The following is a 72089-nucleotide window of genomic DNA, read 5'->3' as shown; positions in this document are numbered from 1 at the left end:
AAATAGTACAATTATAGAAAGACCCTTGAATGAGTAGGTATGTCCAAACTTTTGACTGGTACTGTACATATACCCACATATACACATACACGGTAACACTCTTGCAGTTTACAGTCTGAGGTTAATACATTCACATTACACCCTCAATATATCCAGCCAGGTCACCCGTGATACAAGTCATTATTCGACGTCCATCCATCCTCTCCCTCCTGTAGAGGTCGGGAGAGGTCGTGTTTTTCTCTGGCTGGAGGTAAGCAGGAGGTAAGCTACATGTAGTGTTGAGTAAAGCTTAACCATGTGTTAGATCGTAGGTAGGTAGTTAGCTGTAGTTAGGTATTGTATTTATTGTAGGTTAGTATTGTTGTTTTTGTAGGTTTCCGTGGGTAATTGTGGGTTAGTATCGAGGCACGAGGCTAGCTAGCTAGCGGGTAGCTACTGGTAACGATTAGCAACGCTGGAGAGCTGGTTCCAATGGTAATGTAGTCCTAGCCAACGTTTAACTTTTGCTTAACCATGTATTAGATCGTAGGTAGGTAGTTAGCTGTAGTTAGGTATTGTATTTACTGTAGGTTAGTATTGTTGTTATTATAGGTTTCCGTGGGTAATTGTGGGTTAGTATCGAGGCACGAGGCTAGCTAGCTAGCGGGTAGCTACAGGTAACGATTAGCAACGCTGGAGAGCTGGTTCCAATGGTAATGTAGTCCTAGCCAACGTTTAACTTTTGCTTAACCATGTATTAGATCGTAGGTAGGTAGTTAGCTGTAGTTAGGTATTGTATTTATTGTAGGTTGGTGCTGTTGTTATTGTAGCTTTCCGTGGGTAGTTGTAGGTTAGTATTGAGGCACGAGGCTAGCTAGCTAGCGGGTAGCTACTGGTAACGATTAGCAACGCTGGAGAGCTTGTTCCAACGTTTAATTTTATTTTTTATTTTGCTGCGTTGTGAAGGGAACTCGACACGGACTTGAATTGTCTGTTTGGTGTGCTGACACACTCTTGGCAGTTTGTTGTGGCCAGGTGTTGATGCTAAGTTGTGTGCTAATGGATGCTAGCTTGCAGGTTGGCTACGGCGTCATAGCTAGGCTTCGTGGGTTGTTGTGGGTAGTTACTGTGTCTTGGCAGTGTCCTCGGCCGTGCCGGCTGTAGCACGAAGCTAGCTAGCTAGCCGTTCTTCAAACAGAGTCAACACAGTGGCCATTGCTAGCTACCAACATGACCAGCTGGCTGTACTGTAGTAGCTAACCACAATATACTTGTCCTAGCTAGCCAACGTCTAATCATTGCTGCGTCATGAAAGGAACTTGACACAGACACGAATGATCTGTTTAGTGTGTTATCACATTATTGGTGGTTTGTTGTGACCAAGTGTTGGTGCTAAACGGTGTGTTATTGTTATTGGATGCTAGTCTGCTAGCTGGCTATGGTGTCATAGTTGGCTAGCTGAACAAAGTGGGCTGAGTCTATTCCTTTAAACATTGAACCGCTGTGGTTCACAACAATTCTGATTTCCAAAGGCGGAAGTTGGGAGAGTTTTTTTGTTCGGGTGGTTCAGTGAAACAATTTTAGTTTCTGAGGTAGAAGTTTTTGGTGAGGGAGGCCCTGCTCTCTCCGCTCCCAGATGCTTAGTCCATTTCATTCCGATCTCCTCTGCATTTTTGTAGCCATTTGCTACAGCCTGTCAACTATGCCTCTGCCTATCCCTGTTCTCTCCTCTCTGCACAGGCTACACAAACGCACCACACCGCGTGGCTGCTGCCTCTCCAACCTGGTGGTCCCTGCACGCACCACCCACGTGGAGTTCCAGGTCGCAGGCAGCCTCTGGAACTGCCGTTCTGCTGCCAACAAAGCTGACTTCATCCCAGCCTATGCCAACCTCCAGTCCCTCGACTTCCTGGCGCTGACGGAAACATGGATCACCACTGAAAACACCGCTACTCCTACTGCTCTCTCCTCGTCTGACCATGTGTTCTCGCATACCCCGAGAGCATCTGGTCAGAGGGGTGGTGGTACAGGAATCCTCATCTCTCCCAAGTGGACATTCTCAATTTTTCCCCTAACCCATCTGTCTATCTCCTCATTTGAATTCCATGCTGTCACAGTCACTAGCCCATTTAAGCTTAATATCCTTGTCATCTATCGCCCTCCAGGTTCCCTTGGAGAGTTCATCAATGAGCTTGACGCCTTGATAAGTTCCTTCCCTGAGGATGGCTCACCCCTCACAGTTTTGGGGGATTTCAACCTCCCTATGTCCACATTTGACTCATTTCTCTCTGCCTCCTTCTTTCCACTCCTCTCCTCTTTTGCCCTCACCCTCTCACCGTCCCCCCCTACTCACAAGGCAGGCAATACGCTTGACCTCATCTTCACTAGATGCTGCTCCTCTACTAATCTCACTGCAACTCCCCTCCAAGTCTCCGACCACTACTTTGTTTCCTTTTCTCTCTCACTCTCCTCCCACACTACTCACTCTGCCCCTACACAGATGGTAATGCGCCGCCGCAACCTTCGCTCTCTCTCTTCCACTACTCTCTCCTCTTCCATCCTATCATCTCTTCCCTCTGCTCAATCCTTCTCCCTCCAATCTCCTGATTCTGCCTCCTCAACCCTCCTCTCCTCCCTTTCTGCATCCTTTGACTCTCTGTGTCCCCTATCCTCCCGGCCGGCTCGGTCCTCCCCTCCAGCTCCGTGGCTTGATGACTCATTGCGAGCTCACAGAACAGAGCTCCGGGCAGCGGAGCGGAAATGGAAGAAAACTAAACTCCCTGCCGACCTGGCATCTTTTCACTCCCTCCTCTCTACATTTTCTTCATCTGTTTCTGCTGCTAAGGCCACCTTCTACCACTCTAAATTCCAAGCATCTGCCTCTAACCCTAGGAAGCTCTTTGCCACATTTTCCTCCCTCCTGAATCCCCCCCCCCCTCCTCTCTCTCTGTGGATGACTTCGTCAACCACTTTGAAAAGAAGGTTGACGACATCCGATCCTCGTTTGTTAAGTCTAATGACACTGCTGGTCCTGCTCACACTGCCCTACCCTATGCTTTGACTTCTTTCTCCCCTCTCTCTCCAGATAAAATCCTGCGACTTGTGACTGCAGGCCGCCCAACAACCTGCCCGCTTGACCCCATCCCCTCCTCCCTTCTCCAGACCATCTCCGGTGACCTTCTCCCCTACCTCACCTCGCTGATCAACTCATCCTTGACCGCTGGCCATGTCCCTTCCGTCTTCAAGAGAGCGAGAGTTACTCCCCTTCTCAAAAAACCAACACTCGACCCCACTGATGTCAACAACTACAGACCAGTATCCCTTCTTTCTTTTCTTTCCAAAACTATTGAGCGTGCCGTCTTTAGCCAACTCTCCTGCTATCTCTCTCAGAATGACCTTCTTGATCCAAACCAATCAGGTTTCAGGACTGGTCATTCAACTGAGACTGCTCTTCTCTGTGTCACGGAGACTCTCCGCACTGCTAAAGCTAACTCTCTCTCCTCTGCTCTTGTCCTTCTAGACCTGTCTGCTGCCTTTGATACTGTGAACCATCAGATCCTCCTCTCCACCCTCTCCGAGATGGGCATCTCCGGCGCGGCTCACTCCTGGATTGCGTCCTACCTGACCGGTCGCTCCTACCAAGTGGCGTGGCGGGAAGCTGTCTCCGCACCACGTGCTCTCACCACTGGTGTCCCCCAGGGATCGGTTCTGGGCCCTCTCCTTTTCTCCCTATACACCAAGTCACTTGGCTCTGTCATATCCTCACATGGCCTTTCCTATCATTGCTACGCTGATGATACACAACTAATCTTCTCCTTTCCCCCTTCTGATAACCAGGTGGCGAATCGCATCTCTGCATGTCTGGCAGACATATCAGTATGGATGACGGATCACCACCTCAAGCTGAACCCTGGCAAGACGGAGCTGCTCTTCCTCCCGGGGAAGGACTGCCCGTTCCATGATCTCGCCATCACGGTTGACAACTCCGCTGTGTCCTCCTCCCAGAGTGCGAAGAGCCTAGGCGTGACCCTGGACAACACCCTGTCGTTCTCCGCCAACATCAAGGCGGTGACCCGCTCCTGCAGGTTCATGCTCTACAACATTCGGAGAGTGCGACCCTGCCTTACACAGGAAGCGGCGCAGGTCCTGGTCCAGGCACTTGTCATCTCCCGTCTGGACTACTGCAACTCGCTGTTGGCTGGGCTCCCTGCCTGTGCCATTAAACCCCTACAACTCATCCAGAATGCCGCAGCCCGTCTGGTGTTCAACCTTCCCAAGTTCTCTCACGTCACCCCCCTCCTCCGCACACTCCACTGGCTTCCAGTTGAAGCTCGCATCCGCTACAAGACCATGGTGCTTGCCTATGGAGCAGTGAGGGGAACGGCACCTCTGTACCTTCAGGCTCTGATCAGTCCCTACACCCAAACGAGGACATTGCGTTCATCCACCTCTGGCCTGCTGGCTCCCCTTCCTCTGCGGAAGCATAGCTCCCGCTCAGCCCAGTCAAAACTGTTCGCTGCTCTGGCACCCCAGTGGTGGAACAAGCTCCCTCACGACGCCAGGACAGCGGAGTCACTCACCACCTTCCGGAGACATTTGAAACCCCACCTCTTTAAGGAATACCTGGGATAGGATAAAGTATTCCTTCTAACCCCCCCCCCCCCCCCCCCCCAAATTGTAAAGTGGTTATCCCACTGGCTATAGGGTGAACGCACCAATTTGTGAGTCGCTCTGGCTAAGAGCGTCTGCTAAATGACGTTAATGTGCCCTTGAGCAAGGCACTTAACCCTAATTGCTCCTGTAAGTCGCTCTGGTTAAGAGCGTCTGCTAAATGACTAAAATGTAAATGTAAATGTAAATGTCTGAGGACGTTGGTAGATGATGTGGAAATAGGCCACAAGGGGCAACAGTGAGCGCTGTTATTATTATTATTTTTGTTTCTATTTTTATTTTACCTATTTTTTATTCATATTTTTTATTATTATTATTATTATTATTATTATTTTTCTTTCTTTTTTTCGGGGGTAATGGATCAGCTTAATATTGCAGATAGATTGTATCTTCTATCAATGTAATTGTCTGCATCACTTACAATCCCCCATGTTTTTTTTATTTATATATTCCCCTTTATTACTTTTCAACCCCATCCTTTCCCTACTTGGAGTAAATTAGTGAACAACAATGCCCAGGCCTCTACTTCCGGTCTATACTTACTATCTACACCTTATGGACAGAGTTAATTTTACAATAATTATATTACATATATATATATATATATATATATATATATATTTTTTTTTTTTTTTTTTTGCTCCTGAACTTCTTCTACTCTCAACCTCTCCGATCATTTTCATGATGTCCATCCGGTTTGCTTCTAAATGCTATATCTTTCTAACTGTGCTCTTTCCCAAAAGCTCCCAAAATACAACCTATATACTTATTATGGACACAGTATGCTTACATTATTAGCTATCTTTGTTATTATTTGTTGTTATTTGTTATTAGTCCCATCCTTCAACTCTATTCAATACCTCCCATCTATCTCTTAACACCATCCATATAGGATTTCTATTTGCCATATATATTTCAACCGTACTGTGATGTTTTACAAAAGTTCTGAACCTTTCTATTCTCATTGCTTCTACAGATTGTGAATTAAAAATAAACATTTTTGCTAAAAGTATTATTATATTATTGATTGATTGACTATGACTTTTCAGATCACCCAGTAATGCTATCTGCAAGGTTAGTTCCAGGTAAATATTGCAATCCTTTAGCCATTCCTGGACCTGTGTCCAAAAACAAGCTACAAATGGACAGAACCAAAACAAATGATCTAATGATTCTGTCTCTTCACAGCAAAATCTGCAGAGCTGGGAAGATTGTATCCCCCATATAAATAACATTCTATTGGTAGCAAGAATTTTATATAATAATTTAAATTGAAAGATTCTAATTTTTGAATCCGGTGTCGTTTTGCGTGTCAGTTCATAAACACTATGCCATGGGATCGGTACGTCAAAGATCTCTTCCCAACTATTTTGCAATCTATATGGGACGGCTGTCAATCCTTTGGTCCTTAAGTGAAACTGATATACTTTTTTATTTATCACAGTTTTCCTTAACCAATTATGTTCTTTAATGCAAGGCCGACAGACAAGTTCCTTACTTTCTCCCCCTTCAACTTTCCTCTTCCACTTTTGCGGTAAGGCTGCAATTATTTGGTTGTAATTTTGGGTAGAGCAGACATTTCCATATGTTTTTGTTAGCTGCATGTGCGACATAACTCCACCAGTCCTACCGATGATATCATTTACGAAGATTATACCTTTTTTAAACATTCTGTCAAAAAATAAAGGTTTTTTGTCAATTAGTATATTTGAATTTAAACCACAATATTTGTTGCATTATTTGTTCTGTCGTTTCTGGAGGATTAAATTGAAATTGCAACCAACTTTCTATGGCTTGTTTTAGAAATAGTGACATTTGGGAGATTATTTCCTTTTCAAATAACTGAAAGTGAGAGGTTGTAATCTGAATAAAGGGAAAAAGGCCTTTCTTGAACAGTGGGTGAGACAATCTTACTAATTTTCTTGAGAACCAGTTCGGATTTAAGTATATCTTTTGGATGATTGAATATTTTAGTGATAGGTCTAATGCTTTAATATTTAATAATTTCTGTCCTCCGAATTCATATTCATTATATAAATATGCCCTTTTAATTTTGTCTGGCTTGCCGTTCCAAATAAAATTGAATATTTTTTTCTCATATAATTTAAAAAACTGTTTGCTAGGCGTAGGCAAGACCATAAGCAAATAGGTAAACTGGGATAATACTAAAGAGTTAATCAGGGTGATTTTTCCACAAATTGACAGGTATTTTCCTTTCCATGGTAGTAAGATCTTATCTATTTTTGCTAACTTTCTATAAAAATGTATTGAAGTTAGATCATTTATTTCCTTTGGGATATGTATTCCGAGTATATCCACATCACCATCCGACCATTTTATTGGTAAACTACATGGTAATGTAAAAATTGTATTTTTTAGTGATCCAATACGTAATATAGTACATTTGTCATAATTTGGTTTTAATCCAGAGAGGTTAGAAAATGTATCTAGATCCTCTATGAGGCTGTGGAGGGATTCTAGTTGTGGATCTAAAAGAAAACATGAATCATCTGCGTACAATGACACCTTTGTTTTTAAGCCCTGTGTTTCTAATCCTCTGATATTATTATTGGATCTGATTTTAATAGCTAACATCTCGATGGCCACAATAAATAGATATGCCGATAGTGGACAACCTTGTTTCACTCCTCTTGACAGTTTAAAACTTTCTGAGAAATAGCCATTATTTACTATTTTACACCTAGGGTTACTATACATGATTTTGACCCATTTTATAAGAGATTCTCCAAAATTGAAATGCTCCAGGCATTTATATATAAACCCCAGTCAAACTTTATCAAATGCCTTTTCGAAGTCTGCTATGAATAGCAGGCCTGGTTTCCCATATTTTCCATAGTGTTCTATTGTTTCCAATACTTGCCTTATATTATCTCCAATGTATCTTCCATGTAAAAAACCTGTCTGATTAGAATGAATAATATCCGACAATACCTTTTTAATTCTATGCGCTATACATTTTGCTAGGATTTTTGCATCACAACACTGAAGTGTAAGGGGCCTCCAATTTTGTAAATGGACTGGATCTTTATATTTTCCACTTGTATCCTGTTTCAGTAATAATGAGATCAGACCTTCTTCTTGAGTGTCAGATAATCTACCATTTACATAGGAGTGGTTAAAACATGCTAATAACGGTCCTCTTAGTATATCAAAAAAGGTTTGGTATACCTCGATTGGTATGCCATCCAACCCTGGAGTTTTCCCGGACTCATTACACCCTCAATATATCCAGCCAGGTCACCCGTGATACAAGTCATTATTCGACGTCCATCCATGTCTGAGGACGTTGGTAGATGATGTGGAAATAGGCCACAAGGGGCAACAGTGAGCGCTGTTACCTTCAAGTAGGTTTCTGTTTTGATGGAGTGTTATGGACAGTGATTGCTGATGGGCGTAAGCATCTGCCTCCATTTCCAAAGGTTGCAAGTTTGAATCCAGTGATAGAAAGTTGTTTTTGAGATTTTTGTTTTAAGCCTCTGGTGTAGAGCGAGAGGGCCAGAAAGCGTTAAGGGGGGAGAAAATTAGGAGAGAGATTTTGTTTTTGAGTATTCATGAACAATCAACTAACCTAATAACTATTTCCTGTGCGCTGCAAGAAGTGATTGAGGAGTGGGTGTCCCTGGCCTCAGATACTAAGCTCTAGACCAGGGCTCTCCAACCCTCTTCCTGGAGAGCTACCTTCCTTTAGGTTTTCTCTCCAACCCTAATCTAGCACAGTTGATTGTAATAATTAGCTGGTTGTTAAGCTGAATCAGGTTAGTTACAACTGGGGTTGGAGTGAAAACCTACAGTAGGGTAGCTCTCCAGGAACAGGGTTGGAGAGCCCTGCTCTAGACTCACCCTCAGGCTCCATACCGGTTAATAGGCGCTATCTTGTAAAGGAAATCACACAACTTTCCTGAGCCACACACACACACAGCGCTCCTGGCCCCAGTTGTCCTCCAGGCCAGGTTTAAATTGAATTGGGTCTTAAACCTGATCATGGCACTTTAGATCACCACTGATGCTATTGAGAGGTCTAACCTGCTTATGACGGTCAAACACACACACACACAGACACACAGACACATACAAGCATGCACAGACGCAAGCACACACACACATATGCTGCAATCGGTGCTATCTCTCACCCAACCTGTATGGATACATCAAAACCCAATACCCTCCAAACATTCACCATGGAGATACTGGGTCTACCTGAGTCTGCCCACGCACGCACACACATACATACACACACACTTAGTGTTACGTCACCCAATTCCTACAAAAGCTTTTGGAGGCGGTAGGTAGAATATTAGTATTTGGTTTAGGATCATGTAAGCATTTGCTGCAGAGCAGTGGAGCAGTGTTCTGTGGTATTTCACTGTGATCAACCTGCCAGACAGTGTTTTACTGGTCACAGAGGTGATTTGATGGGTTGTGAGGGAACAGGAGGAATTAGGGGGGAGTTACCCTGAATGTGTTACACTGAGAGTTACACTGGATTATTCTGTCCATGCTCTATCATGCTGACTGAGTTTGAACTTGGGTCATCTGCCTGCAACAACACTGTGTTAGCTCAACGAGCTAAAGCCTGTAATATTATTATTCTGTTGATGGTCTCGATTGACATAAAGCTTATAGAACCTTCATGAAGCCTACATAAACCTGACGTAAACATAACACAGTCTGTAGTGATGTGTCGTAGACAGCCCAGCGGATGAGCTGAAACTGCTGTGAAACACATTTTTCCAAACAGTAAACTATGGCCTATAGCATTTAAAGTGCCTTCGGAAAGTATTCAGACCCCTTGACTTTTTGCAAATTTTGTTACGTTACAGCCTTATTCTAAAATTGATTAAATTGTTGTTTTTCCTCATCAATCTACATTCAATACCCCCTAATGACAAACAAACGGAAATATCACCTTTACATAAGTATTCAGACCCTTTACGCAGTACTTTGTTAAAGCACCTTTGGCAGCGATTACAGCATCGAGTCTTCTTGGGTATGACGCTACAAGCTATTTTCAGGTCTCTCCAGAGATGTTCGATCGGGTTCAAGTCCGGGCTCTGGCTGGGCCACTCAACGACATTCAGAGACTTGTCCCGAAGCCACTCCTGCGTTGTCTTGGATGTGTGCTTAGGGTTGTTGTCCTGTTGGAAGGTGAACCTTCGCCACCAGTCTGAGGTCCTGAGCGCTCTAAAGCAGGTTTTCATCAAGGGTCTCTCTGTACTTTGCTCAATTCATCTTTGCCTCAATCCCAGTCCCTGCCTCTGAGAAACATATCCACAGCATGATGCTGCCACCACCATGCTTCACCGTAGGGATGGAGCCAGTGAGGCTTGGCATTCAGGCCAAAGAGTTCAATCTTGGTTTCATCAGACCGGAGAATCTTGTTTCTCACTGTCTGAGAGTCTTTAGGTGCCTTTTGGCAAACTCCAAGCTTACTGTCATGTGCCTTTTACTGAGGAGTGGCTTCCGTCTGGCAACTCTACCATAAAGGCCTGATTGGTGGAGTGCTGCAGAAATGGTTGTCCTTCTGGAAGGTTCTCCCATCTCCAGAGAGGAACTCTAGAGCTTTGTCAGAGTGACCATCAGGTTCTTGGTCACCTCCCAGACCAAGGCCCTTCTCCCCGATTGCTTGGTTTGGCTGGGCGGCCAGATCTAGGAAGAGTCTTGGTGGTTCCAAACATCTTCCATTTAAGAATGATGGAGGCCACCGTATTCTTGGGGACCTTCAATGCTGCAGACATTTTTTGGTACCCATCCCCAGATCTGTGCCTCGACACAATCCTGTTTCGGAGCTCTACGGACAATTCTTTCGACCTCATGGCTTGGTTTTTGCTCTGACATGCACTGTCAACTGTGGGACCTTATATAGACAGGTGTGTGCCTTTCCAAATCATGTCCAATCAATTGAGTTTACAACAGGTGGACTCCAATCAAGTTGTAGAAACATCTCAAGGATGATCAATGGAAACAGGATGCACCTGATCTTAATTTCGAGTCTCCTGGCAAAGGGTCTGAATACTTATGTAAATAAGGTATTTCAGTTTTTTATTTTTAATACATTTGCAAAAATAACTAAAAACCTGTTTTTTGCTTCGTCGTTATGGGGTATTGTGTGTAGATTGATGAGGAAAAATAATAATTTTGTCCATTTTAGAATAAGGCTGTAACGTAACAACATTTGGAAAAAGTCAAGGGGCCTGAATACTTTTTGAATGCACTGTTTATACTGTATTTACAAAAGTATGTGGACACCCTTTCAAATTAGTTGATTCGGCTATTTCAGCCACACCCGTTGCTGGCAGGTGTATAAAATCGAACACACATCCATGCAATCACCCTACACAAACGCTGGCAGTAGAATGGCCTTGCTGAAGAGCTCAGTGACTTTCAATGTGGCACCGTCATAGGATTCTACCTTTCCAACAAGTCAGTTCGTAGGTGTGTCCAAACTTTTGACTGGTACTGTATATAGGTACTTTAGCAAAACACTGCTCCAAAACAGCAGTATTTTTCATCCTATAACATGTTCTCCATCTTCTTTTTAGATAGTGATCCAACATGTTTTCAGCACTAATTTCCCTGACTGATCGCTTTCTCATGCTCTGTCTTGCCCCTCTGCCGCAAAGATACACTGAGTGTACAAAACATTAAGGACACCTTCCTATTAAGTTGCACCCTTTTGGCCTCAGAACAGCCTCAGTTCATCAGAGAATGGACTCTACAAGGTGTCGAAAGCATTCCACAGGGATGCTGGCTCATGTTGACTCCAATGCTTCCCAAAGTTGTGTCAAGTTGGCTGGATGTCCTTTGGGTGGTGGAGCATACTTGATACACACAGGAAACTGTTGATCATGAAAAACCCAGCAGCGTTGCAGTTCTTGACACACTCAAACCGGTGCGCCTGGCACCTACTACTGCCGTACCCCGTTCAAAGGCACTTAAATATTTTGTCTTGCCCATTCACCCTCTGAACGACACATTTACACAATCCATGTCTCAATTGCCTCAAGGCTTAAAAATCATTATTTGACGGGTCTCCTCCCCTTCATCTACTCTAATTCAAATGGATGTAATAAGTGACTTCAATAAGGGATCCTAGCTTTCACCTGGATTCACCTGGTCAGTCTATGTTATGGAAAGAGCAGGTGTCCTTAATGTTTTGTACACTCAGTGTATAGTGAGCAATATGTTTGGAACATCAAATCGCAATGAAAAATCGCAGTATTGAATCGCTATACATATAGAATCGTGAGAATCGTGAGAATCACAATACATATCGTATTGGCACCTAAGTATGGTGATAACATCGTGAGGTCCCTGGCAATTCCCAGCTCTAGAAATATACAGAACTCTCTCTCACACACACACACACACACTCATTCACCCAACCATTCATTCAGTATACTACAGTTGGAATTACACAAATTGTACACTTTGTCCTGTTTGGCTGGCCGTTTTCCCTTCTCTCTGTCTGTGATTTCCACTAAGCCTAGATGCAGCAGTAGGCCAGATCATGGAGTGTGTGAGATGATGCTAAGGCCTGAGATGACAGCATTCTGGTGTCCCCAATCCACCTCTCCTGCTGGTCCTCTATCACAGCTAAATCCCTCCTTACAGACAGAGAGGTAGATAGGTAGAGATGTAGAGAGGGAGAGAGAGAGAGAGAGAGAGAGAGAGAGAGAGGGGGGGGGGGAGAGAGAGAGAGAGAGAGCGAGAGAGAGAGAGAGGGAGAGGGAGAGGGAGAGGGAGAGGGAGAGGGGGAGGGAGAGACAGAGAGAGCAATGCATCTGTGTGGAGAGCGAGAGAGACTCAGGCAGTCAGCTCATTGTAATTTATAGAGCAGTGGCAGAATGTTGGGGAGTGATAAGGCTGATTGTGTAACATACTGGGAATGAATAAACTGTTCTACTCCTCCATTTGTAAAACTGACACTTCCTTGTGTTTTAGAACATTTTCCAGACACACAGACACACACACAGACGCACACACAGACGCACACACACACACACACAGACGCACACACACACACACACACACACACACACACACACACACAGGAACACATTACCTCTGTTAATGGTCTGTGGAATTCACAGGGTAGAGTAATAGTGTGTGAGTAAAATTAAGAGCTCTGTGTGTTTACCAGTGGTTTGTTTGTGAGCGGCTGGTTAGGACGCGTGCAACTTTAATCCGCTCTGTATTAAATGAGTAATTTTCCTAAGGACAAGTAATTGACTCCTTTAGACCTACAGTGGAGCAGTCAGTGGCTTCTCACTCATAAACAATTTATTATGAATTGATGGTCATTACATTTTTCATGTTCTATTGGCTACTCTGTTAGTGGTGTTGAATACCTTTCTCTTTTATATGTGTATGGTATTTGCATTTGTATTTGTATTTATTATGGATCCCAATTAGCTGCTGTCAAGGCAGCAGCTACTCTTCTTGGGGTCCAGCAAAAATTAAGGCAGTTTATACAATGAATGACACTGATTGGCTTTTAGCCTGTATGATTGAAAGTCATGTGCATGCACACGAGCACAGATGCACACACTCATACACACACGCGCACACACACACACACACACACACACACACACACACACACACACACACACACACACACACACACACACACACACACACACACACACACACACACACACACACACACACACACACACACAGACAAACAAACATGCGTTTGCAGTGTGGGTGTGTTTTAATGGTCTGGTGATTGAAAAGGAACATTAGAGTGTCCTTGGACAAACAGTCCCCATACAGAGATAGAATTGAGTCAGCTCTCTTCCTCTCCAACTACATAACAGAGGACAATACAGCCTCAACACTACTGACAAATAGACCACTCTGATAAAAAAAAAAGTAAAAACGTATTACTCGTCTGTGTGTGTGTTTGTGTGTGTGTGTGTGTGTGTGTGTCAGGGTTGGACACAGCTCCCTTTCCCCCCCAACACATACAAGCACACACAGAGAGAGAGAGAAAGAGAGAGACATCACATCCCTCAACAACCAATCACAACACGGGGATCCAGTGAAACCATGGCAACCCAGAAGCCTTGAATGTTATTGCCAGGGGTCAGAGAATGAAAGAGAGAGACGGAAGTCAAGTTTAAAGGAGAAGAAAGAGAAACTGACCAACTGCCAAAACTGCAACTGTGTTGTTCAGAGATTTGACAGTTAGTGACTTGTTGATAAACCTTAAAAGAGAGAGAAGAGATGTAGAGAGAGAGAGAGAGAAAGAGTGTGAGGGGGAGCGAGAGAGAGTTGGCCTTTTGGTTAATTCAGTTACAGAGGTTCTTTGTACTGGTCGGTTTGTATGAGTTATGCTGTTTATGTCCACTGTGTGTGTGTGTGTGTGTGTGTGTGTGTGTGTGTGTGTGTGTGTGTGTGTGTGTGTGTGTGTGTTTGTGCGTGTGTGAGAGAGAGAGAGAGAGAGAGAGAGAGAGAGAGCGAAAGAGAGAGCGCGAAAGAGAGAGAGAGAAAGAGAGAGGGAGAGAGAGAGAGAGAGAGAGAGAGAGAGAGAGAGAGAGAGAGAGAGAGAGAGAGAGAGAGAGAGAGAGAGAGAGAATGAGGAGGTGAGTCACCATCCATCCTACTCAGAGAGGGGGAGATTGGGGTGAGGAGGTGAAGGATTGATGGTGAGTGTTCCTGTGTGCTCTGGGTGGCACAATACTGTTTTTCACTGAGATACTGAAGCAAATAGAAGTATCTTAACACTTTCGTACTGTAGGCTCCCATATACAGAAGTCTAATGCAGTGATTTGACTGCAAGGTCTTCTTCAGACTTTTCTTTGACTTTCCCTGAACCTGGAATATTGTTGGATGTGCATGAATCACTTTTGAAATGTATTGGATCTGCCTTGTTCTGTGCTGGTCACATTTGCAGATATTTCTATGTCTATCAAATATTTAGCAAACCAGCTGTAGCATGTCGCTGTAGCAGAGATTTTGGTACAAGTCTATGGTAAATCACAAATATGAGAACATGCAGACACAAACACACACACACACACACACACAAACATTCACAAACACACACACACACACACACTACCACTGGCACCAGTCAACATGTGCAACTTCCACCTCCTATTCAAAGCTGCCTCTGGCAGGAGAGTTCACTATGGCCCACTACAGCATGGTGGTGTGTGTGTGTGGGGGGGTGTATTCTGAGTGAACTGGGTCAGCGCTGATAGATAGGAGAGGAGTTCTGGGTGAAATTTGTGAGAAGGCTAAAGGTCTTCACACTCAAAGGCAAGTATAGTATTTTCATTACATGAAATTAGACAGATTACTGTATTGATATTCATGCAGTAATCCAATATGTTTCACTTCACCTCTACAGTTTCCAATTGTACAGGCACTGCTCCACAAATGTGTGTGTGTGTGTGTGCGCGTGTGTGTGTGCACGTGTGCATGTGCAAGTGCATGTGAATGTGGAGTGTGTGTGTGTAGCTCTCCCATTGATCTGCTGTGAAGTGTTTGTGATGTTGTATTGCTTTGACCCGGGACAAAGGACAGGGCTCATGGAAACACACACAAAGCACATGGTGCTTTTGTCACGCTTTGATTCTACAGGAATATAGTCTTTGAAAAACATGTTCATCTTCTGTCACATCTTTTCCTTTGCTGTTCTGAAAGAACAATAGCATCGGTCTGTTTTCAATAACTTAATATCTGTCTGTGTACATATACACTACCGGTCAAAAGTTTGGACACACCTACTCATTCAAGGGTTTTTCTTTATTTTTACTATTTTCTACATTGTAGAATAATAGTGAAGACATCCAAACTATGAAATAACACACATAGAATCATGTAGTAAACAAAAAAGTGTTAAACAAATCAAAATATATTTTATATTTGAGACTCTTCAAATTAGCCAACCTTTGCCTTGATGACAGCTTTGCACACTCTTGGTATTCTCTCAAACAGCTTCATGAGGTAGTCACCTGCATTTAAATTAACAGGTGTGCCTTGTTAAAAGTTAATTTGTGGAATTTCTTTCCTTCTTAATGCGTTTGAGCCAAGAAGTTGTATTGTGACAAGGTATACAGAAGATTTGGTAAAAGACCAAGTCCATATTATGGCAAGAACAGCTCAAATAAGCAAAGAGAAACGACAGTCCATCATTATTTTAAGACATGAAGGTCAGTCAATATGGAATATTTCAAGAACTTTGAAAGTTTCTTCAAGTGCAGTCGCAAAAACCATAAAGCACAATAGGGAAACTGGCTCTCATGAGGACCGCCACAGGAATGGAAGACCCAGAGTTACCTCTGCTGCAGAGGATAAGTTCATTAGAGTTACCAGCCTCAGAAATTGTAGCCCAAATAAATGCTTCACAGAGTTCAAGTAACAGACACATCTCAACATCAACTGTTCAGAGGAGACTGCGTGAATCAGGCCTTCATGGTTGAATTGCTACAGAGAAACCACTACTAAAGGACACCAATACTAAGAAGAGACTTGCTTGGGCCAAAAAACACAAGCAATGGACTTTAGACGGGTGGAAATCTGTCCTTCGGTCTGATAAGTTCAAATTTGAGATTTTTGGTTCCAATCGCTGTGTCTTTGTGAGACGCAGAGTAGGTGAAAGGATGATATCAGCATGTGTGGTTCCCACCGTGAAGCATGGAGGAGGAGGTGTCATGTTGTGGGGCTGCTTCACTGGTGACACTGTCTGTGATATATTTAGAATTCAAGGCACACTTGACCAGCATGGCAACCACAGCATTCTGCAGTGATACGCCATCCCATCTGGTTTGCGCTTAGTGTGACTATCATTTGTTTTTTCAACAGGACAATGACCCAACACACCTCCAGGCTGTGTAAGGGCTATTTGACCAAGAATGAGAGTGATGGAGTGCTGCAACAGATGACCTGGCCTCCACAATCCCCCGACCTCAACCCAATTGAGATGGTTTGGGATGAGTTGGACCGCAGAGTGAAGGAAAAGCAGCCAACAAGTGCTCAGCATATGTGGGAACTCCTTCAAGACTGTTGGAAAAGCATTCCAGGTGAAGCTGGTTGAGAGAATGCCAAGAGTGTGCAAAGTTGTCGTCAAGGCAAAGGGTGGCTACTTTGAAGAATCTAAAAGATAAAATATATTTTGATTTGTTTAACACTTTTTTGTTTACATAATTCCATATGTGTTATTTCATGGTTTTGATGTCGTCACTATTATTCTACAATGTAGAAAATAGTAAAAATAAAGAAAAACCCTTGAATGAGTAGGTGTGTCCAAACTTTTGATTGGTACTGTATCCAAAGAAAATTCCACATTTGAGATTTGGTTCTCATTTTCCATATCCTATGCGAAAGGAATAGAAATATAGATTTCAATATTCCAATTGAATAATGCAGTCTTCAGGAGCATACAGTGCCTTGCAAGTATTCATCCCCCTTGGCGTTTTTCCTATTTTGTTGCATTACAACCTGTAATTTAAATGGATTTTTATTTGGATTTCATGTAATGGACATACACAAAATAGTCCAAATTGGTGAAGTGAAATGAATAAAATAACTTGTTTCAAAAAATTGAACATCCCACGGAGCACCATTAACTCCATTATAAAAAAATTGAAAGAATATGGCACCACAACAAACCTGCCAAGAGAGGGCTGCCCACCAAAACTCACGGACCAGGCAAGGAGGGCATTAATCAGAGAGGCAACAAAGAGACCAAAGATAACCCTGAAGGAGCTGCAAAGCTCCACAGCGGAGATTGGAGTATCTGTCCATAGGACAACCTTAAGCCGTACACTCCACAGAGCTGGGCTTTAAAGAAGAGTGGCCAGAAAAAAGCCATTGCTTAAAGAAATAAATAAGTAAACAAGTTTGGTGTTCACCAAAAGGCATGTGGGAGACTCCACAAACATATGGAAGAAGGTACTCTGGTCAGATGAGACTAAAACTGAGCTTTTTGGCCATCAAGGAAAACGCTATGTCTGGTGCAAACCCAACAGCTTTCATAACCCAGAGAACACCATCCGCACAGTGAAGCATGGTAGTGGCAGCATCATGCTCTGGGGATGTTTTTCATCGGCAGGGACTGGGAAACTGGTCAGAATTGAAGGAATGATGGATGGCGCTAAATACAGGGAAATTATTGAGGGAAACCTGTTTCAGTCTTCCAGAGATTTGAAGGATTTGGAGCAGTTTTGCCTTGAAGAATGGGCAAAAATCCCAGTAGCTAGATGTGCCAAGCTTATACAGACATACCCCAAGAGACTTGCCCCAAGAGACAGCTATAATTGCTGCAAAGGGTGGCTCTACAAAGTATTGACTTTGTGGGAGTGAATAGTTATGCACTCTCAAGTTTTCTGTTTTATTGTCTTATTTCTTGTTTGTTACAATAAAAAATATTTTGCATCTTCAAAGTGGTAGGCATGTTGTGTAAATCAAATGATACAAATTCCCAAAAAATCCATTTTAATTCCAGGTTGTAAGGCAACAAAATAGGAACAATTCAAGGGGGGTGAATATTTTTGCAAGCCACTGTATGCAGGTATTTCTATTCCTTTTATGTGACAATATAGTGTACCTTGAATCTGGAAAACTACTGTAAGTCTTTACTATCATTTTGGTGGGAAACCTGCTATAGTTAATCAACCATAAAACCAACACAGAGAGAGAGAGAGAGAGAGAGAGAGAGAGAGAGAGAGAGAGAGAGAGAGAGAGAGATAGAGTTTGATCTAGGGCTGACTGGATGAGTAGTCTGGATTTAAGTCAATTAGCTTAAGACAAAGAGGAGGGGAGAGAGGGAGAGGGACTGATAACAGTTATGACAAGGCATCTTCATAGCTCATTTTGCAACAAGGCAACATGCAGGCACCGTCTGAATGCATGACAGACTCCACTGCTACTGATAAGAGAGAGGAGCTGTGTCATATTAGCACTACTGACGTTGTCACAGCAAGCCTTTGTTTCGGCTCTTGTGTTTGCAGACTAATGCATAATCACAAATCAACCCTTAACCTATATAATAGACAAAGACACTTCAGTAGATATGACATTATATGATGATAGCTCTACCTCTCCCATATTGCTGACACATATCCAAACCTTTCAGCTCTTCACAAGGGCCTAGAGCAGAGCTATTCAAATACCTGCTTTTCTTTTCTATCTGGCACTTAATGATCATTGATCATAATTGTGACTGATTGGCCAGAGAGTTCAGTGTCCTGGTGCCCCAAGTCTGAATCAGTCCCTGATTGGAGGGAGAAAATGAAAATAAGAAATGTTTTGGCCCTCCAGGATCATGATTGGATATACCTGGCCTACAACATGTTAATCCCCACATGAAAGGCCTCAGACAGAGTTAATGGTCTCTCAAAGGTAACATATCTTTCACCCACACACAATAGCAAGAAATGTGGAGAAGACTTTCCTTTCAACAGAACACATTCAACAAACATAAGAAGCTGCTTTATTGCAGTAAAAACACCCATCACATAAGCATTCAGATGTGAGGAGCGAAAAGGGAGAGTGTCTGACTCTAGTGTAATATGTTCTTATGCACCCTGCAGAGAAAACGACAGAAAGCATCCAGTTGACCCAGTAATACATGGTCACATCTGCTCCCACCAGCACACCTGTAGACAGTCCTCTCACACACACACACTGAGGAGCAGATGGGATAGAAAACAGTCAGTAACACTCTCTAGGAACCAGCTGTCTGTAATGCATTATGAATGTATCATATGTAGGTGATTTAGGCATTTAGAGATACAAGAGGAAGAGTAGGAAGGGAAGGGGAGGAGGAGTGGGAGGAGGAGGTGATGAAAAAGAGGACAAGGAAGAGGTGGCAGTGTATCTGTACCCTCTGCCTGCTGAGAGAGGATATGTCCAGCTCAGTGATGAGGCCAGTCCAATTGATGCCTGTAGGATTTAAACACAGCCTTTATGTTCCCCTCCAAGCCTGGCAGCAGAATGCCTCAGTAATTATTGAATGGCTTAATTCTTACCCCTTTTCTACTGAAATAGACCGAGAAACGTCTCATTTGGAGCAACATGAACATTTTCAATGCTTCCATTGCTGTCTACCTGTTCCCCTCTGGGCCCTGAGTGACATTTGGTTTTCTGAGCTGAGCTGAGGAAACAGTAGCAGTCTGTATGTGTGCTGAAAGGAGGAGATGGTGACTGAGAGTATCTGAAGGGGCAGCTGAGAGGTCGAAGTGATGTTGCACTAGTCACCACAGAACATAAAAACTCATTTCTGATGGTTGACCTTTCAACTGTGTGACATCATGGTGATTCAGAAGCTTAATCAGTGCAGGACAAGACATGGTGAAACCCTCACACATTGTGAATGTACTGTGGAAGCTTATTGCTGGTGATAACATGAATGATTCATTTTCATTGTGAAATCGTGACAGAGTAATTAAATATAAATTACACTGTAGGCTTCTTCTCCCACACAGGGGATGTACAGGTAACTGCCAAAATAAAGGAAACACTTGAGTTAATGAAGGATGCAAGGTATGTTGAAAGCAGGTGCTTCCACACAAGTGTGGTTTTCTGAGTTAATCAAGGAATTAACATCCCATCATGCTTAGAGTCATGTATAAAAATGCCCAGTTGCCCATTATTTTGGCTACCATGGCTAGAAGAAAACATCTCAGTGACTTTGAAAGAGGGGTCTAAAAGGAGCATGGGGCAGGGTGCCCAAACTGGTGGTTTTATTTTGCCTGCCAAGGGGGGGTGGTGGGGGGGTGTCATAAAAGACTGTAAAAACACCAGGAAATCAGCTCCAAGTGATTTAAATGTAAAAAATGTGTTCCCAAATATTCCCACGCATACTATAGAGACACGTGATCGTATACAAATGTAAGTAAGGTTTGAAATTATGATGTTTTAGTTAAATATTATATCTGTTTGGGCTACTTGCGGTCAATTTGCAGTCTACATTATTTGTAATTATGTTCCGTCCCTTCGACCATCCACTCAAGAAAATATTGCAGCTGAATCTAGTTGATGATCTCTGCCATAGGGGGTTTTAAGTGTGTGTGTGTGTGTGTGTGTGTGTGTGTGTGTGTGTGTGTGTGTTGAACACTTATGGGAGATTCTGGAGGAGCGCCTGAGACAGTGTTTTCCACCATCATCAACAAAACACCAAATTATGGAAATTCTCATGGAAGAATGGAGTCACATCCCTCCAATAGAGTTACAAACACTTGTAGAATCTATGCCAAGGTGCAATGAAGTTGTTCTAGCTCATGGTGGCCCAACACCCTATTAAGACACTTTATGTTGGTGTTTCCTTTATTTTGGCAGTTACCTGGTAAAAGGAATGGTTAATTTTCATTCAGAAATTAGTTTTTGACAATGTAACCATATGCAAACTCCCTCAATGATGTACAATATATTTCACTGTACCACTGCATTTGGAAAGTATTGCCTCCTTACTGCTCCCTCTTGGGCTGCATCTCAATGATCTAAAGTAGCTTTCTCTCCTTGTCTCCTTCATTTGCACTGATGTGACACTACAGGACACGAGGAAAGCAATTGGTGGAAGAGTACCAAGACTTTTCATTCACCCGTAAAGTCCCCTCACATCAGGGCAAGTAGGAAAATGTATAAGAAGAGGAAGCCATCTTAGATTATTGGGATGCACCCAAGCTCTGTTACTGAACCCCAAATTGCCCCCCCTAGCAACTATGCACCCCTGTAGATCTGAAAGGATTGAATGAGTGTGAGCATAGTGAGCATATAGTGAAAATACCACCTAGGGCAAAGTGGCTACTACCATATTGCTTGTACCTATGCCTTTTACATCTACAGGAATGCCTATGGGGAAGGGGCTGGAGGTTGATTTGGCATTCAGCGTGTGTGTGTGTCTATCTAACCCCCTCGGCAATGTGAAGCAGCAGAGATCAGAAGGCCCTCTCATAGAGCTCCAGTGTGGGAGGGAGGATAATGCAGCATTGTACACAGCCTCACTTAAAGACTCATTCACTGACAGGGACCAGTGGAAACGAAATGCATAGGAATTAAAGGGGAAGAGGAGGGTAGAGAATCTCCACACTGTCATCAAGAGGGACAAGGAAAAGAATGGCACGTTGAAGTGTCTCCGAATAGAGAAATACAAACCAAAGGTTTTATTTTTTGTAGCCTACTTATAGACTCCCAATAAAAATAGTGTTGCTCGAAATAATACCCCAAATAAGGAAAATAAAAAACAATTTTACTTTTTCAATTAAGTCCATAGAGAAACAAACCCAATGTCCAGACATTCATTTAATTTCAACCCTGCTCCTTTTTTTCTTCCAAAAGAAGATTGGTCAGCAAACCCCAGTCTCTCTGCACCACGTCTGTAACTGTGAGGGATTACCATTAGAACGAGCCCTTACAGAGAGCAGACAGATAACTGCTGTAATGCATCACTACATTAACCCTAAACACTACACATGCCATTAAGAAGCATGTCACAACCCAAGAAAAAAAGAAAAAAATAACAATACCTTATGCAACCTAAATCTGCATGAAGTAATCACACCAAATCTCTGTTCATAATAGCCTGTCCTTCATTTTAGCCAAGGGGACCTGGGATAAAATGAATGCAATCGTACTAAACAGGTTTAGATTCAGTAACATAAAGAGCTGGCTTTTAGATAGATGTGTAGCTTGGCTCCAGTAAACAAAAGGTTAAACCTTAGCTGCAGAAATTCACTGCAGTCTAAAAGCATTTGGCTGATAGCTACTGAACAGCAAAATCTACGCTCTTCTCTCTACAGCTCTCCCTCGACAAATGACTCTCTCTTTCTGTCTAGATTTTGCTTGGATGTGGCTGTTGGTTTTCTTAATCTTCCAGAGTCCTTTATTGCATGTGTAACGTTTGGCACAGTACAAATTGGTGCTTTTATAAGCTTAGCCTGTGAAGACTGATCTGATGTTAGGGCTTGTTGTTCTATAAACTGCTGTGGGTATAAAGGGGTTTTACTGAATTCCAAATGGTGTAAATAACAAACAGAACAGCCTTCCTCAAGACAGCTCCTCCCTCAATCAATACAAATATACCATCACAGCATCTCAACATCTCTAGCTTTTAAATAGAACTTACAAGTTATTAGAAAATAGTTTACATTTTACTTTCTTCTTTGATACATAATCCCATCACCGTCCCCATAGTAGATTAATTTATATAGATGTATATTTTTGATATTTCTATATTTATGTATAAGCATGTACAAGAGAGAAAAAACTGTCTCCATTTTGCACTTTGTACAAAAGAAAGTTACCGTCTTCTTTGTGCATTCTATTGCATGGACTGGTGAGCAGTGCGGAGAGGAGAAGAGGAGGGGGTACAGTCAGATCTATATAGAAATCCACCCAGTTAGATCCACCCAGTTAGATCCACACAGTTAGATCCACACAGTTAGATCCATAGTAAGGCCAGCATGAGTCCCTCAGATCTGGGTTTCCTGGACCTTCTCCTTGGTGTGAGTGGTCTTAATGACATAGGGCTCTGAGATGGTGCTGATGAGTCTGTGGTGCTGCTGATGATGCTGGCGGCTGGATGAGTGGTGCAGGGAGTTTCCCAGGTTGTTATGGGTCCAGTGAGCCCCGTAAGCAGCTCTGTCCCTGTCCATGTCCCTGTCTCTGTCTCTGTGGAAGGACGATGAGGATGATGAGATGTATCTTGTTTTTAAGATGGTGGGCAGAGCCAGCCCCGTCTCCTCAGACTCGCTAGAACCCGACCTGGCTGGTGGAACCTCGGGAACCTCCTCGTCCATCTGGATGATCTCGATGGTCCGCGCTGCCGCCACCGTGCTCCGTTGCTGGTGCCGCTTACGCAGCTTGTAGAAGGCAATCAACATGGCAGCAGCAAGGAGCGTCACGGCAACGAAGCAGCCAATGATGATCTTAGTTGTCTTCACGACCTCATCCAGGCTGGCTGAGGGGTGGATGGGGCCACGGGCCGTGGGGAGAGACACCTGGCGGGGGGTCTGGGTGCTCTGGAGCAGCATGGTGGGAGTGGAGATGAAGACGGGCTGGAACACGGAGGGCGAGGCTGGGACAGTGGGTTTGGGTTTGGGGGTCTCCTCTATGGTGGGCTCCAGCACCTCCACAGTCACTGTAGTGAAATAGGACAGGTTGGAGGTGTTGAGCTCGGCATTGCTGACATTCAGGTAGGCTGAGGCGTTGGAGTTACCTGCCATGTTAGTCACCATGCAGGTGTAGACACCCGTGTCCAACGGCAAAACATTGGAGAAGTTGAGCGTTCCGTCATTGAGGACAGAGATCCGAGGGTGAGCTGAGCCGTGGGTCAGAACGGTCCCGTTAGGAAGCAGCCATCGGACCGACGACATGGAGGCCGTAAGACACTTGAGCTCAGCCACTCTCTCTGCAGAGATGTTAAGGTCCCTAGGAGCATCCAGGATGAAGGGAGCAGAGCACTGGAATGTAGTCTGGTCCACCTCCACCAGGTATCGTCCTCTCATGTGGGCAGGGGAGTGGCAGCGGCCGCAGCAGGTGGAGTTAGTGGGGATGTACTCCCTTAGCCACCAGGACAGCCACACCACGTCACAGTCACACCTCCAGGGGTTGTGGTGGAGATGGAGCTCCACCAGGTACTGCAGCGGGGCAAAGAGGTCATGGGGGAGAGACGACAGGTTATTATGGGCTAGATTCAGCTCCACCAGCGCCGTGATGTCATCGAAGGCGTTTCTCTCGATCATGGTGATCCCAGAGTTCATAATCCAGAGTTTCTGTAGCGAATGCAGGCCGCGGAAAGAGCCGGGCTTCATCTCAGGGAAAGTGTTCTCAGACATCTCCAGCTCCTCCAGGCCCGTTAGGGGAGACAGGACAGGCATCTCCCTGAGGTTACACATCCCCAGGTTCAGGTACTTGAGGTTCTGCAGGCCCTCAAAGGCCCCATCAGAGATGTACTCCAGCCTCCTGAGCTCCCCCAGGTCCAGCCTCATCAGAGAGGGCACCCTGTTGAAGGCATAGGAGGGGATGCTCTCGATGGGGTTGTTCCTCAGCCACAGCTCCCTCAGCTTGGACAGGTACTCAAAAGCCCCGCTGGGGATCCCCGTCAGTCTGTTGTCAAACAGCTCCAAAGTGTTGAGGCTGGTCAGGCCGTTGAAGGCCCCCACCTCGATTTGCCTGATGGCGTTCCTGCCCAGCTGCAGCACCTCCAGATGGTGTAGGTGTCTGAAGGTGTCAGCCTGGATGGTCTCGATGCTGTTCTCCATCAGGTTGAGGTACCTGGTGTTGGTGGGGATCCCGGGGGGCACCTTGACCAGGCCACGGCGTGTACACACCACCTTACCAATCTGGTTGGTGCAGGAGCACACCGCCGGACAGTTCTGGGGGTTGGGGGGAGGACCCAGGCCGGCAGGCTGGCACACACTGAAAGCTGGCACCATGGTGAGGGCTAGCAGGGCGAGCAGGGCTGCGTTCCAGGTGGGCTGCAGAGAAACCCGGCCCACAGTACTCATGTTGCGGAGGGCTCATTATTCAGCATGTTGGGGGGAGACGGACGCTAGAGGAGGACGCACCACCCTCCTACCCTGGCTGGAGCAAGGACAGGATTCGCCACGCCATCGACGGGACTGGGAGACGCTACACATAGATAGACAGGGAGAGAAAGAGAAAAAAAGATAAAGAGAGGGAGAGAGGGAGAGAGGAAGTCAGAAAGAGAGATGGAGAGTGATAGGGGGCAAGAGGAAGAGAGAGAGGGGGAAGAGGGGGAGGGAGAGAGATTATGTGAAGGCAGAGCAGCAGCAGAGGAAAGGCTTTGCAGTGATCACCTACCACATTAGTTCTGAAACGGTCCCTTTCTTCTTCTTTTCTGAATATCACAAAAAACAATCACGAACCAGAGTCATGTGTAATTCCCTTTCCATGGAAAAACAGAAATTTCCTCTGGAAAGTGGTGGTAATGTCTGTGTGTTAACTAATGGAACAAAATGTCTCCTGTTAGCCGGTGGTGAGAGTGGAGCAGAGCAGCGTGTAGAGACTAGAGGCTCGGTGGGAAAGGACAGGCCGTGTGGGTTAAGCTAAGCAGGTGACTGGCGTCCCCCGGCTCTCTTCCTCTCCCCCGCAGACACACGGCCCCTCTGTTGACGAATCACACTGCTCCATCAAGCAGTAAAAGCCAGACACACTGAGCAGAAGGGGAAAAAATGACAGAATACCAACAAAAAAAATCCACCGGTCTGGCAGGTCCTCGTGCGTGTGTGTGTGTTTCTGTGTGTGTGTCGGCTGAGAGCCCTCCGTCTCGGTGACTTTGCCGAAGGCTAGCTGGTGCCTGATTAGCCCCGCTCTGATGGATGGGGAAAGAGAGAGAGAGAAAAGCTAAAGGACTCCTGACAGAGTCATCCCCCTCTACTCTCTTTTTCTTTCTTCTCTTCTGGTCCTCTCCCTGCGTTGGCTTGCCTGGCCATGGCTATAGCAGCTGCAGCCTGCCGCGTGCAGCACAGTTAGCAATATTCCTCCTGAGGGGATGGGGGGGAGGTGAAGAGATGGTGGTGCTGGTTGGAGAGGGGTGAGGAGGAGGAGAGGGAGCGCAGTGCTGCCGGAGCTACGCTTTAGAGAGAGAGAAGCAGAGGGAGAGGAAAAAGCAGTCAAAGGAGAGAGAGTGCTCTTGTCCTCTCCTCAGTATCAGCGAGGGAAAAATAGAGAGAAGTGAGAGAGAGAGAGAAAAATAGAGAGAGAGAGAGAGAGAGAGAGAGAGAGAGAGAGTAGACTCCTGCTGTGTCGACGCGATGGTGGCTGTGCAGGGTATCTGTAACCGATTTCCGTAAACAGAGGCAGGTATGGAGGGTTCCTGGCCTGGTGCTCTCCCCCCCGAGGTGTGTGTCTCTCTGTCTGTCCTGGTTGTCTACTAGTTGATCCCCGGGGCTGAGCTCAGGGATGAGGGCTGTAGGGATGAGGTGAGGTAGCAAGTTGTGGCAGTTAGCTCTGTGTGTGGCTGACAAGCTCCCGACTGGCTGCTGGACTACTGCAGTAACCACGGTGGAGGAGAGAGAGGGGGAGAGAGAGAGCAAGAGGGAGAGAGGGGAGAGAGCAAAAGGTAGAGTGAGAGAGCGGAAGATAGTGGCAGCAAACATCACACCGTCACAACAGCATTCCAATCCCCCTCTCCTCTTCTCTTGTTGTTGTTTATTGTACAGTCTCTCTCTTTTTTTCCTGTGTATGTATGTGTGTGTGTGTGTGTGTGTGTGTGTGTGTGTGTGTGTGTTGCGGGGAGCTAAGACTCTCTATGCCCCCTCCCTTTGTCCTTCAGAGGGAACGTGAATGTAATGCTGACGTACTCCTCTCCCTCTCAGACGTGGCTCACACAGCCACTCGCGCACACACACACGCACACGCACGCACGCACGCACGCACACACACACACACACACACACACACACACACACACACATACACACATACACACACACACAGAGCATTAGTGCAGTGTATTGGTTTGATGCAATGTAACTCTGTATTAATACATTCAACACCCTCCTCTCTCTGCTCAAAATGAGATCTCTGTCCTGTATCTCAGAGAGAGAGAGAGCGAAAAGGGTGTAGAGGGGGAAGACAAGAGGTTTAATATCTCTGTCAACTCTAACCCTCAGAGCATTTCTATATGTTTCTTCCCCATCCGTTCTCCTTCCCAGAGCACAGAGCACAGTCAGCAATGCTGCTGAACAGATACACCTTACTGTGTGTACCAGCCTATTTTCCACTTGTAAAACATTATGTCACTAAATATTAATCACACGCATGATGACAAAAAGACTGTACAATATGATATTGTTAATGAGGTGCTGTGTGTGTGTGTGTGTGTGTGTGTGTGTGTGTGTGTGTGTGCATCTGCGTGTGTGTGTGTGCGTGTGGGGGATCTCTGACATCATTGAGGATAGAGCAGTGCTGACTCAGCTTCTCTCTGCTGGACAATCTTCTCTCCCCTCCTCCTCTCCTCCTCTCCTTTCCTCTCTACCTCCCCTCCTCTCCCAGATAGAACTAGAGAGGAAGAGGGAGGGAGATAGATGAGGGAGGCTAATGCACAACATTCTCAGTGAGAAGGAATGAGAAGGAAAAAGAGAGGGAAGAGATGGAGGGATGAGGGATGAGGAGAGAGCAGAGCTGATAGCGCTGGATTAAGTGTCATTTGAATGCAAGAGGAGGAGTCTCCCTCTCTCTCTCTCTGCCTTTAGTTAATGGTCACATCTCTCTCTCCATCTCTCTCCCTCTCTCTCCATATCTCTCCCTCTCTCTCCATCTCTCTCTCTCTCCATCTATATCTCTCCATCTCTTTCTCCATCTCTGCTTTCGTTCAGACTAGCTTCTGGGGGTGTAGTAAAGAGCTGTTCATTTCACAACAGAGCAGCACTGCTGCCTCGTTTAAGCATACAGTACATATAGCCAATCATATACACCGCTTCGTCAATTCCATTTTAATTCAAGTCAATTTAGGAAATGAATTGGACATGATTTGAATTGAAAATGCCATCATGTGAAGAGGGTATTGTAAAACCCACGCTCCATGTCCAATCAGCTTCCTAAATTGACTGGAAGCAGGTGTATAGAACATTCTATAGTAGGACACTAACACACTGTGTCGATATGTGGCTCAACACAGCAGCATTGGTATTCCTACACACTCATTCACTCTCCTCTCATGTGGACCCTAATTGCAATGTATATTGTAATTATGTGATGAATAATGGTTTTGCTATTGTAGGCTACTATATAATGGTATTGTAATTATAATATATCCTATAATGGTATTGTAATGAAAGTATATAAATGATGGTGTTGTAATTGTGTGATACAATGTGGTTTCACATAAAACACTAGAAAATGCTGAAGTATGTTAAATATGTTAGGTACAGGAGAGAGGGGGAGAAGGAGTGCTGAAGAGATGGGGAAAGATAGAGATAGAGAGAGAGGGAGAAAGGGAGAGAGAACAACAGAAAGGGATAAAGAGAGAGAGAGAGCTCCTCTGAGGTGAGGCAGTGTTTTTGCAGGCAGAAGTAAGGCAGGCAGGCAGGCAGGCAGGCAGGCAGGCAGGCAGGCAGGCAGGCAGGCAGCAGAGAGTGGCTCTAATTGATGGCCATGGCTGAGGTTGTGGCTGCACCGTTAATAACATTACAAGGGCCATGAACATGGAAAGGTCACTTAGCACACTGAATATATGACATCCCTCACCCTCTGTCTCAAACACTCTCCCTCTCCCTCTCTCCGTCCTCTGTGTTCCATGCATCAGCAGTCCCTAAGCCAGTGTAGGTGAGGGGCAAGTTGAAAAGGGGTAGACCAGGGGCTTTCTTTGTAGTGATGTTGAGTTCACTGGTCTCTGTTCACTGTGTTCAATGAGGCATGGGACAAACATTTATCACCTACCAGAGGGAATGTACAGAGTAAACTTTTATGATTTGTTATACTGTAGGTTTAGAGACTAGCGTGGTTGTGGGGAGGTTGTGGGGAGGTTTGAGGGCAGCAGGTAGCCCAGAGGTCAGAGAGGTTGCAGGTTCAAATCCCATGGTGGGTGATAGTGGTCCACTCTCTGGGGCCATGATAGGTCGTTAGTGTCTGACCCAGTGAGTTGGACCAATGCTGTTGTAGTGTAATGGGTCAGAGTATGTGTTGCGTGCTGTAACTAGGTAAATAAGGGCCAATGGGCCATCCTGATAGATCAGCTGGGAGTGCAGTGTCCTCTATGTTCTCTCTCTCCTCACTGAGGGGGGTATGGATTAACTGGAGGGCCTCAAGGTCTGGGTCACGTTTGGGATTTAGTTTAGTTTATTTTACAGATTTATAACACACATAACATAAAATCACTGAGGATGGCACAACAAAGTGAGAGACAGCAGATCTGTCATCAATAGTGCTGATATGATAAGGCTTGGTGGACTGAGGTCTGTGGTTAGGGTTGGAGAGGTAGAATTGAACGAGGGGTGTGTAGGGAGTCAATGGTAGAGAAGAGGGAAGGAGGGGAAGGGGTGATGGAGGTTTGTAGGCCATTGCTCGCAGTGTGGGGGGTGTATGTTTGATGGGGAGGGGGTGTGTCAATATTGAGCGTGTGTCACCCTTCCCTGTATGCCCGGGTGGAGGGTTGGGGGGGAAATTAAAAGTTTCAGGCAATGGATAAGGCTGGAGAGTGTGTGTGTTTGCACGAGTGTGAACCAGTTACATTGTGTGTGTGTGTGTGTGTGTGTGTGTGTGTGTGTGTGTGTGTGTGTGTGTGTGTGTGTGTGTGTGTGTGTGTGTGTGTGTGTGTGTGTGTGTGTGTGTGTGTGTGTGTGTGTGAGTGTGTGTGTGTGTGTGTGTGCGTGCGTGCGTGCGTGTGTGTGTGTTTTAGCAGTCAAAGTGAAGGATGAGTGTGAGGCAGGAGAAAGGCTTGCAGGGCTGTGCCAAGAGACTAGAGTGATGCTATCGCTACAGAGATCTACTGATGCTGCTGCAACTGTGATCCTATCTACAGCTTGCACTGATGCTACACACTGACAACACAAATTCTGTGGAGGTACTGCTACCTTGTTAGTGTAACAGAGGTGGTTTGGTAAACCACACATTGGTGATTAACAACCTTGACTGACACCTGGAGACTTGTGTTAGCTCCTTGAGATAATTATTGTGCTTTCCTGCTAACAACTATTCACTATTCCTATTATGGTATCTGGCTTGTTGCCTAACGTCAACATCAGTACTGCCACTCTGTTTAGCATGGCCAGTCAGGTAGAGAAGACTTATTGTCTCATGGTCTATCTTAGTGTGGCAGGTCCAATGTGCTAGAGTTGCAATTGGCCTCAGCCAGAGCAGAGAGAGTGTGTGTGTGTGTGTGTGTGTGTGTGTGTGTGTGTGTGTGTGTGTGTGTGTGTGTGTGTGTGTGCGTGCATGCGTAGAGGAAGATCGATGTGACCTGTATTCATTAACCCTCGCTCAGGGCTCCCCTCCCTGATTACACCCCCCTCCATTCATCAGCTGTTCTGGCTCAGTCACCATACACACAGTCAGGAGAATCTATTCACAGCTGTCCACACACAGTAAGGATAATCAACTTAATCACAGCAGTGATTCCACCTTAAATGCACAGGGGTGTCTGAATCACAAGAGGTACATTGGCTGGAAAGTGAACCGATTTGGAAGCATACAGTACTGTATCAAGTGTGGTGTGTCAGGGGAGTGAATCAAGGCTGATTCTCAAGTGATGTGTACAGTTGTATGTTGAATCCCTGAGCAGCCTGCTAGATGGTACACCAACCCACACTGGTCTGAATTCACACACACACAACCACACACTCACACACACCGGGTTTACTCCCCTGTGGTCTGTAGATCTATACAGCCAGTCACATCCTGTTTCTCTCAATAGAAACAATACAACTCAATGGTGTTTATTGACTACACTCTGCACAGAACACACTCTCATTTATAATGAGGACAACTGTGTGTGTGTGCGTGTGTCTGTGTGTCTGTGTGTGTGTCACAATAGAGGTCATATTACAATCAGATTTAACCCAGATTTAACAAGAATTATATATTTCCTGCTGATAGTGAGGGAATCATTGTTGTGTAAGTCCCCATCAATTCTCCATGTGGTTTTCAATAAGCCCAATTCATTTTATAGTGTGTAATAGATCATATTGCAGTGTCCTTTCATTGAAAGCCATTGGTTAATATTTAGGATGAAAGCTGCTGCTCTTAAATGTATTTGTGATAGTCACCACTTTTAATCACACCTACGGCTTCCTGCATGGCAATATAAATAATTACAAGTAAATTAAATTAGCCCTCAACAGGTTGCTGTATTTATCTATTTCTGTCATCATATCTGGCTGGCCAAAGACAGTTCATTACAGTAAATGTGTGTTTCTGATTAGTGCACTGATTGATTGAGCGTGGCTGTACAAAAAAGAAACGTGCCCATCCCTGCTTCCTGTGATTTAGCCTGAATGGGCCTGCAGTTGATTGTTTACAGACTAATGACCTTCATTACACACTTCACTGTATGTGTGTGTCCAGTCTAGCTGCCCTGTCTAATGTACAGTATAAGATCAAGTGTGTGTGAGTTTAGCGGTGATGGAGCTAACCACAGAACACTACAGTTATTATCTACATCACTGATTACCTGAGAGATAGTACACTGACTAACCACACAGAAGAGAAGAGAGGAGAGGAGAGGAGAGGAGAGGAGAGGAGAGGAGAGGAGAGGAGAGGAGAGGAGAGGAGAGGAGAGGAGAGGAGAGGAGGTTTATGTTAGAATGTTACTGGGAATGAGCAGGGATGAATTTGCATGAGATTATTTGAGTCATACCCAGTCAGGCAGTGGCTTGACAACTCTCTCTCTCACACACACACACACACACACACGCACACACACACACACACACACACACACACACACACACACACACACACACACACACACACACACACACACACACACACACACACACACACACACACACACACACACCCCACTGTGTCCGGTGATGTATGAAGCCAGTGTGTGGGGCTCTGTAGGGAAGGCTCACCCACCTCTCATATGCAAATGAACGGTCCCCCGGAGCCCTGTGATTGGCTCGTTGTTATTAATATTCCATCAGCGTGTGACTTCATTAGTCCGATGTTACCGTGCCAACAGGCAGCACTAAAAAGGGACTTTGTCAATGTATGATGTCTCGTAAAGAGATGCTGTGTGTGTGTGTGTGTGCATCTCTTGAAAATATGTTGATTTGGGCAGCAGGAGACCCTCCTATTGAACCGGAAATTATATTTTTTGTTTGGAGAGGGTGAAACACCAGCAGTGTGTGAATGCCTGTGTGTGTGTGTGTGTGTGTGTGTGTGTGTGTGTGTGTGTGTGTGTGTGGGTTTGTACGTGCATGCATGCATGCGTCTGTGTGTGTGTGTGTCTGTGTTTGCGTAACCCTCACTAATATGTTTCCTGTAGCGGAGAGACTTTGTATTTCCCAGGTGCTCCAGTGTTGCAGTGAGGAATAGTGTTAAGCAGCATTTTCTAGACTGGAGTCAATATCACAAAGCAATTAATTTACAGAGGTCGCTAAGGGCAGCTAAAGACATCTCTGGGAGACTGACTCTGAGAGGCTCCTTCCCAATACTGGCCGTTTTCCCTCCCCCTTGTTTTCGAGTGTCCCTCGGTGGTGGAGTGGCCCTTGAAAACGGAGCAACTAGTGGTAGGGAGAAACAAATAACCCTAGGGAATGGGACCGCCAACGGTTAGGCCTACTACGCAATTCATTGATGACGATCCTTGTGTTTTTCACAATGCCTGTACTGGCGGCAGTAATAGCACTCCTTATATTTCTCATGCAACAAATACGTACTACCATATGAGCAACAAATGAGAACAGCAAAACAACAATGTGCCCATAATGTACCCATCCTCTGGCTGTGGTTCAAGTGGAGTAGTAGGCTATTGAATCAGGACTGTCATTCCATAATAGCAGCATTCCATGTAACAGTTGCATTTCCTTGACCCAGTCATTTCTTGCAATTTCTTGGGGATTAATGATTAACCAGTGGAAGCATTAGAACAATTAAAACTACTGTTCTGAACTAATATTTATAGCAAACATTTTAGGGTCCATACACAGATCAGCTACACTGAACAAAAATATAAACGTATGTAAAGTGTTGGTCCCATATTTCATGAGCTGAAATAAAAGATCCCAGAAATGTTTCATACGCACAAAAAGCTTATTTCTCTCCAATTTTGTGCACAAATGTGTTTACATCCCTGTTAGTGAGCATTTCTCCTTTGCCAAGAAAATCCATCCACCTGACAGGTGTGGCATATCAAGAAGCTGATTAAACAGCATGAACATTACACATGTGCACCTTGTGCTGGGGACAATAAAAGGCCACTCTAAAATGTGCAGTTTTGTCACTCAACAACCTTATGACCAAAAACACACAATGCTCTGTCATAACCCTCTGAAGCCTTCAGTGGTGTTATGTGGACTGTGTCAATGTGCATTCCATAGGAAGTGCACCCCTATTGATAAAACTAACACAAATGTATGGTTGTATTGGACATGTGATTCATGCACTTCTATGTTTCCATTCCACTCTCTGGATGATTCCGACTGTGTATCTCTCTTAGTTGGGCAGGATATCAACATTGATAACATGCTTTAAACCGTTACATTTTAATGAAGTGAATTATAAATATAATGATAGTGTTGATTCACATTCAAATTTCCTGAAATTTACCAGAAATAAGTCTATCACTTGTGATTACTTGGGCCTCCTCTGTAGCTCAGTTGGTAGAGCATGGCGCTTGCAATGCCAGGGTTGTGGGTTCGGTTCCCACGGGAGGGCCAGTATGAAAAAAATTTATGCACTCACTAACTGTAAGTTGCTCTGGATAAAATTACTATAATGTTTAACAATTTAACAACCTGTACAGCAGTTTATCTAATTTCAAGACAAGCCTATTTTCTACCTTTCATTTGAACGCTCACAGTCTTCCTAAAAATCATGACCACCTTGTTCATTATCTGTCTTCTCTTCTCCATTGTTCCCCTTTCAGAAACATGGTTGACTGAAGAGACAGCCATGCTTTATGACACATCTCCTTATAATGCTGTTCACCACTGTACAACATCAAGAATGGGAGGAGGAGTGTCCATTTTTGTTCATAAACGTTTTCAATTCTTTGTAAGAGAGGACCTCGCACTTAAATCTGATAATATTGATGTTGAATCTCTTTTCATAGAAATGTCCTCCTGTTTATTTTTTGGTGGTAAAAAAGTGGTAATTGGATGCATCTATCGACCACCTAATTCTGATATTGGTAGTTTCATTGATATCCTTGCATCAACCTTGGATTTGATTAATAATTAAGATAAAATGTGTTTTCTATTGGGTGATTACAACATACATTTATTTAAAAGTGAGAACCACTCAGTGACATCAGATGTTTTTGAATACTTTATACTCCAGTTATCTGTATATCCTCATCTATAAGCCCACAAGAGTGTGGGCTTATAGACCAGTTCATCTGCCACCCTTATTGATAATATATTTTACAAATTCTTTGAATAATGTTGCTAATACAGGTATATTTTATACTAACAGTTCTGACCACTTTCCAGTTTTACACTTCTCTTTGGCAGCTGGAAATGAACAGATGGGAATGGTTAATAGCATTAAATGTAGAATATTTAACAAAGGTAATTGTGAGCGCTTTAAGATGTTAATTGGTGATATTTCATGGGAAAATGTTTATAATCAGGCCGATGTGGAGTCTGCTTCCCAGACTTTTCTCACATCTTTCAATTCTGTATTTCACCACTGCTTTCCCTTAGTTAAACCACGTAAGAGAGCAGCAGAAGGGTTCTGGAAACCTTGGTTTACAACCGGTCTCCAAAAATCCTCAGTTTAAAAAAAACAAGTTGTATAAAAAGTTTATCACAAATCCCTCTCCCCTAAATTCTGCAAATTACAAAAAGTATAAGTACAAATTGACTTACCTACTTCTGATATCCCCCAAAATATATTTTTCTAACAAATTCCAAGAATCCTTAAATAATAAAGTCAAATTGGAAAATCATCAATCAACTGTTGAATAAGAAAAAGTAATCTACAACTATTCCATCTCAATTTTGGTTGGACATAAGACCTTTTGTGAGTGTGGGTTACTCTCTGTCAAAGAAAATTGAGAAAACTGATGGAAATCCCTTGGATTACATTAAGGGGCATTTCCCTTCTCTGCTTCAGTTTGATCCTCCTGATGTAATGGAGGTGATGGAAGTAACTTAAAGATATCAGCAGCAGGTCAAGATGAGATTAGTGCCTCTGGTGAAATCAGTGTCTTCCTCAATTACTGAGCCTCTAATGTACAGTGGGGGAAAAAAGTATTTAGTCAGCCACCAATTGTGCAAGTTCTCCCACTTAAAAAGATGAGAGAGGCCTGTAATTTTCATCATAGGTACACGTCAACTATGACGGACAAAATGAGGAGAAAAAAATCAGAAAATCACATTGTAGGATTTTTAATGAATTTATTTGCAAATTATGGTGGAAAATAAGTATTTGGTCACCTACAAACAAGCAAGATTTCTGGCTCTCACAGACCTGTAACTTCTTCTTTAAGAGGCTCCTCTGTCCTCCACTCGTTACCTGTATTAATGGCAACTGTTTGAACTTGTTATCAGTATAAAATACACCTGTCCACAACCGTCACACTCCAAACTCCACTATGGCCAAGACCAAAGAGCTGTCAAAGGACACCAGAAACAAAATTGTAGACCTGCACCAGGCTGGGAAGACTGAATCTGCAATAGGTAAGAAGCTTGGTTTGAAGAAATCAACTGTGGGAGCAATTATTAGGAAATGGAAGACATACAAGACCACTGATAATCTCCCTCGATCTGGGGCTCCACGCACGATCTCACCCCGTGGGGTCAAAATGATCACAAGAACGGTGAGCAAAAATCCCAGAACCACACGGGGGGACCTAGTGAATGACCTGCAGAGAGCTGGGACCAAAGTAACAAAGCCTACCATCAGTAACACACTACGCCGCCAGGGACTCAAATCCTGCAGTGCCAGACGTGTCCCCCTGCTTAAGCCAGTACATGTCCAGGCCCGTCTGAAGTTTGCTAGAGTGCATTTGGATGATCCAGAAGAGGATTGGGAGAATGTCATATGGTCAGATGAAACCAAAATAGAACCTTTTGGTAAAAACTCAACTCGTTGTGTTTGGAGGACAAAGAATGCTGAGTTGCATCCAAAGAACACCATACCTACTGTGAAGCATGGGGGTGGAAACATCATGCTTTGGGGCTGTTTTTCTGCAAAGGGACCAGGACGACTGATCCGTGTAAAGGAAAGAATGAATGGGGCCATGTATCGTGAGATTTTGAGTGAGAACCTCCTTCCATCAGCAAGGGCATTGAAGATGAAACGTGGCTGGGTCTTTCAGCATGACAATGATCCCAAACACACCGCCCGGGCAACGAAGGAGTGGCTTCGTAAGAAGCATTTCAAGGTCCTGGAGTGGCCTAGCCAGTCTCCAGATCTCAACCCCATAGAAAATCTTTGGAGGGAGTTGAAAGTCCGTGTTGCCCAACGACAGCCCCAAAACATCACTGCTCTAGTGGAGATCTGCATGGAGGAATGGGCCAAAATACCAGCAACATTGTGTGAAAACCTTGTGAAGACTTAGAGAAAACGTTTGACCTGTGTCATTGCCAACAAAGGGTATATAACAAAGTATTGAGAAACTTTTGTTATTGACCAAATACTTATTTTCCACCATAATTTGCAAATAAATTCATTAAAAATCCTACAATGTGATTTTCTGGATTTATTTTTCTCATTTTGTCTGTCATAGTTGACGTGTACCTATGATAAAAATTACAGGCCTCTCTCATCTTTTTAAGTGGGAGAACTTGCACAATTGGTGGCTGACTAAATACTTTTTTTCCCCACTGTATGTCTTCACCAAATCTATGTAAACTGGTATTGTTCCTAAAGATGTGAAAATTGCCAAAGCTATCCCCCTCTATAAATCTGGGGATCCAAGATATTTTACAAATGATCGCCCAATATCTGTACTACCATGTTTTTCTAAAACCCTAAAAAAATTGGTGTATAAAAGAATGTTGAAACATTTAAATCAACACTGTATTCTATATGAGCACCAATACAGTTTTCGTAAAAACTAGCCCACAGATATGGCTCTTTTGCAACTTGTGGATAAAATCTTTACAGCCCTTAACAATAATGAATATGCTCTTGGCATCTTTTTGATTTATCCAAAGTGTTTGACAAGGTTGATCAATACATATTATTTCTAAATTGCATTATTACAGTTTTCATGATTATACATATAATTGGTTATATAGTTATGTTTATGATAGAGAACAATTTGTTTATGCAAACTGCTGTGTGACATTAATGTACGGCAATTTTGCACATTCATCTACAAATACTCATACCTCCCAGACAGTTTACCTAAACCCTTCCATGGATTCTTCCAGGTTAATTCTGAAATCCATCTACAGTATATAACACAAGACACTGCGATAACCTTCACCCTCCCCACTGCCGCACCTCACATAGTCAATTCTCTATCAGATACAGAGGTACCAAACTCTGTAATTCTTTACTTCACATTGCCAAAACTCATCATACCTCAATAACTTCAAGCGAAGAATGTGGGTCAGCTTGATGAACCAAATTACCCAATAATCCCCTCCATGTAGCCTATCTCTCACATACACACATATTTAAACATGTTTTTTTCTTGTTTACTGAGTATATCATGTACAATTATAATTAACATGCTTTGTTTAACTGATTGAACAAACATTTTTTTGGTTTTACTTATATTTGTGGTGTGGTTTTCATATAAGCTCTTTTGGGCTTCCAACCTCACCTACATACCATTTTTACCAGTTTTGTTTTAATCTGTACTGTTTTGTCTTTCACTTATTTTCTTTGATGCGAATAAATAAAACTTAAAACGTAAAACAAAATGCCACAGATGTCTCAAATTTTGAGGGAGCGTGCAATTGGCATGCTGACTGCAGGAATGTCCACCAGAGCTGTTGCCATATAATTGAATGTTCATTTCTCTACCATAAGCTGCCTCCAACATCGTTTTAGAGAATTTGGCAGTACGTCCAACCGTCCTCACAACTGCAGACCACGTGTATGGCGTCATGTCGGTGAGCAGTTTGCTGATGTCAACGTTGTGAACAGAGTGACCCATGGTGGTGGTGGGGTTATGGTATGGGCAGGCGTAAGCTACGGGCAACGAACACAATTGCATTTTATCGATGGCAATTTGAATGCACAGAAATACAGTGACGAGATCCTGAGGCCCATTGTGAGGCCCATTTCTTTTAAGGTACTGTATCTGTGACCAACAGATGCATATCTGCATTCCCAGTCATGTGAAATCCATAGATTAGAGCCTAATGAATTTATTTCAATTGATTGATTTTCTCATATGAACTGTAACTCAGTAAATTCTTTCAAATTAATGAATGTTGCGTTTATATTTTTGTTCAGTATACATAGCTGAATAAGGTGTGTAACTAGTCACATCCTATGTGTGTGTGTTGAACAGAATGTGTAACTAAGCACATCCTGTCTGACAGTCATGCTATCCTCTCCCTGCTCCAATCCTTGCTTTGCCTTCATGCTACGTTTGCTTGCTACTCCCTGGGCCAACACACAAGTGCATGCGTGCACGTACACACACACACACACACAGTCTTGTATAACTAACCTTGTGGGGACACACAATTCAGTCCCATTCAAAATCCAATTTTCCCTAACCCCTAATCCTCAACCTAACCCTAACCCGTACCCTAACCCTAACCTTAACCCAAAAACCTAACCTTAACCCTAACCATAAACCTAAGCCTAGCTCCTAACCCTAAAACTAACACTAGCTCCTAACCCTAAACATAATTATTGTCACGAACGTTAGAGTGAGTGGACCAAGGCGCAGCGTGATGAACGAACATATTTAATCTTTATTATCTTCAGTGATAATACGAACAAACAAAACGATGACGTGACGTCCTAGGTTAACAACCAACATGGAACAAACCAAACGGAACAAGATCCCACAAACACTAAGGGAAACAGACTGTTTAAATATGGCTCCCAATCAGAGACAACCAGCAACAGCTGACACTCGTTGCCTCTGATTGGGAGCCACTCTGGCCAACATAGAAATACAACAACTAGAACACCCACACAGAACATAAACACATAGAATCTACACACCCTGGCTCAACATATAGAGTCCCCAGAGCCAGGGTGTGACAGTACCCCCCCCAAAGGCACGGACTGCGACCGCGCCTCCACATAGACAAACCAGGGGAGGGCTGGGTGGGCATTCCTCCTCGGAGGCGGTTCCGGCTCCGGGCTTGCCCACCACCCTCCAATAATCCCCCCGTAGCACCCCTGGTCCGGGCCGGGCTGGCGACGCGCACCGTAGGCTTGGTGCGAGTGGCAGGAACAGGCCGGGCCGGGCTGGCAACGCGCACCATAGTCTTGGTGCGAGTGGCAGGAACAGGCCGGGCCGGGCTGGCGACGCGCACCGTAGGCTTGGTGCGAGTGGCAGGAACAGGCAGGGCCGGGCTGGCGACGCGCACCGTAGGCTTGGTGCGAGTGGCAGGAACAGGCCGGGCCGGGCTGGCGACGCGCACCGTAGGCTTGGTGCGAGTGGCAGGAACAGGCCGGGCCGGGCTGGCGACGCGCACCGTAGGCTTGGTGCGAGTGGCAGGAACAGGCCGGGCCGGGCTGGCGACGCGCACCGTAGGCTTGGTGTGAGTGGCAGGAACAGGCCGGGCCGGGCTGGCGACGCGCACCTTAGGCTTGGTGCGAGTGGCAGGAACAGGCCGGGCTGGGCTGGCGACGCGCACCGTAGGCTTGGTGCGGGGAGCAGGAACAGGCCGGGCCGGGCTGGCGACGCGCACCGTAGGCTTGGTGCGTGGGACAGGAACAGGCTGGGCCGGGCTGGCGACGCGCACCCTAGGCTTGGTGCGAGGGGCAGGAACAGGCTGGGCCGGGCTGGCGACGCGCACCCTAGGCTTGGTGCGAGGGGCAGGAACAGGTCGGGCCGGACTGGCGACGCGCACCATTAACTTAGTGCGGGGAGCAGGAACGGGCCGGACCGGACTGGTGACGCACACCACTTGCTTGGTGTGAGGAGCGGGACTGGGTTTCGTCATAACCCTCCGCTCTCTCAGCTGCCTACCTAGTTCCTCTCGCCGTGCCTCTATTCTCACCTTCTCCCTTATCGCCTCCAGTAACTCTACCCTCTGCACCACTAACTCCTGCTCCCTCTGCACCAATAGCCCCATTAACCTGGTGGCCTCCTCACCTAACCTCCTAATACGCCCTGTGGCTGCCTCCTGCTGCCCCGTCACCCATGCCGTATGCCCCCCCTAAAAATTTTTTTGGGTTGCCTCTCGTCCGTCCGACGACGACACTGTTGACGCCGTTGCTCCTCTCTCCGTCGCGCCTCTACAGTCTCCCTCCAAGGACGGCGATCCATCCCGGCCTGGATTTCCTCCCAGGTCCAGGACCCCTGCCCGTCCAATATTTGCTCCCACGTCCAGGCTGCCTGCTCCTGGACACGCTGCTTGGTCCTGGTATGGTGGGATCTTCTGTCACGAACGTTAGAGTGAGTGGACCAAGGCGCAGTGTGATGAACGAACATATTTAATCTTTTTTATCTTCAGTGATAATACGAACAAACAAAACGATGACGTGACGTCCTAGGTTAACAACCAACATGGAACAAACCAAACGGAACAAGATCCCACAAACACTAAGGGAAACAGACTGTTTAAATATGGCTCCCAATCAGAGACAACCAGCAACAGCTGACACTCGTTGCCTCTGATTGGGAGCCACTCTGGCCAACATAGAAATACAACAACTAGAACTCCCACACAGAACATAAACACATAGAATCTACACACCCTGGCTCAACATATAGAGTCCCCAGAGCCAGGGTGTGACAATTATAACCCTAACACTAATTCTAACCCTCTAGAAATAGCATTTGAGCTTGTGGGGACTAACAAAACGTCCCCAGTGGGTCACATTTTTATTTGTTTACTACTCGTGGGGACTTATGGTCCCCACAAGTATAGTTAAACACGTCCACACACACTCTATGTTGGCTGTGCCAGTGTGTCTCCCTGATCATTAACAGGATCAGTCATTACCCCATGGTACCTGATACACAGTCGCTGTTGCCGAGGTTCTGGCGTCACGCTGAATTAATGGGACTAATAGCATCAGTGTCACAGTATATAATGGCACACATATTATTATTTGGCTCCCAGTGAGAAAACAAATGTCCACAGACGATGTGTGTGTGCGTGTATGTGCATGTGTGCGTGTGCGAATGTATCTGTGTTTGGCTCCCTGTGAGAACATTGGTGTCCAGGAATGGTTCTCTTGCTAACAAGCCAGTGTGTTTGTTAACACATTAACACAAACAGTAATTGTTAGCTACTGGTCTAGGACATCAATACACACGCACACACACACTTATCAACATGCAGATTATTGTGTGTGTGTGTGTATGTGATTGGGGTCATGGGGGTGATGGGGCTTTCGAGCCTGCTCATTAATCATATCAGCACACCATCTCGCCAGAAGCACACATGCACACACACACACATGCACGCACACACACATGCACCCCCACACACACACACACAAACACACACAAATTGACAAATATCTGATGAACTGATTTGAATCCTCCTCAGTGCTCTTGCATTTCCCCTATGGTAATAGATACAGTACAGTGCCTTCAGAAAGTATTCACACCCCTTGACTTTTTCCACATTTTGTTGTGTTACAACCTGAACTTAAAATGGATTAAATTGAGATTTTGTGTCACTGATCTACACACAATAACCCATAATGTCAAAGTGGAATTTAGTTTTTCAGATTTACTTTTATTTTTATTAGAAATAAAAAGCTAAAATGTCTTGACCCAGTGGACACAAACTGGTTGAAGCAAAGTTTTTCAACATAATTTGTCAATCTATTGTGACGTGGAAAAGTCAACAACGTAAACTTTTGTTTTGAGGGTGAAATTTCAGACCAAATTTTGTCATCATGGTAACCAAATTTCAACATTGACCAACCTTATATAAATTATGTTGAATTTGTACCTTTAACACAACGTCAGATATTATATCCACTATCAGAAAAAAACAATAGTCTGGGCAGCAGCTCCTCCTAAATAATTGATGTATCTACAGCTACCCTTTGGTCTCCCATCTGGTGAAGTAGATGGCTTAATTGGAAAAATCCTTTAAAACTCTATTGAGTCAATTTCAATGGCCCCGTGAAAATCTAATTAACATAATAGCAAAATCCCCATAAAAATGTGTCTGTTTAAGCTAGAGATATCTCAATCCACCACATCCGCCGATATTGGCTTCCAGATCTGCAGTGAAAGGTGACAGAGCTACTTCTTTATTTTTTACTATTTTCTACATTGTGGGTGAACGGATGATTTCCGCATTTGTATTTCTGAAGTAAAGCATGGAGGAGGTGTTATGGCGTGGGGGTGCTTTGCTGGTGACACTGTCTATGATTTATTTAGAATTCAAAGCACACTTAACCAGCATCGCTAAGACAGCATTCTGCAGCGATACGCCATCCCATCTGGTTTGGGCTTAGTGGGACTATCATTTGTTTTTCAACAGGACAATGACCCAACACACCTCCAGGCTGTATAAGGGCTATTTTACCAAGAAGGAGAGTGATGGAATGCTGCATCAGATGACCTGGCCTCCACAATCACCCGACCTCAACCCAATTGAGATGGTTTGGGAAGAGTCAGACGGCAGAGTGAAGGAAAAGCAACCAACAAGTGCTCAGCATATGTGGGAACTCCTTCAAGACTGTTGGAAAAGCATTCCAGGTGAAGCTGGTTGAGAGAATGCCAAGTGTGTGCAAAGCTGTCATCAAGGCAAAGGGTGGCTATTTGAAGAATCTCAAATATAAAATATATTTTGATTTGTTTAACACTTTTTTGGCTACTACATGATTCCATATGTGTTATTTAATAGTTTTGATGTCTTCACTATTATTCTACAATGTAGAAAATAGTAAAAATAAAGAAAAACCCTTGAATGAGTAGGTGTTCTAAAACACATCCCCCCAGTACTGCTGCTCATTCCGTTCACCAGCTCCGGAGGTCTACGTCACCGGCCTTCTAGACGTCACTGACCTGGTTCATTACCACCAAACGCCTTGTCTCATTACGCACACCTTGTTCCCATGCCCCCTGATTAGTAAGTGTATATACAGTGAGGGAAAAAAGTATTTGATCCCCTGCTGATTTTGTACGTTTGCCCACTGACAAAGAAATGATCAGTCTATAATTTTAATGGTAGGTTTATTTGAACAGTGAGAGACAGAATAACAACAAAAAAATCCAGAAAAACGCATGTCAAAAATGTTATAAATTGATTTGCATTTTAATGAGGGAAATAAGTATTTGACCCCCTCTCAATCAGAAAGATTTCTGGCTCCCAGGTGTCTTTTATACAGGTAACAACCTGAGATTAGGAGCAGATTCTTAAAGGGAGTGCTCCTAATCTCAGCTTGTTACCTGTATAAAAGACACCTGTCCACAGAAGCAATCAATCAATCAGATTACAAACTCTCCACCATGGCCAAGACCAAAGAGCTCTCCAAGGATGTCAGGGACAAGATTGTAGACCTACACAAGGCTGGAATGGGCTACAAGACCATCGCCAAGCAGCTTGGTGAGAAGGTGACAACAGTTGGTGCGATTATTCACAAATAGAAGAAACACAAAATAACTGTCAATCTCCCTCGGCCTGGGGCTCCATGCAAAATCTCACCTCGTGGAATTGCAATGATCATGAGAACGGTGAGGAATCAGCCCAGAACTACACTGGAGGATCTTGTCAATGATCTCAAGGCAGCTGGGACCATAGTCACCAAGAAAACAGTTAGTAACACACTACGCCGTGAAGGACAGAAATCCTGCAGCGCCCGCAAGGTCCCCCTGCTCAAGAAAGCACATATACAGGCCCGTCTGAAGTTTGCCAATGAACATCTGAATGATTCAGAGGAGAACTGGGTGAAAGTGTTGTGGTCAGATGAGACCAAAATCGAGCTCTTTGGAATCAACTCAACTCGCCGTGTTTGGAGGAGGAGGAATGCTGCCTATGACCCCAAGAACACCATCCCCACCGTCAAACTTGGAGGTGGAAACATTATGCTTTGGGGGTGTTTTTCTGCTAAGGGGACAGGACAACTTCACCGCATCAAAGGGACGATGGACGGGGCCATGTACCGTCAAATCGTGGGTGAGAACCTCCTTCCCTCAGCCAGGGCATTGAAAATGGGTCGTGGATGGGTATTCCAGCATGACAATGACCCAAAACACACAGCCAAGGCAACAAAGGAGTGGCTCAAGAAGGAGCACATTAAGGTCCTGGAGTGGCCTAGCCAGTCTCCAGACCTTAATCCCATAGAGAATCTGTGGAGGGAGCTGAAGGTTTGAGTTGCCAAATGTCAGGCTCGAAACCTTAATGACTTGGAGAAGATCTGCAAAGAGGAGTGGGACAAAATCCCTCCTGAGATGTGTGCAAACCTGGTGGCCAACTACAAGAAACGTCTGACCTCTGTGATTGCCAACAAGGGTTTTGCCACCAAGTACTAAGTCATGTTTTGCAGAGGGGTCAAATACTTATTTCCCTCATTCAAATGCAAATCAATTTATAACATTTTTGACATGCGTTTTTCTGGATTTTGTTGTTGTTATTCTGTCTCTCACTGTTAAAATAAACCTACCATTAAAATTATAGACTGATCATGTCTTTGTCAGTGGGCAAACGTACAAAATCAGCAGGAGATCAAATACTTTTTTCCCTCACTGTATGTGTCCCCATTGTACTTGTCGATTATTGTCCCGTGTTCATTGGTCTCATGAGTACCGTGTATTGTGCTCTTGTTATTACGGGTCTCGTCCTGTGTATTTGTTTGGAGGTTTACACCTCGCTCTTTTGTTTGGGTTACATCCCAGTGTTATATACACTGCTCAAAAAAATAAAGGGAACACTAAAATAACACATCCTAGATCTGAATGAATGAAATAATCTTATTAAATACTTTTTCCTTTACATAGCTGAATGTGCTGACAACAAAATCACACAAAAATTATCAATGGAAATCAAATTTATCAACCCATGGAGGTCTGGATTTGGAATCACCCTCAAAATTAAAGTGGAAAACCACACTACAGGCTGATCCAACTTTGATGTAATGTCCTTAAAACAAGTCAAAATGAGGCTCAGTAGTGTGTGTGGCCTCCACGTGCCTGTATGACCTCCCTACAATGCCTGGGCATGCTCCTGATGAGGTGGCGGATGGTCTCCTGAGGGATCTCCTCCCAGACCTGGGCTAAAGCATCCACCAACTCCTGGACAGTCTGTGGTGCAACGTGGCGTTGGTGGATGGAGCGAGACATGATGTCCCAGATGTGCTCAATTGGGTTCAGGTCTGGGGAACGGGCGGGCCAGTCCATAGCATCAATGCCTTCCTTTTGCAGGAACTGCTGACACACTCCAGCCACATGAGGTCTAGCATTGTCTTGCATTAGGAGGAACCCAGGGCCAACCGCACCAGCATATGGTCTCACAAGGGGTCTGAGGATCTCATCTCGGTACCTAATGGCAGTCAGGCTACCTCTGGCGAGCACATGGAGGGCTGTGCGGCCCCCCAAAGAAATGCCACCCCACACCATGACTGACCCACCGCCAAACCGGTCATGCTGGAGGATGTTGCAGGCAGCAGAATGTTCTCCACAGCGTCTCCAGACTCTGTCACATCTGTCACGTGCTCAGTGTGAACCTGCTTTCATCTGTGAAGGGCACAGGGCGCCAGTGGCGAATTTGCTAATCTTGTTGTTCTCTGGCAAATGCCAAACGTCCTGCACGGTGTTGGGCTGTAAGCCCAACCCCCACCTGTTTACGTCGGGCCCTCTTACCACCCTCATGGAGTCTGTTTCTGACCGTTTGAGCAGACACATGCACATTTGTGGCCTGTTGGAGGTCATTTTGCAGGGCTCTGGCAGTGCCCCTCCTGCTCCTCCTTGCACAAAGCCGGAGGTAGCAGTCCTGCTGCTGGGTTGTTGCCCTCCTACGGCCTCCTCCACATCTCCTGATGTACTGGCCTGTCTCCTGGTAGCGCCTCCATGCTCTGGACACTACGCTGACAGACACAGCAAACCTTCTTCCCACAGCTCGCATTGATGTGCCATCCTGGATGAGCTGCACTACCTGAGCCACTTGTGTGGGTTGTAGACTCCGTCTCATGCTACCACTAGAGTGAAAGCACCGCCAGCATTCAAAAGTGACCAAAACATCAGCCAGGAAGCATAGGAACTGAGAAGTGGTCTGTGGTCACCATCTGCAAAACCACTTCTTTATTGGGGGTGTCTTGCTAATTGCCTATAATTTCCAACTGTTGTCTATTCCATTTGCACAACAGCATGTGAAATGTATTGTCAAACAGTGTTGCTTCCTAAGTGGACAGTTTGATTTCACAGAAGTGTGATTGACTTGGAGTTACATTGTGTTATTTAAGTGTTCCCTTTATTTTTTTGAGCAGTGTATATATATGTGTTTGTTTTGGGCTTCGTCCCCGTCGTTTTTCATTACGTACAGTGGCTTGCAAAAGTATACACCCCTTTTGGCATTTTTCCTATTGTGTTGCCTTACAACCTGGAGTTAAAATTGATTTTTTGGGATTTGTATCATTTGATTTACACAACATGCCTACCACTTTGAAGATGCAACATATTTTTTGGGTGAAACAAACAAGAAATAAGACAATAATACAGGACTTGAGCGTGCATAACTATTCACCCCCCCCAATGTCAATACTTTGTAGAGCCACCTTTTGCAGCAATTACAGCTGCAAGTCTCTTGGGGTATGTCTCTATAAGCTTGGCACATCTAGCCACTGGGATTTTTTCCCATTCTTTGAGGCAAAACTGCTCCAGCTCCTTCAAGATCGATGGGTTCCGCTGGTGTACAGCTATCTTTAAGTCATACCACAGATTCTCAACTGGATTGAGGTCTGGGCTTTGACTAGGCCATTCCAAGATATTTAAATGTTTCCCCTTAAACCACTCAAGTGTTGCTTTAGCAGTATGCTTAGGGTCATTGTCCTGCTGAAAGGTGAACCTTCGTCCCAGTCTCAAATCTCTGGGAGACTGAAAAAGGTTTCCCCTCAAGAATTTCCCTGTATTTAGCGGCATCCATCATTCCTTCAGTTCTGACCAGTTTCCCAGTCCCTGCCGTTGAAAAACATCCCCACAGCATGATGCTGCCAACACCATGCTTCACTGTGGGGATGGTGTTCTCGGGGTGATGAAAGATGTTGGGTTTGCGCCAGACATAACGTTTTCCTTGACCTTTAAGTCTTGGTCCAAAAGTTTTTTAAAAATTCTAAGCGATTGGCAGTTGGATAGGCTCTCTGCAAGGTTTTGTATATATTACCTATCATAGGAATATCATTTTCTGACTCAAAGAGTATTCCCTCAAGATTGCTCTGATGTACAAAATATTTCAAATCGAAATGTTGTGATATTAAACTTTTAAGTTCATGTATTTGAAAATATCTACATTTGTCAGTCCAAAATAGTTTTTTAATTCTGTCATGGAAATACATGTATTTCCTATTACCAAGTCATTTACGGTTTCTATGCCTTTAGTTTTCCATGTGGACCAATTTATCTGTGAATTCTGAAAAGCTACCCAAGGATTGTTCCATAGGGTTGTGTTGTTAGGGAGTGATATTGGTTCTTGTAGAATACGTTTAATCTTCTTCCATATTGTTATAGTGTTCTTAACTATGAAGTTGTTAATGTTCTTAGCTTTATCCTTTGAAAATAGACACATGAAAAGATTCTGAGGATGAGCATGTGCATCTTGAATATGTACACATTGTTCCTCTTTAGTGCATTTAACTATATGTTATAAGTAAAAGCCTTGGGTGGCGAGTTTATACAATTCCAAGTCTGAAAGGTTAAAACCATTTAAACCACCCTCAGAATTAGGAAGATGTGAAACTTTCCTTTTTATTCTATGAGTTTTATTTGCCCATATAACGTCTTTCATGACCGAATATACTTTTTTAAACAATCTCTTCGGTGGGGTAATTGGTATTACGGAGAATAAATATAAAACGTTTGGGAGCCATGCCATTTCTTAAGAGGTTTATTCTACCTGTAAGATGTATGGGAAGATTGTTCCATTTAATTAGATCTGCTTTCATATTTTTAAGTAATGGGATATAGTCATATTTATATATTTGTTGTTTGTTGTCACTTATTAAGCATCCTAAGTACTTGATATTTTTTGTGGTCCACTTAAAGGATTGCTGTAGGTCATGAGTTATTATTTGTATTTTTCCTATTGCCATTATTACATTTCTTTTCCACTTCAATTTTATATACTAAGATTTTAGAGTATTCAAAAAATATTTTAGCAAGGAGGGCATTGCATTTTCAATATTGGTCAGGTGTATCAGGAGAACTTCTGCAAATAAGTTGAGTTTATATTAATGATTACGAATACTGATACCTGTTACATGTGGGTCCTGTCTAATTCTTTCTGCAAGAGGTTCAATTGCCAGTGCAAACAGGATGGGGGAGAGAGGACATTCTTGTCTTGTGCCCCTTTCTAAAGCAATTTCATCAGATAATGTATTATTTGTGTATATTTTTGCTTTGGGACATTTTATATAATATTTTTATTACATGTATTATTTTAGCTGGAAAGTTGAAAGATTGCAAAGTATTGAACAGAAAAGGCCATCCAAGATGGTCGAAAGCCTTTTCAGCATCAACAGCCATTATTGATAAATCTATATCTTGTTTTTTAGCTTATTGTATTAAACTGAAACATGATCTTGTATTTGTTTGTAAGTGTCTATTTTTAATAAACCCTGTTTTATTGATATGTATCAAGTCTGGTAAGAGTTTTGCCATTCTATTGCCTATGAGCTTTGTTATTATTTTATTGTCACAATTTATTAAACAGATGGGTCTGTAATCAGCAAGGGACTCTCCAGATTTTCCTGGCTTCAATATAAATGAAATAACTGTTTGATACATGGAACTAGGAAGCACTGAATTGAGTGACATGTGTTGTCAATTGTGTAAATAGGGGCTCTACTTTGTCCCAAAAATGTTAAATAGAATTCAATGGAATGGCTGTCCATTCCTCATGCTTTTCTCCAAGCAAATGTGTCTAATACTTATTTTTGGATGATCTGTTTTTAGTGATAATTTTTTTGTCAGCTGATAATTGCTTCAGGATTGATGAGTCTAAGAAGCCTGTAGGATCAGTCCAACTGTTGTTTAATTCTGATTCATATCGATTTTCATAGACACTTTTTAAATGGTCATAATCATGTTGTTGTTTCTAATCAACACATTTGTATCTTTAAAAAATATATATATACAGTGGGGAGAACAAGTATTTGATACACTGCCGATTTTGCAGGTTTTCCTACTTACAAAGCATGTAGAGGTCTGTAATTTTTATCATAGGTACACTTCAACTGTGAGAGACAGAATCTAAAACAAAAATCCAGAAAATCACATTGTATGATTTTTAAGTAATTAATTTGCATTTTATTGCATGACATAAGTATTTGATCACCTGATCACCTACCAACCAGTAAGAATTCCGGCTCTCACAGACCTGTTAGTTTTTCTTTAAGAAGCCCTCCTGTTCTCCACTCATTACCTGTATTAACTGCACCTGTTTGAACTCGTTACCTGTATAAAAGACACCTGTCCACACACACAATCAAACAGACTCCAACCTCTCCACAATGGCCAAGACCAGAGAGCTGTGTAAGGACATCAGGGATAAAATTGTAGACCTGCACAAGGCTGGGATGGGCTACAGGACAATAGGCAAGCAGCTTGGTGAGAAGGCAACAACTGCTGGCGCAATTATTAGAAAATGTAAGAAGTTCAAGATGACGGTCAATCACCCTCGGTCTGGGGCTCCATGCCAGATCTCACCTCGTGGGGCATCAATGATCATGAGGAAGGTGAGGGATCAGCCCAGAACTACACGGCAGGACCTGGTCAATGACCTGAAGAGAGCTGGGACCACAGTCTCAAAGAAAACCATTAGTAACACACTATGCCGTCATGGATTAAAATCCTGCAGCGCAAGCAAGGTCCCCCTGCTCAAGCCAGCGCATGTCCAGGCCCGTCTGAAGTTTGCCAATGACCATCTGGATGATCCAGAGGAGGAATGGGAGAAGGTCATGTGGTCTGTTGAGACAAAAATAGAGCTTTTTGGTCTAAACTCCACTCGCCGTGTTTGGAGGAAGAAGAAGGATGAGTACAACCCCAAGAACACCATCCGAACCGTGAACCATGGAGGTGGAAACATCATTCTTTGGGGATGCTTTTCTGCAAAGGGGACAGGACGACTGCACCATATTGAGGGGAGGATGGATGGGGCCATGTATCGTGAGATCTTGGCCAACAACCTCCTTCCCTCAGTAAGAGCATTGAAGATGGGTCGTGGCTGGGTCTTCCAGCATGACAACGACCCGAAACACACAGCCAGGGCAACTAAGGAGTGGCTCCCGTAAGAAGCATCTCAAGGTCCAGGAGTGGCCTAGCCAGTCTCCACACCTGAACCCAATAGAAAATCTTTGGAGGGAGCTGAAAGTCCGTATTGCCCAGCGACAGCCCCGAAACCTGAAGGATCTGGAGAAGGTCTGTATGGAGGAGTGGGCCAAAATCCCTGCTGCAGTGTGTGCAAACCTGGTCAAGACCTACAGGAAACGTATGATCTCTGTAATTGCAAACAAAGGTTTCTGTACCAAATATTAAGTTCTGCTTTTTTGATGTATCAAATACTTATGTCATGCAATAAAATGCAAATTAATTACTTAAAAATCATACAATGTGATTTTCTGGATTTTTGTTTTAGATTCCGTCTCTCACAATTGAAGTGTACCTATGATAAAAAATTACAGACCTCTACATGCTTTGTAAGTAGGAAAACCTGCAAAATCGGCAGTGTATCAAATACTTGTTCTCCCCACTGTAACTGGTTTGACATGTATTCATTTTGTGAGGGCTGCAAGATTTTTATCAGGTTTATTTGCCCTTAAGTAGTTTGCTTTATTTGAGTTTAACCTGTAGTTGTTGTTTATCTTCAAAAGTAAAATATCATATTCCTACTTAAGTTCAGAAAATGTATTTTCTTCTTTACCTTTTTCTAAGATATACATTTTAATTAAAGAAAAATAAATAATGAACTTCGATTTAACTTTTGCCGATTATTAGAATTCCCCTAATGTACACCTTAAAAGCATCCCAAATTATGTTGGGGGTTGGCTTTTCTCTGTCCTCTATGTCTACATTTGTAATGGTAAAGGTTTAAATTTTTTCATTTACGTATTTAATACATTTCGGGTCTTGAAGATGCGCTCTGTTCATTGTCCATATTTTTATTTTATATATTTCACCTTTATTTAACCAGGTAAGCCAGTTGAGAACAAGTTCTCATTTACAACTGCGACCTGGCCAAAATAAAGCAAAGCAGTGCGATAAAAACAACAACACAGAGTTACATATGGGGTAAAACAAAACATAAAGTAAAAAATACCACAGAAAATATATATACAGTGTGTGCAAATGTAGCAAGTTATGGAGGTAAGGCAATAAATAGGCCATAGTGCAAAATAATTACAATTAGTATTAACACTGGAATGATAGATGTGCAAGAGATGATGTGCAAAAAGAGATACTGGGGTGCAAATTAGCAAAATAAATAACATTATGGGGATGAGGTAGTTGAGTGGGCTAATTTCAGAAGGGCTGTGTACAGGTGCAGTGATCGGTAAGGTGCTCTGACAACTGATGCTTAAAGTTAGTGAGGGAGTTAAGAGTCTCCAGCTTCAGAGATTTTTGCAATTCGTTCCAGTCATTGGCAGCAGAGAACTGGAAGGAATGGCGGCCAAAGAAGTTTTGGCTTTGGGGATGACCAGTGACATATACCTGCTGGAGCGCATACTACGGGTGGGTGTTGCTATGGTGACCATTGAGCTAAGATATGGCAGAGATTTGCCTAGCAGTGATTTATAGATGGCCTGGAGCCAGTGGGTTTGGTGCCAAATATGTAGTGATGACCAGCCAACAAGAGCATACAGGTCACAGTGGTGGGTAGTATATGGGGCTTTGGTGACAAAACGGATGGCACTGTGATAGACTACATCCAATTTGCTGAGTAGAGTGTTGGACGGTATTTTGTAAATGACATCACCGAAGTCAAGGATTGGTAGGATAGTCAGTTTTACGAGGGCATGTTTGGCAGCATGAGTGAATGAGGCTTTGTTGCGAAATAGGAAGCCGATTCTAGATTTAACTTTGGATTGGAGATGCTTAATGTGAGTCTGGAAGGAGAGTTTACAGTCTAACCAGACACCTAGGTATTTGTAGTTATCCATACATACCGGGGGCGGCCGGTAGCTTAGTGGTTAAGAACGTTGTGCCAGTAACCGAAAGGTCGCTGGTTCTAATCCCCGAGCCGACTAGGTGAAAAATCTGTCGATGTGCCCTTGAGCGAGGCACTTAACCCTAATTGCTCTGGATAAGAGCGTCTGCTAATAATAATACTCTAGGTCAGACCCGTCGAGAGTAGTGATTCTGGGCGGGTGCCAGCAGCGTTCGATTGAAGCTCGTTTGGAGGTTTAATTTTACTAGTGTTGGAGGCTACGGAAGGAGTGTTGTATGGCATTGAAGCTCGTTTGGATGTTTGTTAACACAGTGTCCAATGAAGGGCCAGATGTATACAAAATGGTGTCGTCTGCGTAGAGGTGGATCTGAGAGTCACCAGCGGCAAGAGCGACATCATTGATATACACGGAGAAAAGAGTCGGCCCAAGAATTGAACCCTGTGGCACCCCCATAGAGACTGCCATAGGTCCAGACAACAGGCCCTCCGATTTGACATTGAACTCTATTCTGTCACTAAGTGTATTTCCTGTTGGTGTAATTAAGCATGATACCGGAGAATGATCCGATATCATTATGTCATTTTTATACCCAGTAAATTGTTGAGTGCATGTTTGAAACAAAAATGTAGATTTTCTTACTTTGAGAAAGAAATGTGTTGTGTTTTTGTAGTTGGGAATAGTAACCTCCAGGTGTCCTGTAAATTATTTGTAGAGATAAACATTTTCAGCCTCTTTGGAGGCTACTTGAATTTGCCTTTTGTATTGCTACGTCTGTCAATCAAATGCATGATTTAGGTTGCCTGCTAAAATAATAGTTAATGTCTGTATTTGATCTAATATAGCTTTAATTATATCTAAAAACACCAGATTTCCCCCTGGTGGGATATACAATGAAATCAATATGTATGTTTCACCATGTAAGGTAAAATTCAACATTAGAAAATGGCCTTCTTCGTCCGTGTGCTGGGATATTAGGGAAAATTGTTTTTCTTATTTATCAGGATGCATACACCTCTGCTGTTACTACAGTAGGTGGCAGCATAGGCCTCTCCAACTCAGCTCCTCTTTAAATATTACATTTCTCTTTTTTTTATGTAACTCTTGCAGGAAAACCACATCAGCTGACAATCTCTTTAAGTGTTCAAGAACCATATGCTTTTTTTTGTATCATTGAGCCCATGCACATTCCATGTAATAAGTTGGATTTTGTTGGTCTTGTCTGTTCCATCTATCATTGAAGAACCAGATAAAACATTTTAGCAGACATATCATATGAGGGCAATGGGTATTCCATGGAATGGGAAAGTCATAGTATGAATACCTACTTATTGTATGCATTAGGTATTTAGAGCCTGTGAGCATGTGGGCTGAACAGACATTTAACAGAGAACACACAAAAAAAACGTATTTGTACTTAGAGGCGCTATGCATTTTTAGGGTTTTTAGGCTCCAAGTCCTCTCCTAATAAACCAACAGTCTGTGGATTATGTCATTGTACACACAGTACAATGGAGAAAGACTGCCACTTAAGTACTGTGGTCAGTTTGTATTACCTTGTAAAATAAATTAAAGTATAGTGGCTGGTGGGTCCTACTTGGGGAGAGTGGGTCCACCGAGAGACTGAAGTGAGATGAGTGGCCCCACACACACCTCAGAGAAGAGTCTGATGCCCTCCCAGTCACTCTGTCCCAATCCTTGGATAGAGCCCCTCTCCACTCTCACCAATAACCACCATTAAATCATAGCTAAAATGTCAAACAAGGAATAATAATGACTCGACATCCTCTCCTAATCTGTCCACAACTCATTCATTTTACAGCAGGTTTGCAAACCACAAAAATAAATAAAATTACATTGTAGTATAGTTAAATCCTTCCTTCTCTCTCCCTTCCAAGCCAAACCAATCCCTCTACACATCCCCCTCCCAATTTTTTTCTGTCCTTTACCCCACCCAAAGCAAGCTTGACCCAACATCCCATCTTGCCCACTCTTGCCCACCCAAGCTAAGCTTGTCCCAACCTCCCATCTTTTCCCACCCTCCCTACCTCTGACACACTTACACACATCCATCCATCAACTAATTCATCCATTCTCATTCATTCACGCCCAACATATACCTTTGCATCCACACACCCATTCTCTCCCACCCTCCTACGCATATTCATATTCCACATCCCTCATGCTTCCCTCACACTCCCATTCATAAACACACACACACACACACACACACACGAACACACACGCACATCCATAGAACAGTTATTGACATACATACTATATTTACCCCTTTACATTATATTTTCAGTGTCCATGTAGCCCATTGGCATCGGCTACTTCTATTGTTACTTCATAGAGAAGAACAGTTACTTGGGGAAAGTAGAGTATAGATTGTATTAGAGGGAGGGGGAAAGGATATTGTCTCAATTTAGGATAAGCTGGTCTTACGCATCACTGTACTGTATGTAGCCTAGTGCGCTGATTGTTTTTTCTTACTCCTTCCTCATCTCAGAGCAGGGGACTCTCCTCCTTTAACTGAAACGGTTTCTTGTAGCTTGATGAGGTCTTCATCGGCATTTGTGAATTCCATCCTTTGCGTTCCCTTCCATACCCACAGCACTGCCGGGAAGCAGAGCTGAGACTTGATCCCCTTTTCCTCCAGTGACTCTGAATGTATTCCTTGCATCTCTCTCTCAGCCTAGCAGAGAGGTCCTTGACGAATTGAATGGACCAGCCGTGAATTTTGATCTCCTTTCCCCCTGTGCCCTCAGAATGTTTATTTTGGTCTGATAGTGCCACAGTTTGAAGATTACCATGCGTGGGTATTTGACATTTTACTGTTTAATGCCGATCCTATGGCATCGTTCCAGATCTTATGGTGATATATCCACGTCAAATTCCTCTGACATCAGTTTGACCACGTAGCTGGAAAGGTCTCCTTTTTCCTCGTCTTCTGGTAAGGACAATATTCTGGTAAGGACAATATTCTTGCTGGTCCAAATCATCATCTAAAGTTTGCAACTTTGTTTCCAAAAGGCTAATTTAGTTGTCTTGTTCGTTCATTTGTGCGTGTCTGACATGAAAGCCTCTACTTTCTTTTTGAGCAAATCTACTTTTGTAATAACAGATTGTAGGAGTTTGTTTGTTTTGGGGATAGCCTTTAACTGTTCATTACTCTTGTTTGCGTCTCCAAGTTGCTCCTTGTCTTTTCCTCTGGGGGAAGCCATGGCTTGTTGGATTTGTGTCACTGCGCCGCTTTACCAACTGATTGGTTCGCTGTTGTACATTACTGATCGCTCACACTCTCCCAGTTGCTTGGAGATATGTTTATTTATCGATTTTAGAAGCTTGATTTAAACTTTGATGTCTGGTTTCTACATATAACCTCAGTTTTATCGGTACAAAACGAAGCTACTCACACCCCATGCGTCCTATCGGTAAGCGCACGAGCCTCTGCAATTCATAATTCTAAAGGATAGAATGTTGAGTACGTTGTACAATATGAAAACAATCGATAGATTACTGTAGTTGAGAGGGGGTGCAAACCCTTGAGATATGTTCAATTCCCTCAAACTCTGAGATACTTGTCTCTCTCTTATCTGTCTGTTTCTGTCCCTCTCTCTTTCTCAGGGTGTAGGAAGAGAGAACAATGGAGAGGGAGAGAAAGAGAGAGCAGCTGTCTGTGGGAGTCACCTTCACAAGCACACTGTGTTTCTCTCCAGTTAGAAAGACCTATTCTTGTTGTTGTTTAAAAGTGGTGTGTTTATCCTTCACCTCATCACCCCTCCATCATACAGCATTGTACAGTACATGGTGAATAATGCTGACGGGACAAAGAAATCCATACATCTCTTTATATATTCACCAACATATCTTCTCACCTTCCCGTGGAGTCGCTCTCCTCCTTTCATCCTTGTAGTGTTTCCCATCTCACACAGTTAACTAGGTGAGATCTCACTTTCTGCCTGTGTCTGTCTGTGTGTGTCTCTGTGTGTTTGTGTGTATGTGTGTGTCTGTGTGTCTGTGTGTTTCTGTCTGTCTGTGTCTGTATATGTGTGTCTGTATGTGTGTGTCTGTTTGTGTCTGTCTGTGTGTGTCTGTGTGTGTGTGTGTGTCTGTCTGTGTGTCTCTCGCTCTCGCTCTCGCTCCATGTGTGTATATTTCTCCAACCATTCAAAAACACAACTCTGAACACTCTCTTCTATCTCTTATCTTTATTCTCATGTCTTCTCCTCCCCCTCTCCTATCCCCATATATCCCTCTAATTTCCTTTTCTTCTCCCTTATACAATTCCACATGCTGATAAAGGGAACTTGAGGTTTATAGGTCTGCCATTTCACTTGGTTAATTTAATGTAACGTAATTATTTGCAGCAATTATCAACAGTTTATTTAATAGTCTGAGAAATATGGTGTATATTTGACAGATTACTTGGCATTGCAGTTATGTGATTAAAACATGATTTACATTCATGTATTATGTGTGTCCAGATTTCTGTGGCAGTGATGTATGAATGAATGGTGGCACTAATGTGTGTGTGTGTGCGTGCTTGCATGTTGTTTGTGGCTCTGTTAGCAGCTTCTTGTGTGTCATACCACATCTCCTCCTGCCCTCAATTGAGAGAGATGTAGAGAGATGTGGTACTACACCAGCATACTAATCACCTACCAATCTCTCTCTCCCCTCCTTCTCTTCCCCCTTCTTCTCCTTCTCCCCCTTATCCATCCCACTTCCCTCCATCTCTCTTTGCCCCTTCCTCTACTCTCAATCCTCCACGTCTCCTCCCTCTCTCTGCTAAACTTAATTTCAGAAAGGAAACACCACTTGTACATTTAACCGTTTATTAGAAATAGAAATCCCTGATCACGCTTGTAGGCGACGTTGGATACCTAAGCTCATGCGCTGAAACATGTCATCAGGTCTAACGTTTGTCTCACGCCGAACTGCGCATGTGCAGGCCATCAAATCAAAGGCACTCCTTCAATATAAAGTTGTTTCTGATGAAAATTAAAACGTGTCAGATTGTCACTTTCACAGCAGTTTCTGCCTATCTTCATACTGCACTGTCTTTGCAAACACACTGAGTCCTGCACTGAGCCTCATAGCGGGTGTCATAAAGATATTCATGACTAGATATAGGATGGCAGGTTAAGAGCTTAAGAGTGTTGGGCCAGTAACTGGAAGGTTGCTGGTTCTAATCCCTGAGCCGACTAGGTTCAATTTCTGTTGATGTACCCTTGAGCAAGGCACTAAATTCTAATTGCTCCTGTAAGTCGCTCTGGGTAAGAACGTCTGCTAAATGACTAAAATGAAAACATGAATTTCAATCCGGTGTGTCAGCTATTGACACCTAACTGATCTGTTATCTCGTGTGTGTGTGTGATCAGAAGAGTGTAGCCCATAGGAATGTACTCTGTGAGGTACTGTCATATTATCTATCTAGCTACACAGTGCAGAGAGTGTATAGGCCAGTTCAGTAAGATGTATCCTTAAGGGATGGCCCCTGCAGCTGTTGAGGTTGTAGTACAGTGAGATATCAGTACCTTACCAGAAGAGTGAATCCAGTAGGAAAATACTCTGAAATGTGAATCAGTCAGTACAGTATCTCATTGTTTCAGTATCTGAAGGGCATCCCCCTGCTGTGCTCTAGCTGTGAATACCACAGAGACAGGAGCTGCATTATGTCATTACACAATGGCATCACAATAGATCTTAAAGCATAGCAAGACCCACACAATGCCTCTGGAATGAGGAGTTTACATTAAGAACAGGGGACTGTGGAGAGCATGACACTAGATACCTTTCAGCTAGAGAGAGAGCTACCACATCCTGGGCCATTTCCTTACTGCCCTCACACTCTAGTAATGTTTTTATTTTATTTAACCTTTATTTAACCAGGTAAGCCAGTTGAGAACAAGTTCTCATTTACAACTGTGACCTGGCCAAGATAAAGCAAAGCAGTGCGATAAAAACAACAACACAGAGTTACATATGGGGTAAAACAAAACATCAAGTCAAAAAATACAACAGAAAATAGATATACAGTGTGTGCAAATGTAGCACGTTATGGAGGTAAGGCAATAAATAGGCCATAGTGCAAAATAATTACAATTAGTATTAACACTGGAATGATAGATGTGCAAGAGATTATGTGCAAATAGAGATACTGGGGTGCAAATGAGCAAAATAAATAACAATATAGGGATGAGGTAGTTGGGTGGGCTAATTTCAGATGGGCTGTGTACAGGTGCAGTGATCGGTAAGGTGCTATGACAACTGATGCTTAAAGTTAGTGAGGGAGATAAGAGTCTCCAGCTTCAGAGATTTTTGCAATTCGTTCCAGTCATTGGCAGCAGAGAACTGGAAGGAATGGCGGCCAAAGGAGGTGTTGGCTTTGGGGATGACCAGTGAGATATACCTGCTGGAGCGCATACTACGGGTGGGTGTTGCTATGGTGACCAATGAGCTAAGATAAGGCTGGGATTTGCCTAGCAGTGATTTATAGATGGCCAGTGGGTTTGACGACGAACATGTAATGAGGACCAGCCAACAAGAGCGTACAGGTCACAGTGGTGGGTAGTGTATGGGGCTTTGGAGACAAAACGAATGGCACTGTGATAGACTACATCCAATTTGCTGAGTAGAGTGTTGGAGGCTATTTTGTAAATGACATCACCGAAGTCAAGGATCGGTAGGATAGTCAGTTTTACGAGGGCATGTTTGGCAGCATGAGTGAAGAAGGCTTTGTTGCGAAATAGGAAGCCGATTCTCGATTTTGGATTGGAGATTCTTAATGTGAGTCTGGAAGGAGAGTTTACAGTCTAACCAGACACCTAGGTATTTGTAGTTGTCCACATACTCTAGGTCAGACCCGTCGAGAGTAGTGATTCTAGTCTAATGTACTTAGGTGTGTGGTGGGAATGGCACCTAATGCATCACTACACCCTCAGGCAGCAGTCACATACAGGTAAATGAGATTTACAGTCACCAGATACTGGGTTAGCTATTGGCCACTTGTGTGCTATAAAATCAATGTGCACACAATAGATACACATATATTATGTAAACACAAATACACACTAAGAGCCACATACTGTGTTTACAGCCTCCAGTCAAGGTTAAGCTGCCAAATCAAACACACACTCCAGCCAGGCCCTTATTCCCCCCTAGGAGATGACAAACACACTAGGGTATATATATTTTTCCTGGTATTTTACAAATGTTCCATTCCAGAGAATAAATCACTTTTCTCACAGGTAACCCGGTATTTCCCGCCAAATCCGGAAGTGTCATTCAAAAGCACATAAAGCATATAAATAGGCCTATGCCTGGATTTGATTAGAGCTTTGATCGAAAATTCAAGCCTGATTCTACCTGAGCTTGATGAGCCATGCATTAAATACATTTTATGAGCCCTACATTAAAAATACATTGTATAATCCCAAGCCCAAAAAACCGAAATGATTGTGCCGTTATCCAATACATACAGTGCATTCGGAAAGTATTCAGACCCCTTGACTTTTTCCACATTTTGTTACATTACAGCCTTATTCTAAAATGGATTAGAATAACAATACCCCATAATGACAAAGAAAAAACAGGTTTTTAGAAATGTTTGCAAATGTGTATATATATAAATAATAATAATAAAATAAAATAAAATATATATACATAAGTATTCAGACCCTTTGCTATGAGACTCGAAATTGAGCTCAGGTGCATCCTGTTTCCATTTATCATACTTTGAGATGTTTCTACAACTTGATTGGAGTCCACCATTGGTCAATTCAATTGATTGGACATGATATGGAAAGGCACACACCTGTCTATATAAGGTCCCACAGTTGACAGTGCATGTCAGAGCAAAAACCAAGCCATGATGTCGAAAGAATTGTCCGTAGAGCTCCGAGACAGCATTGTGTCGAGGCACAGATCTGGGGAAGGGTACCAAAAAATGTCTGCAGCATTGAAGGTCCCCAAGAACACAGTGGCCTCCATCATTCTTAAATGGAAGACGTTTTTAACCACCAAGACTCTTCCTAGAGCTGGCCGCCCGGCCAAACTGAGAAATCGGTGGAGAAGGGCCTTCGTCAGGGAGGTGACCAAGAACCTGATGGTCACTCTGACAGAGCTCCAGACTTCCTCTTTGGAGATTGGAGAACCTTCCATAAGGACAACCATCTCTGCAGCACTCCACCACTCAGGCCTTTATGGTAGAGTGGCCAGACGGAAGCCACTCCTCAGTAAAGGGCACTTGACATCCCGCTTGGAGTTTGCCAAAAGGCACCTAAAGGACTCTCAGACCATGAGAAACAAGATTCTCTGGTCTGATGAAACCAAGATTGAACTCTTTGGCCTGAATGCCAAGAGTCTTGTCTGGAGGAAATCTGGCACCATCCCTACGGTGAAGCATGGTGGTGGCAGCATCATGCTGCGGGGATGCTTTTGAGCAGCAGGGACAGGGAGACTAGTCAGAATTGAGGGAAAGATGAACGGAGCAAAGTACAGAGAGATCCTTGATGAAAACCTGCTCCAGAACGCTCAGGACCTCAGACTGGGGCAAAAGTTCACCTTCCAACAGGACAACGGCCATAAGCACACAGCCAAAACAACGCATGAGTGGCTTTGGGACAAGTCTCTGAATGTCGTTGAGTGGCCCAGCCAGAGCCTGGACTTGAACCCGATCGAACATCTCTGGATAGATCTGAAAATAGCTTTGCAGCGACGCTCCCCATCCAACCTGACAGAGCTTGAGAGGATCTGCAGAGTAAATGGGAAAAACTCCCCAAATACAGGTGTACCAAGCTTGTAGTGTCATACCTAAGACGACTTGAGGCTGTAATCGCTGCCAAAAGTGCTTCAACAAAGTACTGAGGAAAGGGTCTGAAAACTTATGTAAATGTAATATTTCAGTTTTTGTCTAAATGTCTAAAAGCCTGTTTTTGCTTTGTCATTATGGGGTATTGTGTGTAGATTGATGAAGGGAAAAAGACAATTGAATCCATTTTAGAAAAAGTCTGTAACTTAACTAAATATGGAAAAAGTAAAGGGGTTTGAATACTTTCTGAATGCACTGTATATGATATATAGGCTACTGCGCATTACGCACGTCAAAAAAACATAAAAGCCCATAGATGTAGCTAGCTACAGTGCCTTGCAAAAGTATTCATCCCCCTTGGCATTTTTCCTATTTTGTTGCATTACAACCTGTTATTTAAATTGATTTTTATTTGCATTTCATGTAATGGACATACACAAAATAGTCCAAATTGGTGAAGTGAAATGAATAAAATAACTTGTTTCAAAAATTTCTAAAAAATAAATAACGGAAAAGGGGTGAGTGCATATGTATTCACCCCCTTTGCTATGAAGCCCCTAAATAAGATCTGGTGCAACCAATTACCTTCAGAAGTCACATAATTGGTTAAATAAAGTCCACCTGTGTGCAATCTAAGTGTCACATGATCTGTCACATGATCTCAGTATATTTACACCTGTTCTGAAAGGGCCCAGAGTCTGCAACACCACTAAGCAAGGGGCACCACCAAGCAAGCAGCACCATGAAGACCAAGGAGCTCTCCAAACAGGTCAGGGACAAAGTTGTGGAGAAGTACAGATCAGGGTTGGGTTATAAAAAAATATCCGAAACCTTGAACATCCCCCGGAGCACCATTAAATCCATTATAAAAAAATTGAAAGAATATGGCACCACAACAAACCTGCCAAGAGAGGGCCGCCCACCAAAACTCACAGACCAGGCAAGGAGGGCATTAATCAGAGAGGCAACAAAGAGATCAAAGTTAACACTGAAGGAGCTGAAAAGCTCCACAGCGGAGATTGGAGTATCTGTCCATAGGACCACTTTAAGCCGTACACTTCACAGAGCTGGGCTTTACGGAAGAGTGGCCAGAAAAAAGCTGTTACTTAAAGAAAAAAATAAGCAAACACGTTTGGTGGATGGCGCTAAATACAGGGAAATTCCTGAGGGAAACCTGTTTCAGTCTTCCAGAGATTTGTGACTTGGACGGAGGTTCACCTTCCAGCAGAACAATGACCCTAAGTATACTGCTAAAGCAACACTCAAGTGGTTTAAGGGGAAACATTTAAATGTCTTGGAATGGCCTACTCAAAGCCCAGACCTCAATCCAATTGAGAATCTGTGGTATGACTTAAAGATTGCTTTACACAAGCGGAGCCCATCCAACTTGAAGGAGCTGGAGCAGTTTTGCCTTGAATAATGAGCAAAAATCCCAGTGGCCAAATGTGCCAAGCTTATAGAGACATACCCCAACAAAGTATTGTCGTTTTCTGTTTTTTTGTCTTATTTCTTGTTTGTTTCACCAAAAAATATATTTTGCATCTTCAAAGTGTTAGGCATGTTGTGTAAATGAAATGATCAATCCATTTTAATTCCAGGTTGTAAGGCAACAAAATAGGAAAAATGCCAATGAGGGTGTATACTTTCGCAAGTCACTGTATATGCTCTCTTGGGTTAATAAATTAAACAAGCTCCAGTGGGCTAATCTTTCTGAGTGTGAACTGTATTACTGTACTTTGTTGTATTTTACTGTATTATATGACTTTTTAATTTTGAAATATAATAGGGCCTGTTTGTATAATTAGTAGGCTGACGCATATATAGTCTACCTTTCCTAATATTTCCCCTAATGTTATTAGCCTACCTCCTCTTTCTCTCTCTATTGTTGCTTCATTCCTTCCTCGCTTTCAAAAGTTAAATGAAATACATTTTGTTGTCCTTATCTTCATCATTCTAATGACATTCTTGAATAATATAGGAATAGAATTAGATACAGACGGCTTTCACTTCTCTTCACGAAGATTGAATTGTTATGGGTCTGAATAAGTAGCTGCTATAGCCTACCGCCGTCAAGCGTTCACTATTCTTTTAAAGTACCACAGTTCTATCGGCTGCTTTATTTAACATTCAGTAAAGAAGAGCTTGCGTCCCTCTTCAAATAGTCTATTAGTATAAGAAATGCGCAAAACAATGTCCAGCAAGCTATTCTAGTCTAGCTTTTCCAGCATGGGACTCCAAGAGCTAAGGAGTGTTTTTTAAGGAGAGAGGCCAGCGGAGCACAGGTGTGTTCATATTGCGGAAGAGACAGACTCTATAAATTAGAGGATTATTATGCATAACCCATCATTCATTAGCTAAATATAAGGCTAATACTGCATTGAATGTATTACCTGAACGAGGTAGGCTAGGATATCAATGTACAGTAGAAGTCGGAAGTTTACATACACAGGTTGGAGTCATTAAAACTTGTTTTTCAACCACTCCACACATTTCTTGTTAACAAACTATAGTTTTGGCAAGTCTACTTTGTGCATGACACAAGTAATTTTTCCAACAATTGTTTACAGACAGATTATTTCACTTATAATTCACTGTATCACAATTCCAGTGGGTCAGAAGTTTACATACACTAAGTTGACTGTGTCTTTAAACAGCTTGGAAAATTCCAGAAAATGATGTCATGGCTTTAGAAGCTTCTGATAGGCTAATTGACATCATTTGATTTAATTTATTTTAATTTACTGGTTTCTCACAGTTATTTATCCCGGAATAGGGGAGTGATTTTGTGCAATAAATCTCGGTAACCGGGTTCCCGCCATTCAACCCTAACACACACACACACACACACACACACACACACACACACAGAGAGAGAGAGAGAAACAGACTGCTGTCCCCCTGGGAGATGAAAGAGTGGAGAACCAGCATGTCACCCAGCTGCTTCCCCAGCCCAGTGACGAGGGCCTCTGCTGGGATTCACGGCAGAAGATGCTCCCCTGGGCTGGAGCCCCTCTGGAGCCACCGACCTAGCAGAAGCACAGGATCAAAGTCTGTTGGAGAAAATAGATCTGATATATAATGAAGTCAAGCTGTTCTCAGAGCTTAGAGGGATGGGAGGCACTATGAGAGGAAATATACATGTTCAGGAATGTTGTACTATCACTGTAGTAGTGGATAGTTGTTCAATATTGCACAATCAATGTACAATCAATTGTCAGCAAGTATCCCTCGGCCCTCCATGCATATGGATATGATTCTCAACAAAGTGTTTGTACTTGCCCAAAGGAGGCCTGATATAGCTCCCCATGCCTTATATAGTAGACTACCCAGCAAACCAAAATTGGATCTGTTAAAGTTCCCAGAACATTCGTTAGGTCGCGGAAAATGTTTTCATGACACAAAAACAGTCCAGTGCTGATGAGTATAGAATGTTTGTATAAAACATTCAGCTGATGTTGCAAGAACAATCCTAGAACACATTTCATTTCATTGCAACTCCACGAGGTGAGATCTTGCATGGAGCCCCAGGCCGAGGGAGATTGACAGTTATTTTGTGTTTCTTCCATTTGCGAATAATGGCACCAACTGTTGTCACCTTCTCACCAAGCTGCTTGGCGATGGTCTTGTAGCCCATTCCAGCCTTGTGTAGGTCTACAATCTTGTCCCTGACATCCTTGGAGAGCTCTTTGGTCTTGGCCATGGTGGAGAGTTTGGAATCTGATTGATTGATTGCTTCTGTGGACAGGTGTCTTTTATACAGGTAACAAGCTGAGATTAGGAGCAGTCCCTTTAAGAGTGTGCTCCTAATCTCAGCTCGTTACCTGTATAAAAGACACCTGGGAGCCAGAAATCTTTCTGATTGAGAGGGGGTCAAATACTTATTTCCCTCATTAAAATGCAAATAAATGTATAACATTTCTGACATGCGTTTTTCTGGATTTTTTTGTTGTTATTCTGTCTCTCACTGTTCAAATAAACCTACCATTAAAATTATAGACTGATCATGTCTTTATCAGTGGGCAAACGTACAAAATCAGCAGGGGATCAAATACTTTTTTCCCTCACTGTATGTGGATACCAAATATATATTTTAATTTCAACTGTTTTCTGGAAGAAATTGTGCATTATTTGAAAGAAGTGCAAGGGTGCCAATATGAGTGGAGGGAGAGGTTTTTTGGTTGGTTGAATGGCAGCTCTCGGGGAACTTTGGGGGATCTTGGATGGTTGGTGGCCTGGCGGTTAGGAGCTTGGGCCGGTGGCCAAAAGGTCGCTGGTTCGGGTCCCTGATTTGAGTTGGTGGGAGATCTGTCGACGTGCCCTTGGGCGGGGCACTTGACACTGGTTGCTCCTGTGGGTCGCTCTGGATGGGAGTCTGCTAGATGACTGAATGTAATGTAGATGTTGAGCAGCTTCACTGCAGGTAGATTGTATGTTTTAATATAGAAATGTTTTTTAAAGATGACTCATGAAGATGATGGCGTTCTCTGTTTTGCTCTATGACACCCACAAGCGTTTTGGGACTCGTCTGAAGTCGGTACAGCCAATCTGCCAACTTCTGTCTGTATCGAACAGTTTTGGCTACACATTAATATGACCCCTCTGTGGAAAACAATATGCTCTAGGACGCCCACAGGCCTCACAAGACTTGTCTGAAGGTCCCCTGGTACCAGTTAAAAAAATGAATGGAAGTACAGTATATATGGAGACTGTTCAGTGCTAAAAGTAAGGGGTTAAATACATGTAAAAACAAACAAATTAGAAATGTTTCCTGATCTTTCTCATATCTCTCAGATTTTGGACAGACACTTCAGAACAAACTTCAATTAGATTTTTTGGGGGGGACTATCTATTGTTCCATGTAATGAATCTGTTATTCAATGCGTTTGTATGGCCTAATAGCAGTAAGGCCAATTTACATTTCTCATCAAATAATTGTTTTATATATATTCCCCCGGCTTAGACAGGACTTAGACTGTTATGGGTTAAGGAGCTACACATTTGCATGCTTAGAATGTTGTGGTAATATTAAGTAAAACTTAAATATAACATTTTCTGAATGTCAGCACAACTGTACAGTTTTTTGTGTTTTGGGAACATATATTTTGTGACGTCCCCACAATATTCTCACCAGACTGTTCCCACAACCTAATGAAACATTCTGGGAACCTTTAAAGAACAGATTAAATGTGTTCTGCAAACATTCTTGTAATATCAGGTGAATATAATGTTTTTTGCACCCTAAAAGAAACACTGTAGAATCATCTGCATAACTGGACAGTTTTTTTGTGTTTTGGGAACATATCTTTTGTGATGTCCCCACAATATTCTCACCAGACTGTTCCCACAACCTAATGAAACATTCTGGGAACCTTTAAAGAACAGATCAAATGTGTTCTGTAAACGTTCTTGTAACATCAGGTGACTGTTTTTTGCGCACCGAAAGAAACATTGTAGAATCATCCACATAACTGGAACGTTTTTTGTGTTTTGGGAACATATCTTTTGTGATGTCTCCACAATGATCCCACAAGACTGTTCACGCAACCTAATGAAACATTCTTGGATCCTTTAAAGAAAATATTACATTTTAGTTAATGTTCTGGGAATGTTCCCGGTTTGCTGGGTAGCCATCTCTATAGTTCACAAGCCAAGTAGCGGAATGGGTAGGGAATGGGTTGCAATTTCAGATTAGTCCATAACACCTCCTCCTGCAGTCCCTGTTAACTTGGAGCTCCCACTAATTAGCAATTAGTAATTATCGTTAAGAGCCTCATCATCAACTTCTCTCTCTCCTTCACACATTGGACTCCCGGGGGCATCGAGTCTGTCTCTCTCTCTCTTCTCCTCTATGTTTCTCTCTTCTCCTCCCAGCAGCCTCAAGCCAGGCACATGCATCTACAGTGCCTTCAGAAAGTACTCACACCCCTTCACTTTTTCCACATTTTGTTGTGTTACAGCTTGAATTTAAAATGGATTAAATTGAGATTTTGTGTCACTGATCTACACTCAATACCCCATAATGTCAAAATGGAATTTGGTTTTAGAAATGTTTACACATTAAAAGTTGAAGTCAATCATTATTCAACCCTTTTTTATGGCAAGCCTAAATAAGTTCAGGAATAAAAATGTGCTTAACAAGTCACATAATAAGTTGCATGGACTCAACTGAAATAATAGTGTTTAACATGATTTTTAAATGACTACCCAATCTCTGAACCCCACACATACAGTTATCTGTAAGGTCCCTAAGTCGAGAAGTGAATTTAAAGCACAGATTCAACCACAAAGACCAGGGAGGTTTTCCTATGGTTCGTAAAGAAGGGCACCTATTGGTAGATGGTTAAAAAAAAGCAGACATTGAATATCCCTTTGAGCATGATGCAGTTATTAATTTGACACTTTGGATGGTTTATCAATTCACCCAGTCACTACAAAGATACAGGCACCCTTCCTAAATCAGTTGTCAGAAAGAAAGGACACCACTCAGGGATTTCACCATGAGGCCATTGAGGATTTTAAAAACAGTTACAGAGTTTAATGGCTGTGATAAGAGATAACTGAGGATGGATCAACAACATTGTAGTTACTCCACAATAGTAACATAAATGACAGAGTGAAAAGAAGGAAGCCTGTACAGAATAAAATATTCCAAAACATGCATCCTTTTTGCAATAAGGCACTAAAGTAATACTGCAAAAAAAAGTGTGGGAAAGAAATTAACTTTTTGTCCTGAATACAAAGTGTTATGTTAGAGGCAAATCCAACACAACACATCACTGAGTACCACTCTTCATATTTTCAAGAATGGTGGTGGCTGCATCATGTTATGTGTATGCTTGTCATCAGCAAGGACTAGGGAGATTTTCAGGATAAAAATAAACAAAATACAGCTAAGCACAGGCAAAATCCTAGAGGAAAACCTTGTTCAGTCTGCTTTCCAACAGACACTGGGAGACAAATTCACCTTTCAGCAGGACAATAACCTAAAACACACAGCCAAGTATAAACTGGAGTTGCTAGCTACAGTTTTGACTTAAATCAGCTTGAAAATCTATGGCAAGACTTGATAATGGCTGTGTAGCAGTGATCAACAACCAACTTGACAGATCCTGACAGTATATTTTAAGAATAATGGGCAAATATTGTACAATTCAGGTGTGCAAAGCTCCTACCCAGAAAGAATAACAGCTGTAATCGATTCCAAAGGTGATTCTAACATGTATTGACTCAGGGGGTTGAATACTTCTCTAATCATTAAGTGTTTCATTTTCCATTCATAAAAAATATATATATATATATTATAGTATAATAGTATTTTGTGTAGATTGTTGGCAAAAAAAAGACAATTCAATCTATTTTAATCCCACTTTGTAACACAACAAAATGTATCAAGGGGTGTGAAAATCTTCTGAAGTTATTGTATCACCCACAGTCTCTATACAGAAGACATACAGTATTCACAACAAGGCATGATTCATATCAATGATTACCCAGAGAGTCCACTCGTAATTTGTGTGAACAAGTATTGTAATTGGAAAGCCTAGTCAGTTGCACAACTGAATGCATTCAACCGAAATGCATCTTCCGCATTTAACCCAACTCCTCTGAATCATTGAAGCCGCATCTGCTACAAGACCATGGTGCTTGCCTACGGAGCTGTGAGGGGAACGGCACCTCCGTACCTTCAGGCTCTGATCAGTCCCTACACCCAAACGAGGGCATTGCGTTCAGTCACCTCTGGCCTGCTGGCCCCCCTACCTCTGCGGAAGCACAGTTCCCGCTCAGCCCAGTCAAAAGCTCTGGCACCCCAATGGTGGAACAAGCTCCCTCACGACGCCAGGACAGCGGAGTCACTCACCACCTTCCGGAGACACTTGAAACCCCACCTCTTTAAGGAATACATGGGATAGGATAAAAGTAATCTTTCTACCCTCCCCCTACCACACCCCCCCCATAAAAATTTTTTTTAAAAAATGATATATTGTAAAGTGGTTGTCCCACTGGCTATCATAAGGTGAATGCACCAATTTGTAAGTCGCTCTGGATAAGAGCGTCTGCTAAATGACGAAAATGTAAATGAATCAGAGAGGTGTGGGGGGAGCAGTCTTAATCGATATCCACAGCACCAGGGGAACAGTTTTTGCGGGTTAACTGCCTTGCTTAAGGGCAGAACGACACATTTTTCCACCTTGCCAGTTCAGGGATTTGAAACAGCGACCCTTTAGTTACCAGCCCAACGTTCTTAACCGCTAGGCTACCTGCTGCTACCTGGGCTAGTGAGTGTTTTATGGGTGAGCATGTATGATCGCTGTCCGTGGGACTGAAAGTCTTACAGTTGCGAGTGATACTGAATGGACAGACTTTATATAGGACCAAGTAGAAGTATACTGTATGTGTGTGTGTGTGTGTGTGCCATGTGTGTGTGGGAGTGTGTGTACAGTAATTTGTGATGTGTGTGGTTGAGAGTGTGACTCATTACTGTGCAAAACCAAGGCCAATGTTAACTATGTGTGATGTATGTGGTTCAATGTGTGAAGAACGTTTGTGTGTGTGTGTGTGCGTGCGCTGCCAAGACCTGCAATCACTCACTTTCACACACAGGTTGTTTAACATAATAATTTAATTTTCTAATAGATTGACACAAGTGCCCGTTGAGTCTATTCCAATAGATGCAATAAAGGGGAACAACAGTAAAATATGGATGTTTATCATTGTGCCTATAACTCTACAACTCAGCCTGAGAAGGGATTGTAAACAGTGCTTTGTAAAACAAATGCTGTCTTAAATTTATATAACAATCCTATCAACACGGTCAGTTTAAAAAATAAAGGTGTATGAAAGAGAGCAGAATTTGAAATCTATTTTGTGAATTGTATTTGTGGTAGTAAAAATACAAGGTCACATTGTGCTCACTCATGTGATTTGTAAGACATACTTTGCATACTCTCATATGTATATGTGCTTGCATCATGTACGTGAATTGTGTTTGTGTGTATCGGCGTCTGTGTGTTCAGCTTGTGGCTTGACTGACACCACGAGAGAGAGAGAGAGAGAGAGAGAGGGAGAGGTTCTCTAGCTTCTTTCTCATGCTTAAATCAAACAGTCAGAGTGTGCATAAGATTGGATACAAAGTCAGGCTTTAAATCAGAACATAGGAGATGTAATACAAATTAATAAATGTTGCATTGCAGCCCAATTCATAAATGTATTACAGAAACAGACTTCATCCAACTAGCTTCTCATGGCAACCACACACACACACATTGTACATATTAGCAGTGTCAATAAGAATGTGTTATTGAGACTGCTGGTAAGCAATGAATTGAAAATAATTAACGATATTTGCAAGTGCTGGCTGCCTTTTTTCACTCTTAAAGTTAAGACCATTACTGCCAAAAGCATCACGTGTCTGTTTTCCTTTCCCATGCTAACACAACCGTAACACTGTATTCTATGTTACCGCTTTTTTTTATCGCTTTGGTACTATTTTCACAAGCATGTGGTGAAATCTTTTAACTCTTAGTACAAAACTCCAAACTGGTAACACGTGTAATTCAGACAGTCTTCCATTCAAAATCTTTCATTGTGCATTAATTTTATTTGTAGACATCTTTCACCACAGAACCATTGATCCAAAATAGAAGTTTACTGTGAAATATACATTGGTTTAATCACCAAAACACAACATAATGATATCTTCTCAATGTAGTTATTTTAACAACCAGTTAATCCAATAGTAAGATACATGTTTCAAAATTGCCTTTTGAATGTAGCATGCTACAGTATTGTAAATCACAGTTTTCACAGTAGGCAATACACTTGCACTACCCATTATTGACTGAACATACAATTTTCATAATTTCTATCCCAAAGGTGTATTCATTGAAGACATCTTTCACAATGTAATCAATTGAAATAAATGAAAGAAACAATGTTTTGCAGGCACTAATTTGCATCAAGCCTGTCTTGAGCATTTTCCCATAGGTTTTCATCAAAATGGCATAAAAATATCCTCATTGTTCATGCACCTGGGGAAAAACCTTTTGGCATGGTGAATTAATGTATGCACTCACTAACTGTAAGTCGCTCTGGATAAGAGCGTCTGCTAAATGACTAAAATGTAAATGAATTCAAGCCTGCCATTGGCCTGGATTGAAACATTGCATGCCTTATCCATGGCCTGAAGGAGGGTGGTACGCTCATGGGGATGGCAATCATACATCTTCCACCTGTATTGTAATCATGTATTGTATTTTACAGTATTGTATTGTTATTATGTATTGTGGTGGTCCTGGCTCAGTTCATAAGAGCATGACACTAGCAACACCAGAGTTGTGGGTTTGATTTTCACTGGGTTCACATATCAACATTTGTAGGCTGTTGTCACTTTGGATAAAAGTGTCTGCTACGTAAATGGCATATATTACAGTTTTAGAGTTCTGTAGTGGCCAATGCCTTTGTGTAAAGCAGTGTGAACCCTCCCCTCCCCATCAAAAAGACCCCAGCAAATTCATTTTGGATACATGTTTACTGTACAGGGGACGCATTTCTTTCTTGTTTTACATTTTCTGGATTATTT

At 43.2% G+C, this 72089-nt stretch overlaps 1 protein-coding gene across 1 annotated transcript; it reads right to left on the bottom strand.

Moving 5' to 3' along the window:
• Positions 1 to 23096: 23096 nt before the first annotated feature.
• On the bottom strand, positions 23097 to 25133 carry LOC311135051 (leucine-rich repeat-containing protein 4-like; the record flags this gene model as incomplete). The annotated part of the gene is made up of 1 exon (XM_084168914.1): positions 23097 to 25133. The coding sequence occupies one exon, from the start codon at positions 25131 to 25133 to the stop codon at positions 23097 to 23099; it is 2037 nt and encodes a 678-aa protein (XP_084025040.1).
• Between the last annotated feature and the right edge of the window lie 46956 nt (positions 25134 to 72089).

This window comes from Coregonus lavaretus (genome assembly GCF_964263955.1).
Source record: "Coregonus lavaretus genome assembly, chromosome: 9".
NCBI classification, from domain to species: Eukaryota; Metazoa; Chordata; class Actinopteri; order Salmoniformes; family Salmonidae; genus Coregonus; species Coregonus lavaretus.
Note: the sequence above shows the minus strand (reverse complement) of the source record. Positions and strands in the feature narration are given on the sequence as shown.